The sequence below is a fragment of the Pan paniscus genome, chromosome X (assembly GCF_029289425.2).
Source record: "Pan paniscus chromosome X, NHGRI_mPanPan1-v2.0_pri, whole genome shotgun sequence".
Taxonomy (NCBI): Eukaryota; Metazoa; Chordata; class Mammalia; order Primates; family Hominidae; genus Pan; species Pan paniscus.
In genome coordinates this window covers 53,731,793-53,800,711 of record NC_073272.2, presented here as the reverse complement: position 1 = coordinate 53,800,711, position 68,919 = coordinate 53,731,793, and the positions used below count along the sequence as shown (strand labels likewise).

The 68,919-nt window shown below is 40.5% G+C and overlaps 1 protein-coding gene across 1 annotated transcript; it reads right to left on the bottom strand.

Moving 5' to 3' along the window:
- Window positions 1–30,833: 30,833 nt before the first annotated feature.
- Window positions 30,834–37,934, bottom strand: XAGE2 (X antigen family member 2). Its single transcript, XM_003805099.6, has 5 exons — window positions 37,741–37,934; window positions 36,860–36,948; window positions 36,283–36,388; window positions 34,286–34,411; window positions 30,834–31,386 (listed from the first exon to the last, which is right to left on the bottom strand). Exons 2-5 carry the CDS (start codon window positions 36,938–36,940, stop codon window positions 31,364–31,366), a joined length of 336 nt encoding a protein of 111 aa, XP_003805147.1. The 5' UTR covers window positions 36,941–36,948; window positions 37,741–37,934; the 3' UTR covers window positions 30,834–31,363.
- Between the last annotated feature and the right edge of the window lie 30,985 nt (window positions 37,935–68,919).

Sequence of the window (68,919 nt, the reverse complement as noted above, 5' to 3'; positions counted from 1 at the left end):
ATCCTGGCCAAAATGGTGAAACCCCACCTCTACTAAGAATATAAAAATTAGCTGGGCATGGTGACACGTGCCTGTAGTCCCAGCTACTCAGGAGGCTGAGGCAGGAGAATCGCTTGAACTCGGGACGTGGAGGTTGCAGTGAGCCGAGATCCCGCCATTGCACTCCAGCCTGGGCAACAGAGCCAGATTCCATCTCAAAAAAAAAAAAAAAAAAGTATAGGCAAATACACACGGGACCCAATTTTGCCCCCTCCTTGGGAATTCAGTCTTTTCAGACAAAAAGGTCGTCTTTTATGTGGACCACAAAGGCTACCACAAAATATGTAATTACTGATGAAATGTGTGTTCCATCTGCAGATAACTGTGTCTGTTTTGTACATGTGAAGTGTTACTTGGACAGACAAGAACTCACAGACAAAAGAGACAGCAAGTACATGTGACCTCTTGTCCTCTCGGCCTCATGTGGAGGCTTCACTTGGGCTGCAGCATAGCTAAATGCATTTATTCACAGGGACCTCCATTTCCCTACTCTGCTCCCCTTTTATGAGGCAAGTAGGAGACTTCCACTTAACATGATAGGTAGTAAATAATTTGACCTCAATCACCAAGCATTCTGAGTTCAGGTGACAATGTTCACTACAATACTCTGAAAATTGCCAACTCCTCAGAATCTGTAGACTTTGTCCACTTACCATCCTGTTGAAATCCAAATTTGTTCAGAGATTCCTGTGCTTGAAGTATGGGAAGCTCTAGTCATGTGGGAAATTGAGCCCTCCCACAGGTAGACCGGCTGTGCTGGTCCCAGCTCTGACTCTTCCCTTAGCAGCTAGAGTTGCTAGGGTCATGTATTAGACAATTCTTCTTGTCTCTACAGTATCTTTCATATTTTCTGCTGCTTCCTGTGTGTTGCAAGGGCTACTTCACAACTTGCTCCCATCCCAATCCATTATGATCCTTTAACCCACCCACTTGGTCCTGGGTTGTCTCCCACAGGAATGGCAGGAGGAAGCTCACATTTGGCATGAGGTTAAAGCCTGGCCTTTGAAGCTGGAGTGGAGCCATTCAGCAATCATTAAATTACAGGTCCTTGTGAAGCAGAACCGTCCAGCCATCTGATGACATGACCTTGACCATTTGCTAATGAGTTGCTCACAGAAAGTCTAAATCCATTCTTTGAGAACCTATGAGTGCACTATACTAAAAACTAGAGTTAATACGGGACAAAAGAAAGTAAAATTTAATGGTGTTCTTGCCAAAAAAGAACCAAAAAGATAAAAGACAAATTAATAATAGATCAGGATTATGACTACTCTCACTCCTTAAAAAAACTTTGAAGAACCACAATTCTTACTCAAGCTGCTTTTTACAGAGAGGGAGGGAGGGACTGAGGAATCACACATTTCCTTCTCAAGGTACTTCCTTAAAAGGAGCCCAGCTAGATGGAATATATAGGAGTCAATTCAACAATATATCCTAATTTGTTTACAACAAGCTACATTCTGATCAGGGCCCCCTTCTTATCCTTCTCTTCTATATACTATTTCTCATATAAAACTGGGAATAATATAAAAGTAATAAGAAGAGGAATCATGCACACAGCTTACTATCTACATAAATGAGAGTATACTCCACTGGCTTCATCAATGTAACTTTAGTAATACAGGAATCCCTTGCCAAGGAAAATAAAAGTTGTAAAAAAAAAAAACAAACTATTGTTCATTCCAGCAACTGCCTGAAAGATCCATCAACTCCTCAGTAAAATGTGTCAAACGACATTTCTCAATGCCAAAGCTCTTTGAACCCCTTGTCTAAAAATCCTCCTCTTGTTGTGTCCACCAATCCTCAATTATTATGATTCCTACAGAATTCTAACCAAACCATCCCCCACTTTAAAAAATGCACTTCACACCAGACTCCAAAATCAGAATAAATATACCTAAAGCCCTTCCACATGTGTGACATACGAGTGTCTCTGTCGAGGTAGTGCTCTTTCTTACAGCGTTATGCAAATAATGTCAGTACTGTCTTATGAACAGGTTGTTTGGCTGATATTTGGGAGTATATGATAAGCATAGTCACCACTGCTGTGCATCATATCACAGTAGACTGAGCCTAGAAGCTACGATCAATATCTATGGATATTTCAGAACCCTATTGCCTGAATGATCTACAGGAAAATTCAGAAAAAAACAGTTACCAGTCTAGAGATGTAAATGTGCAATAACACAACCTTAAAAAGTAAAATGGTGTGAATTTATTGAGTATACAGATAGTCAAACTCATTGTGCACATGACAGAAAACCCTGAACCAGAGAAGGAAGTGATTAATCAGGGCATGTATAAAAATTGACGGAGGTGGGAGGATCACTTGAGTCCATGTATTTGAGACCAGCCTGAGCAACACAGTGAGACCTTGCATCTAAAAAAATAAATAAATTAGCTGGGCATGGTGGCACCCACCCATATTCCCAACTACTCAGAGGGCTGCAGCATGAGGATTGCTTGAGCCCAGGAGATAGAGGTTGCAGTGAGGTATGGTCATGCCACCTCCCTCCAGCCTGGGTGACAGAGCAATACACTGAGGAAAAAGCATATATATATATATATATATGGACATAAAATTCCTTATTTTTGTCACAGATATTTCTGAGACACATCCTCCACTAAAAGTGACATGGGACTGTCTGTTCCCAAAGTTTCTGGTTGGACAAGAGAGAGAGACAAAAAAAATCTCCTAAGTCCCTTTCTTTCTACTACAAACAGCCTGGGGATGTGGGTGTGGGGACAGCGGGAAAACCCTGGCCTGCCCTGTATGTGCCTGACTCAGCGTGCACGCCCCTTGCTGCCCAAGTCCCTTGTTGCCCGTGCGCCTTGCTGTCTTCTGCAGAGCTGTGCAAGTAGACATCATGACTTCCTTCTGTCTCACTGACTACGACTAAGTCGGTAGATCCTCAGATCAATCCTCCCAGAAGTTGAAGTGTGAGTGAATGTGAGGAGGAGCCCGTAGTCATGGTCCAGGACCTCCTAGGGAGAAGGGCTTTGAGGTCCCCGTTTTTCTCCTAACAGTCAGTGACGCAGCTATGGCCTTGCTGTGGTGGGGGGCCTGGACAGGGGAGGAAGGAAGGTCATAGAGCAGAGGAGGTTCTGGTGAACATGGAGTGAGTTTTGAAGGGGGAAATTATTTGTGGTGGTTGAATCCTGGAGGCATATGAAACCCCCCACAGAGGATGGATTCCAAAGTCCTCAATGGGGACCTGAAAGGGGGTGAAAGAGTGCAGGACTACAGGGTGCCAAATGGACTGGTGTGAGGCTGGGCACCAGGCACCAATCTCACTTTGCATGCTCCTTGAATGCCCACCTCAATGCATGTTCACTGGACATCTTCCAATCGATCCCTTTGCCAGCGTGGTGAACTCTGTGGAGCTGTGAGGGTGTGAGGGTTGCGTTCCTGCATTCTGGATCCTTTCTCCCCAATTTGGACCCAGCTGGTAGATCCTCAGACCAGTCCTCCCAGGAGTTGAAGTCTGAATGAGTGTGGGGAGGAGCCAGTGGGCTTCTGGAGTGTTGGGCAGCATAGTCCCTGACCTTGGAGGGTGAAGAGTCTTCGTCCTTTTCCTGGTGTAATAGCATTGCCATGGGCCTTGTGGGACACTCAGAATAAAGGAGGAAGGTGGGCCACAGAGTGGAGGGGGTGCAGGTGAAGATGAGGAGAGTGCTAGGGGGAGCTATTGGAGTTTTCTTAGTCCTGGAAGCACCTGGAACCCTCAACAGAAGACACATTCCAGACCCCTTGGTGGAGACCTGGGAAGCAGGGAGGTGGATGGTTAGGAAAGGGCCTGGGAACTGGGAACCCCGCGGGCTGGTGACCAGGCCTGAGATCTCTTGAGCACCCCGAAGAGCTGTCCAGTGAGGAGTGCCCTGTTCTGTGTGCCAACTTCACAACTCCACCCTGGATGTCCAAATGGGACTGTGTGTTCCAACAAAACTTGATTGTACAGAGGAAATGGGCCTAGCAAATGGATGTGTGACAAAAGCCGTGGTCACTGTAGTTTTAATTCTCTAACTGTATTTTCCTAAATGTCTCCACAGAGCAGAGTTCAGTTGTGAAATCAAACCTCATCGGAAATATCCTGTCTTTTGCCAGGAGCCTTAAGACATTGCTCAGCTAGCTTGACCACCTTAAGTGGCTTTACAAATATTTGATTCAGAAGGCACACACACTTATACTTGCCCTGGGACTTTCAAAGTGTTTGCAAATTTTAAAAAAATTTTTGCAAGTTAACATTTGTCCATGAAAGTGGTCAAATATAGCTGTCCTCTCAAGCGCATTTTCCCAATCATAGTATTGTGTTTGCAGAGTGAAATATGAGTTGGCGAGGAAGATCAACATATAGGCCTAGACCAAGATGATATTTACAACCTCTTCAGCTGATTGGGCCTATGCATGTGAGTGACTTAACATTCAATGTTTTCTATTAGCAGAAATTTCTTTTTGTGGTAGTGTTGTTGCACTATTATAGATGTAGTGATAAAAGTATCCCATTCTGATAAAAAATGATCATAACATCTCATAAGGAAACACTAGCCCAAGAATATTATGTTCTGGTTTTGCCTGGATGGATGATCTGTGCTCCCCAGATTTTGCACCTGAATCTTTCCTCATGTTTATTGATAACAGATTACACAAATTCATCCCAACATAAATTAAAATGGCTTCCGAAGCCCTTGAGTGTAACTGTCTTAGAGTAACCTCTCTGTGGGAAGAATAACTTTATGAAGAATAGGTTTATGGAATAGTGTTGTAGAAATGTCTTTAGACTTATTCATGGTCAGGGAAAACTCTGTATTCTGCGTATTTATATTATTGACATGTATTAATGAAAAAAACCTTTTATCTGCACACACACATATATACCCCTAGCCCCTGGAGCCCAGTCATGAAGAGCCTCAAGAAGAGGAACCACAAACTAAAAATCAGGATCCTACACCTGTTCATGACAGAGATCAGGGTACAACTGAAATTCAAGGTGCTGGGAAGGGAAAGAAAGAATGTCTATGGGGGAAGGAGGCCTATGTGTGCATCATGCATTATGCCATGACCAGTAACAGGCGGAAACAAAATATTAGGAAAGGATCTCAAACATTTGCTGACAGTTGGCTGGAAAAGGGAAGAGGATATTTTGCAGCTCCATGCAGTCCCTGAATATAATGTATCTTCTCTTTTTGTTTGAGATGTATTTTGTATGCTTGAAAATATAGTCCTTTCTATATAATAAATAAGAAAACTGAGGCTTAGAGATTGAGGCCTATGAAGAAGAGTTGACTCATGGAGACAGAACTCATATTACATTCCAAGATTTGCGTTGTTCCTACCATCTGTGTTGTTAGAAAACATGAATGATTTTGCTTAAAATGTTTAATACTCGAATGTGTCTGTATGGTAAAGTACTTCAATATTGCCTCACAAGAAAACACAGTTCAGTGAAGCAGGATAGCAACTCCAGAAAAGAGCTCAATGAATGACAGCCACTGTTCCCTTTCTTTGGTATTTCTGGCAGTATATGTGGAAAAGCTGGATAATTCAGGACACTGGCATGCAGATAGATATATTAGTGTGATTTTAAGGGACTTTTAAAGGTTGTTTAAATACTATTATAATTAGAAAATTCAGATTGTGATAAGATTATCTTGAGACAAATTATTTCCTCAATGGGTAGCATTTTCAAGCTAAACACTGACAGAATTTGGGCCATGAATTATTTTAGCAATTCACTCTTAAGAGGTTTCCAGAATAAGATCGTCAACAATGCCCAGTAATTTCTTTGAACTCAGGTTCTCATACTTTCACTGGAAGACAGTGATTTTGCTATTATATTTAGTACTTTTTTCTTAATGGGATTTATATATGGAAAGTCACATATAGGACAGTTGGACCTAAGCATAACTTTAATTAATTTTAACTAAAACATTTTCAACAGGGGATGGGCATCAGGACTATGTTTGTCATAGACCCACCAATACATTCATCTAATCCTTCAGAAAATTATATTTAAATCATGATTAAAATGCTATTCATGAAGCAGGCTTCAGATTCCTAGATAGCTGATACTCACTGTTCATAATATTGTACTTTTGATAATTCAAAGAGAGAACATTACTGCTCCTTTAAAAACAGAGTTCGGGCCAGGTGTGGTGGCTCATGCCTGTAATTCCAGCACTTTGGGAGGCTGAGGCGGGCATATCACTTGAGGTCAGGAGTTTGATACCAGCCTGGCCAACATGGCGAAACCCCGTCTATACTAAAAATACAAAAATTAGCCGGGCATGGTGGCACACGCCTGTAGTCCCAGCTACTTGGGGGGCTGAGGCAGGAGACATCAGATAATAGCATTTAAAGTTCAAAAACCATAAGGAACTAATTCCCGAGTAGTCGATATAAGTATCTTTTACACATATTTTCCAAATTGCTGACTGTTAATTAGAAGAGCTTCTGAATGTAAAGGAAAGACTCCATGTTTAGGGAAGAAATTACCTAAATGCGTTTGCTCTGCACTGCTGAACCATTCCGTTAGACATTTACATTAAAAGATAGTTTTCAGACGATTTCCAGGAGTCTATTGAACAAGGCTCCATTGTATTCTTAGGAAGATCACAGCCTTAAGTGCATATCTTATTAAAATAGCAAATTACAGGATAAATGAAAGTGATAATAATAAATAAAAATAGTAATAGAAGACCCACAGAATAAACTTAAGGGAAAAGGAAAGCAGGAGTGAATAACAGGTATGAATCATTAGGAAAAGGAAACGTAATCCAAAAGCAATAAATTGAAATATTGTTCTTTTTAAAAATAGCTATGAATAGAGTATCTAATAGTTTACATAATCCTGAAGAAAATGGTAAAAGCTCAACACAGAATATGAACAAGACCCTAACAGAACTCAATATACGGTATAATTGAAAGTGAATATATTCTTGAACTCTAGTATTTTCAAAATATGGACGAAATGGTTGATAAACTAGGAATGCATACATTAGTAAATATATCTCAGGAATACCTGAATATCTAAACACCACAAACACTGTGGAGCAACTTCTGAAATTTTCCAGTTGACACTCAGAAACACTTACTTCTAGAAACAAATATTTGCCTTTTAAAGATGTCTTACTCTCCTTTTCCATTTTCCTCTCCCTCCATTTCTTTTTTTTTTGCCCCATTGTTCATGATATATGCCTCTATCTAAAATGATAGTGATAGATTAAAACGAATGTGACCGTGTAATTTATTTTACAAAAGGGAATACTTTCAGGTGTAAAAAGAGGCACTCTTCATATTGACATCATAATGATAGGTGAAAACCTTGGACAAATAGTTACTGTACCTTAAAATCCACAGAAGTGTAAACTAGCTCAAAGCTACATTTTTGCACTTTTGTGCCACAGAGACAAACAAATACAGTATGGGCTTTTCCATTCAATGTACTTATGCAGTTCCTGATGTGACATTAACTGTTTCCCAGGAGCTTGTCAAACATCCAGTCTATTATTTCAAGCCAAAACACTAAATTATACAATTTTGTAAATTCCTTTTTTTCTTAGATGTTTTGTGTATCAGTGATATTTTTAGTAAATGTATACACAATGTTTGCTTTCCACTTTGAGCCACTTTTTATTAGGTTCACTTGATTTAATGTGTTCTGACCTTAGACTGTCTTTTGGTTTTCTTGTAGAGCACAGAAAGCAGGGTGGGTTCAAAAAAAGTTAATACTGTATATGCATGGAAGTCTATCTTCAAAGTCCCTACAGGGGTCTTATTGAATGTTAGCCATAGGGTGACACTTAGGCTTACAGTTTTAGTCTTTTACATAAAACCAAAACTTTGCATACCTTTAATGTCATCTAAATACAGTTCTGCTAGTAATATTCCCTCCTGTTATGTTTCTGTTACACGTGAAGGGCAACCACAGTTGCCCTCTCTTCCCCACAAAGATGCCTCTAATGATGATGTCACTCTGAAAACAATCTGCTCCTGTTTCTGTACTGACATTATCCTCTGTACACAGAAAGTTAAAAATTGCCACTCTATTAATTTGCTTACATAAGTTTTTTCAGAGATGTGTTCTTGCTAAGTTGCCCAGGCTGATCTTGAACTCTTGAGCTCAAGCGATCCTCCCTCCTCGGCCTCCAAAAGTGCTTGGATTACAGGTGACTGCCACCGTGGCTGGTCTGTCTACCTGATGTTGATCTGTGGTATGTGATTGTGAATGGATTGGCTAAACCAAAGCTGTGAATATTTAGGACAATAGCTCCATTTATTTAGTTCTTTAAGAAGAATAGGAATAATAACTCACATTTATAGAGTGTTCAGTATCTGTTAGCCAGTTTTCTGAGCTATGTTTCATTGTTTCTGACCTCATTTAATCCTTTAAAAAGGGGAGTCAGAGTTTTCATAAAATTTACAACAAATGACTCTAGTAAGAAGCAAATATGCGGATTCAAGTTCTAAGTTCACAGTCTGTGTTTTCTCAAAGTAAATACTTCTGAAAGTGTTGAATACAGAACTAGTGTTGTATATGTTGATTTTATTGGTAATTGCATATTTTCATACACATCTATGGTAATATATAAAATATATATATTTTTCATTTTTCAACATAAAAGATTTTGGTCTTATCTTGAAGAAGGTGTTTCCCAAAATATGGCACATAGAGCTAACAGACATTACCAGATGAAACCATTGGTACAAAAACATTTTTAAAAATTAATAATAACATGCCTATTTTACTCTGCTACAGAAAAATAGAACACTAAAGCCATTTGGAATAGTTTGTGGGAACACAGAGAGAAGGGATTTCTCAGTCCCCATGGAAAAATGCTGCAATAACTTCTGCAAACGCTTCTGACCTTTCTTTAAAAGTTATTAACAGGCAGGGAGGGAGAAGCACCAAGCCTCTTTTTCCATCTGCATAAAACTCCATCACCCTGACAGTCACCACATCTCATTCAGAAGCCCCTGGAGCTGCCTGGATCCAGCCTGATATCCCTTTTACTGTAAATAATACACCAATTGCAACTCTGAGCTCCATGTGTATCCTCACACCCCAAAAGATATTTTTCCAGTTTCAGCTTTCTACATATGGCTAGCCAGTTTTCCCAGCACCATTTATTAAATAGGGAATCCTTTCCCCATTGCTTGTTTTTCTCAGGTTTGTCAAAGATCAGATAGTTGTAGGTAAGCGGCGTTATTTCTGAGGGCTCTGTTCTGTTCCATTGATCTATATTTCTGTTTTGGTACCAGTACCATGCTGTTTTGGTTACTGTAGCCTTGTAGTATAGTTTGAAGTCAGGTAGTGTGATGCCTCCAGCTTTGTTCTTTTGGCTTAGGATTGACTTGGCGATGCGGGCTCTCTTTTGGTTCCATATGAACTTTAAAGTAGTTTTTTCCAATTCTGTGAAGAAAGTCATTGGTAGCTTGATGGGGATGGCATTGAATCTGTAAATTACCTTGGGCAGTATGGCCATTTTCACGATATTGATTCTTCCTACCCATGAGCAAGGAATGTTCTTCCATTTGTTTGTATCCTCTTTTATTTCCTTGAGCAGTGGTTTGTAGTTCTCCTTGAAGAGGTGCTTCACATCCCTTGTAAGTTGGATTCCTAGGTATTTTATTCTCTTTGAAGCAATTGTGAATGGGAGTTCACTCATGATTTGGCTCTCTGTTTGTCTGTTGTTGCTGCTATAAAGACACATGCACACGTATGTTTATTGCGGCATTATTCACAATAGCAAAGACTTGGAACCAACCCAAATGTCCAACAATGATAGACTGGATTAAGAAAATGTGGCACATATACACCATGGAATACTATGCAGCCATAAAAAATGATGAGTTCATATCCTTTGTAGGGACATGGATGAAATTGGAAACCATCATTCTCAGTAAACTACCGCGAGAACAAAAAACCAAACACCGCATATTCTCACTCATAGGTGGGAATTGAACAATGAGATCACATGGACACAGGAAGGGGAATATCATACTCTGGGGACTGTGGTGGGGAGGGGGGAGGGGGGAGGGATAGCATTGGGAGATATACCTAATGCTAGATGACGAGTTAGTGGGTGCAGCACACCAGCATGGCACATGTATACATATGTAACTAACCTGCACAATGTGCACATGTACCCTAAAACTTAAAGTATAATTAAAAAAAAAAAAAGATATTTTTCCAACAAAGGTCCCTACTCAGAATCCACAGTGTTTAGGGAGTAGCAGGGGATTATAATCAGCAATTATTTCTCCCTCTTACAGAGATTTTAATGTATATTCTGATCCAAAATGACTGAAAAGATAGAGTTGAAAAAAAAAGTGAGACTAAGTGTAGGGGATCCCATTTGACATAAAATATGTGAGAAGTCCCAAGGCTGTAAGGTTGGATGAAAGAATTAGGGTGTAGGTAGAAGAAAGGGGAGAGCAACCAGGGGAGCTTGCTGAGGCAAAATGACTTGGGTCCTAGCTACCCTGTCTCCTTATAGGGTATAGCATGAAATTGGCATGGGTTTCCATCATGGCTCTAACACTCGGGCTTCAAGATGGTGGGCAAGGCACTTATACCCTGTGGGACTATTTCCACATTTCTAAAGTAGAAATTAGAATATTTACACTAAATGATTGCTATGGAGAATAAATGAAATAATATACTAAGTAGGCATTACATTGCAGATAATTTTGTTTACTAGTTATATATTTTTCTTTTACAATTTATTTTTTCATTTGACTTGTCTTTACAGCTACATCTATAGTAAGTGATAACTGCTTTGGAATTGTAAGAAAATACCAAATTGCATTTTAAAATGCATTTGACCTCCAAAGATTATTTGATTTACATAAATATGTTCATTAATGCTGTCATTAGTATGTGCTAGTCAGTAGTATGTGCTGCAAACTGTTCTCCTGGATCAGTGTGATTTCACAAGGAAAAAGTCAATATTCTGGTCAGGCAACACAACACACACCTCACTACAATAGTGTGTAAAGTGCTCAAGAAATCCCTAAGCAGCCCTGCGGTGGCTAAAAGGGCCACAAGTATCACCATTGCAGTTCTTGGTTTGGTTTGTCATATATCCATAGATTTGGCCAGTAAGAACAAAATGAGCCCAAGTGGATCCAAGTGATTGATTGCTTGAAGACACAGCCAAAGCAAGATCAGCATTGTGTCAGCACTGTGTCCCTAGTCTCACAGTATGACACTGAATTGGAGGTACAAAATAACAGCACAGGTGGTGGGTCTCCTTGCCTGCGAGGAGCCCACAACCATACCCTAAGGCCAATGCTGGAACCACACTGAATACTGAGATCACGATCACACCTGACAGCTGTGACTATGGGACAGCAGGGGTGACCCAGCTCCTGAACATTCCATGTAGAACACTTAGGGATGTCATCCAGGCTTGTGAAGAGGAGGAACAAGTTTCAATGACCACCCCTGAACTGACTGCCTTCTGAGAGTCCCACTAAAACCAAAGATGCAAATGAATTATTTGGACTGGACGAGGAACCCCTAGAGGGAAAGGTCACACAGTGGGAGGCCACAGTGGGGGCCTTGGCCAGCTCCTGCCTGACAACTGTATGTCCTGCTGGGGGGTGCCCTATCAAGGGTAAACTCTTGGAGTCCAGGGGTATCACCTATGCCCTCTGAGATTTTTCTTACATGTGCGCCCTGACTATCCCTTCACTGCCTCATCCCTGGAAGGCATTCACATCAGCTTCAGCTTCCTGGCCAGAGTTGTGCTGAGCCTGAAATGGTGGCTTGGCCTGGCCAAAAAAAAAGTTTAATACAGAATCTTAGGTAGGAAGTCATCTGCCTTCCTAAGGTAAACATCCATCATTAATAGGATTTGTATAAGATGGCTGTGATGGGAAATTTGATATGTCAACTTTGCTAGGCCACGATACACACAAAAAATGTTCACCTTGAGCAGAGTAGATGTCTCTGTGAAAGGTATTTTTTACATGAGAACTAACATTTAAATCAGCAGACTTTGGGTAAGCCTAATTGCCCTCCACAATGCGGAGTGGCCTTCGTCCAATCACTTGAAGGCCTTCAGAGAAAAAGACTGGGGTCCTCCTCAAGATCAAGAATTTCAGCCTCCACGCTGCCCTTAGATTTGAGGTATCATATCACCTCTGCCTTGGGTCTCCAGCCTGACATCCTGCTCTGCAAGGTTTGGGTATGTTAGCACACAGAGTTCCATGAGCCAGTTCCTCAAAATCAATCAATCAATCAATCAATCAATCAATCAATCTCTTTCTTCCCATGCACACACCCACAGAAGAACCCTAATCAATAGGCTGCTTACATCTGGGATCCATAAATGGTGTAACCAAGATCAGTAATGCAGGTAGGTGTCACTCTGCTACATGGCTCCTAAGACAGAGGCCTGTCCCACCCTCTGCAGACTGACATCCATGTGGCTCATCACTGTGACACTGGGTTTGGTCATCCAACCATGTAGAGATCACTACAATTCCACAAGTGTTCCCTGCCTTCTGCCTGTCACATTCTATGCTCCATCCTGAGGACACTGGGATCTAAGCTGTGTATGTTTCCAACCTTCCAGGAAAGACCTGGGAGCCTAGTGAGGGAGATACACCTGCAAAGAGAACTTCAGTGCAGTAATAGCAATGGGCATAGCCGATGTTGTTCACCAACTCATGAGACTTCATACTGTGAACATCTCCCACTTAAGTTTCCCCATCAACTAACAACTTATCCTGGAAAAGACCCCATTGGTCAGTAAACTGAATTCCCCTCACTATTTGCCCCAGGGATGCACAGCTACAAAGCAAACTGATACTGGTATATTGTGACAGAGTGGAATCCAAGAAAAAAATGCCCTGCAGTGATGTGATTTCCACAGCAGTAAATAAGTCTTTATATGTTCCCAGATGAAGCAATATGCAAGCCTCCCTCAGTTTACAAGGAAGTGACATGTATGGAAAATCTAGTTTATGTAAAATTCTGGAACAAGACGTTTGCCTCACTTAACACTCAGTCCCCAAATGCCAGTAGCTCCTGCCAATTATTCCAACAACAACAGCAGCCCACAGAAATTTCCAAAATGCCTCAAAGTGGGCGATGATATTCTGGCTATAAATCACAAGTTTAGGATTGAAAATAAGTATCCTCAAACTTCTTATTTACATCAAAAGAATAGGAATGTTGTGGTTGGCACAGAGGAAATAACACGGCACCAGGAAGGAGAACACAATGCTCCCCAGGAAGGGCTGCAGGAACCTTCCTCCTATGTCTTGTTTTCTGTGATAAGAATGTGATTCCAGAATAGGTGTGGTGGCTCACATCAGCCTAGGAACATAGGGAGACCCCGTCTCTACAAAAAATCTTATAAAACATAGCCAGGGTTGGTGGAACATGCCTGTAGTCCTATGTACTAGGGAGGCTGAGATGGAAGCATTGCTGGAGCTTGAAAGTGAGCCATGATTTGTCCACTGCACTCCAAGCTGAGTGACAGAAAGAGATCCTGTCTCAATTAAAACAACAAAGAAAGAGAGATTGCAGCACTGACTTGGATGGACAGAGCAGTGTGTGGAGGCTCACATCATGAATTTTTGCTCCAGAACAACTGCAGGAATAAAATGGGAAATCTGAGAGGACCCACAGACCCTCTGAAGGAAGCGGATTGCTCCTGTAGGACCTGGGAGACATCCCAAATACTGTGAGTGCCCAAACTGTGGAAGTGGGAAAGGGAGATCACCCAACCCTGAGCACACACTCCCACTGGGGAAACTGAAGGTCTAGATTACTGAAGAAGATTCTGGCCTTACCTGGAGCTGAGTCAGTTTAGAGAGCTAAGCAAAATACAGGAGTAGAGGAAGCAGCAGAAAAAGCCCTGTGAGTGTGCTGTGTTCCCTAGCAAGTCGTCTCTGCTCGGCCTCACAAGAGTCCTTCAGGAGGGCAGCCAGAGGCACTGGGAAAAGGCCACAGAAAGAAGGAAATCTCCAGCTGAACTTAGTAACAATTTGAACTGATCCAAAAGTGTCCTGGCCAGAACTTGGGGGGGGTGTGAATCCGGTGTGCAGATTCCACAGGCAGGGGAAGAAGGAAAGCCAACTTACTTTCACAGCTAGGAGGCAGGTAGCCTGGGACAAGTTCTCAGCCCTGCTCACCCACTGCCTGGAAACAGACTTGGTGCTGTTGGGTGGGGGACGGTGGGAGTGAGACCAGCCCTTCAGATTGTGTGGGAACTGGGTGAGGCCTGTGACTGCAAGCTTTCCCTGACTCCTCTAACAACCTGCGTGACACAGTAGAGACAGCCATAATCCTCCTAGGAACATCACATCACAGGATGGTTCACATCACAGGACTCTGTGCAGACAACCCCCAGTACCAGCGTAGAGCCTGGTAGACTTGCTGGGTGTCTTGATCCAGAAGAGAGATAACAATCACTACAGATCGGCTCTCAGGAAGCCACATCCATAGGAAGGTGAGAGAGTACTACATCAAGGGAATACCCCGTGGTACAAAAGAATCTGAACAACAGCCTTCAGTCCTAGACCCTCCCTCTGACAGAGCCAGCCTAAATGAGAAGGAAGCAGAAAACCAGCTCTGGAAATATGACAAAACAAGGCTCTTTAACACACCCCAGAAATCAACCTAGCTCACCAGCAATGGATCCAAACCAAGAAGAAACCCCTGATTTACCTGAAAAAGCATTCAAGAGGCTAGTTATTAAGCTAATGAGGCAGGCACCAGAGAAAGGCAAAGCCCAATGTAAGGAAATCCAAAAAGTGATACAAGAAGTGAAGGGAGAAATATTCAATGAAATAGATATCATAAATAAAAAACAATCAAAACTTCAGGAAACAATGGACACACAGAAATACAAAATGCTTTGGAAAGTCTCAGCAATAGAATTGAACAAGTAGAAGAAAGAAATTCAGAGCTCAAAGACAAGGTCTTTGAATTAACCCAATCCAACAAAGACAAAGAAAAAAGAATGAGAAAATATGAACAAAGCCTCCAAGAAGTCTGGGATTATGTTAAATGACCAAACCTAAGAATAGTTGGTGTTCCTGAGGAAGAAGAGAAATCTAAAAGTTTGGAAAACATATTTGGGGGAACCATCGAGGAAAAGTTCCCCAGCCTTGCTAGAGAACTAGACATCCAAATACAAGAAGCACAAAGAACACCTGGGAAATCCATCACAAAAAGATCACTGCCAAGGCATATTGTCATCAGGTTATCTAAAGTTAAGACAAAGGAAAGAATCTTAAGAGCTGTGAGAAAAAAGTGCCAAGTAACCTATAAAGGAAAACCTATCAGATTAACAACAGATTTCTCAGCAGAAAGCCTACAAGCTAGAAGAGATCAGGGCTCTATCTTCAGCCTCCTCAAACAAAACAATTATCAGCCAAGAATTTTGTATCCAGAGAAACTAAGCTTCATATATGAAGGAAAAATACAGTCTTTTTCAGACAAACAAATGCTGAGATAATTCAGCACGATCAAGCCACCACTACAAGAACTACTAAAAGGAACTTTAAATCTTGAAACAAATCCTGGAAACACATCAGAACAGAACCTCTTAAAGCATAAATCTCACAGGACTTATAAAACAAAAATACAATTTAAAAAACAAAAACACAAAACAAAAAATCAAGGTATACAGGCAACGAATAGCGCAATGAATGGAATGGCACCTCACATCTCAATACTAACGTTGAATGTAAATGGCCCAAATACTCCACATAAAAGATACAGAATTGCACAATGGATAAGAACTCACCAACCAACTATCTGCTGCCTTCAAGAGACTCACCTAATATAGAAGGACTCGCACAAATTTGAGGTAAAGGGGTGGAAAAAGACATTTCACACAAATGGACACCAAAAGTGAGCAGGGGTAGCTATTCTTATATCAGACAAAACAAACTTTAAAGCAACAGAAGTTTAAAAAGACAAAGAGGGACATTATATAATGATAAAAGACCTTGTCCAACAGGAAAATATCACAATCATAAACATATATGTACCTAACACTGGAGCTCCCAAATTTATCAAACAATTAGCAATAGACCTAAGAAATGAGATAGACAGCAACACAGTAATGGTGGGGGACTTCAACACTCCACTAACAGCACTACACAGGTCATTAAGACAGAAAGTCAACAAAGAAACAATGGATTTAAGTTATACCCTGGAACAAATGTTCTTAACCAATACATACAGAACATTCCATCCAATGACTGCAGAATACACATTCTATTCAACAGCACATGGAACTTGCTCCAAGATAGACCATAGGATAGGCCACAAAATGAACCTCAATAAATTTAAGGAAATTGAAATTTTATCAAGCACTGTCTCAGGCCACAGTGGAATAAAACTGAAAATCAACTCCAAAAGGAACCTTCAAAATCATGCAAATACATGGAAATTAAATAACTTGCTATGAATGATCATTGGGTCAAAAATGAAATCAAGATGGAAATTTAAAAATTCTTCAAACTGAACAACAATAAAGACACAACCTATCAAAACCCCTGGGATACAGCAAAGGCAGTGCTAAGAGGAAAGTTCGTAGCCTAAACACCTCCATCCAAGAGTCTGAAAGAGCACAGACAATCTAAGGTCACACCTCAAGGAACTAGAGAAACAAGAACAAACCAAACCCACACCCAGGAGAAGAAAGGAAATAACCAAGATCAGAGCAGAACTAAATGAAATTGAAACAAAAAAATACAAAAGATAAATGAAAAAAAATCTGGTTCTTTGAAAAGATAAATAAAATTGATAGACCATTAGCAAGCTTAACCAAGAAAAGAAGAGAGAAAATCCTAATAAGCTCAATAAGAAATGAAACTGGAGATATTACAACTGACATCACAGAAATACAAAAGATCATTTAAGGCTATTATGAACACCTTTACATGCATAAACTATAAAACCTTGAAGAGATGGATAAGTTCCTGGAAAGATACAACCCTACTCACTTAAATCAGGAAGAATTAGATACCGTGAACAGACCAATAAGAAGCATCGAGATTGAAATGGTAATTAAAATATTACCAACAACAAAAGAAAAATCCAGGACCAGAAGGATTCACAGCAGACTTCTACCAGACATTCAACGAATTGGTGCCAATCCTGCTGACACTATTCCACAAGATAAAGAGGGAATCCTCCCTAAATCATTCTATGAAGCCAGTATCATCCTAATACCAAAACCAGAAAAGGACATAACCAAAAAAGAAAACTGCAGACCAATACCCTTATGAACATAGATGCTAGGAGAAATACCTAATGTAAATGACGAGTTAATGGGTGCAGCAAACCAACATGGCACATGTATACCTATGTAACAAACCTGCATGTTGTGCACATGTACCCTAGAACTTAAAGTTTAATAATAAAAAAATACTAGCTAACCAAATCCAACAACATACCAAAAAGATAATCCACCATGATCAAGTGGGTTTCATAGCAGGGATGCAGGGATGGTTTAACATATGCAAGTCAATAAATGTGATACACCACATAAACAGAATAAAAAATAAATATCATATGATCATCTCAATAGATGCAGAAAAAGCATTGACAAAATCGAGCATCCCTTTATGATTATAACTCTCAGAAAAGTCGGCATACAAAGGACATACTTTAATGTAATAAAAGCCATTCATGAAAAACCCACAGCCAACATAATACTGAATGGGAGAAAGTTGAAAGCATTCCCTCTGAGAACTGGAACAAGACAAAGATGCCCACTCTCACCACTCCTCTTCAACATAGTACTGGAAGTCCTAGCCAGAGCAATGAGAGAAGAGAAAGAAATTAAGGGCATCAAAATTGGTAAAGAGGAAGTCAAACTGTCACTGTATGCTGTTGATATGATTGCTTACGTAAAATACCTAAAGATTTCTCCAGAAAGCTCCTAGAACTGATAAAAGAATTCAGCCCAATTTCTGGATACAAAATTAATCTACACAAATCATAGCTCTTTTATACACCAACAGTGACCAAGCTGAGAATCAAATTAAGAACTCAACCCCTTTTACAATAGCTGCAAAAAAATAAAATACTTAGGAATGTACCTAACCAAGAAGGTAAAAGACCTCTACAAGGAAAACTACAAAACACTGTTGAAAGAAATCAAGGATGACGAACAAATGGAAACACATCCCATGATCATAGATGGGTAGAATCCATATTGTGAAAATGACCATACTGCCAAAAGCAATCTACAAATTCAATGCAATTTCCATCAAAATACCACCATCATGCTTCACAGAATTAGAAAAAAATTCTAAAATTCATATGGAACCAAAAAAGGAGCCCATGTAGCCAAAGCAAGAACAAGCAAAAAGAACAAATCTGGAGGCATCACATATCTGATTTCAAACTATACTATAAGGCCATAGTCACCAAAACAGCATAATACTGGTGTAAAAATAGGCACATAGACCAATGGAACAGAATACAAAACCCAGAAATAAACCCAAATACTTACAGCCAACTGCTCTTCAACAAAGCAAACAAAACATAAAGTGGGGAAAGACACCCTTTTCAACAAATGGTGCTGGGATAATTGGCTAGCCACATGTAGGAGAATGAAACTAGATCCTCATCTCTCACCTTGTACAAAAATCAGCCGAAGATGGCTTAAGGACTTAAATCTAAGACCTGAAACTATAAACATTTTAGAAGATAACATTAAAAAACCCTCCTAGACATTGGCTAAGGGAAGGATTTCATGACCAAGAACCCAAAAGCAAATGCAATAAAAACAAAGATAAATAGCTGGGACTTAATTAAACTAAAGAGCTTTTGCATGGCAAAAGGAACAGTTGGCAGATTAAACAGACAACCTATAGAGTGGGAGAAAATCTTCACGATCTATACATCTGACAAAGGACTAATATCCAGAATCTACAGCAATCTCAAACAAATCAGCAAGAAAAAATCGAACAATCCCATCAAAAAGTGGGCTAAGGACATGAATAGACAATTCTCAAAAGAAGATATACAAATGGTCAACAAACATATGAAAAAATGATCATTGTTCGATTCCCACCTATGAGTGAGAACATGTGGTGTTTGGTTTTTTGTCCTTGCTATAGCTTGCTGAGAATGATGGTTTCCAGCTTCACACACCGGGGCCTGTTGTGGGGTGGGGGGAGGTGTGAGGGATAGCATTAGAAGGTATACCTAATGTTAAATGATGAGTTAATGGGTGCAGCACACTAACATGGCACATGTATACATATGTAACTAACCTGCACGTTGTGCACATGTACCCTAAAACTTAAAGTATAATAAAAAAAAAGAAAAAAAAGAAAAAATGATCAACATCACTAATGATCAGGGAAATGCAAATCAAAACCACAATATGATACCACCTTACTCCTGCAAGAATGGCCATAATTTAAAAATAAAAAAATAGTAGATGTTGGCATGGATGCAGTGAACAGGGAACACTTCTACACTCCTGGTAGGAATGTAAACTAATACAACCACTATAGAAAACAGTGTGCAGATTGCTTAAAAAACTAAGAGTAGAACTACCATTTGATTCAGCAATCCCACTACTGGGTATCTACCCAGAGGAAAAGAAGTCGTTATATGAAAAAGATACTTGCACACGCCTGTTTGTAGCAGCACAATTCGCAGTTGCAAAAAAATGTGGAACCAACCCAAATGCCCATCAATCGATGAATAAAGAAATATATATATGATGGAATACTACTCAGTCATAAAAAGGAATGAATTAATGGAATTCATAATGACCTGGATGAGGTTGGAGACTATTATTCTAAGTGAAGTAACTCAGGAATGGAAAAATAAACATCATATGTTCTCACTCATGAGTGGAAGCTAAGCTATGAGGATGCAAATGCATAAGAATGATAGAATGGACTTTGTGGACTCAGGGGGAAAGGATGGGAAGGAGGTGAAGGATAAAAGACTACAAATTGGGTGCAGTGTATAATGCTTGGGTCATGGGTGCACCAAAATCTCACAAATAACCACGAAAGAACTTACTCATGTAAACAAACACCACCGGTTTCCCAATATTTTTTCATTAAAAATAAATAAATAAATAAATAACAAAGTCTTTCAACCCAAAAACAAAGTGTTTCAGTGCCAGCTGGGGTGTGTGGTGAAGCTTCATTTCAAAGATCAACCACTGCCATAGGACATTGACGCTCAGTATGGTTCTGTGGTAGTCATGGCTTTGGGATCCTGGGACTGGTGTTTTTCTCCTCAGCAAAGACAGCCTTCTCCAGGCTGGGACACAGGAGGTAGGGGCCAGGCTAGGTCATCAGGCTGCTAGGGACAGCTGTTTGCTGTGGGATCACAGATGAGATCAGGAGAAGGATAGCTGAAAGGAGAAGGGAGACGATCTCCTCAGGTGAGGTGCAGGTAGGTGTCTGTTAGTGAAGAGAAGACATTGGCCCTAAGTCCTGGCATTGCTCCAGATTCCTGTGGAAGGACATGACAGTGCAAGAAAGAAATCAAGGCTGGTGGGAGGGAGATGGTAGATTACATGACCTCCCATCCTATGTGTTCAATGGTTGCTGATAGGAGCCCATACCCTTTGGGTGTCTAAAAGGTCATTTCTTGACACCCTTCCATTCACTGTGCATGACAAGAAGAGGCCTTTGGGAAGAAAGACCAGTAGGAGTTATAAGGTCTTCTCAAAAGATGCACTACCTTACCCTTATGGTGACTCTTACACTGTGTCCATCATGTCTTGTGTTCCTGTGTGCTCTCAGGTCGGTCTTCTCAACCTCATGTCAGTCTTGGGAAGAGTGGGTATATTGGAGGCAGTCATGAGACCAAAGGGATTTAATAAGGTTTCTGAATGTTTCCTAGGCTGGGCAGTAAATTCCCAGATCCTAAGGCACCACTGTGGCCACACTACATGAGATTCACCGGGTGTGAATAGTGGAATCTGCATTTTTAAAAGATCCTGGGTTAAAATTTTCATGGAAATTTGTCTGAGAACTACTGGAGCAGGGGAATAGTCTCCTTTCCAAGCTACACAGCTTCTTTCTCCTTTGTGAAGGTATAGAAGGGACAGGTTTGGTGTGTTCTCTGATGGACGAACCCACGGCCTTCAGGTGAGGAGACTAAAACTGACATGCTGCCTGTTATTCTAATGATGCTCTCAGGGCCTGTCTCCAAATGATACCCAGACCAATCCTTTCAAGTCTCCATCTCTTAAATATTTCTGAAGAAATCAAATGTCTCTAGCCTGTGCAATCTCATACTGTAAAATTCTAAATATTTTGCAATAGCCTTTGGATCTTACTCTTGATTACATAAATATGCAACACAGTAGAGTTTTTCATGACACCTCTGACCTGTGGCTCCACCACTCATTGCTGGGTGACACTGAGAAACATCCTTAACATCTCTGTGACTCCTTTCTCCATTAGTACCATGGAAATACTACTAGTAAAGTCATCTACTTCTTGGGCAGTTTAGAGCACTGACTGTTAAGACATGTACAGTTGTCAGGACAGCGCCTGCCATATGATAAATTTCCAATCAATTCTAGCTGTTATTGTTTTGCTGTTTATATCGTTGTTGTTCCCACATTTCCCTGGAGCATGTTCCAGAGAGACAACGTCAAGAGTACATTTGACCCTTTGGATGATCTTTTGATTATCACTTTAGCCCTTCAGGGACTCAAGAAATGAAGCTAGGTAGCTTGGGGGACAGCTTATTTTTATAAGCGTAATGAATATTCAGCTCTCCTCACAGGGTTATTGTGAAGCCTAAATGCAATGCTGGGGTTTCATCATCATGAGCTTGTGTGGAAAATTTGAATGGAAATTTCTCTAGGAAATTAGAACTCTAATGACCTCTTCATGCGATTTGTATAGCGCTTGGAAAAGTAACTAGTGAATGGATAAGGATAGTACATAAGTATATAAATACTAAAAAGATCATGATTTTTCTATTTCATAGTTTGTGCATTTCATATCCTACCTATCTTAGTTTTACATGATGCTACAGATTCTCCTACGTTTTCTTCTAGCAGTTTGATAACATTGGCTTTTACATTTAGTTCTATGATGCATTTTAAGGCAACTTTTGTATATGATGTGAGACAAAGGTTAAGGTTCGTTTGTTTGCATGTCAATTTCCAATTGTTCCAGCACCATTCCCTGAATAAATCATTTTTTCCCACTGAATTATCTTGGCACCCTATAGAAAAATCAATTTAATCTGAATATATAGGTCTAGATTTGGACCCTTATTTCTTTTCTTATGCCATTATCATGCTGTCCTGATTACCATAGTTGTGAAAACGTCTTGAAACAGGTAATGAGTCCTCCAATATTCTTTGTTCTTTATAAAATTGTTAGACTATTCTAGTCCCCTTGCTTTTCCACATAAATTTTGAAGTCAGCTTGCCAATTTCTTAAAACAAAAGGCTGCATGGAATTTGGTTGGGTTTACACTGAATGTATAGATTATTTGAGAGAAACTGACATTTCACAATCTTGCAATCCATTAACGTAGCATACCTCTCCATTTGTTTCAGCCTGCTTTAATATTTCTCTGCAGTGAGGTTGCAGTGAGCCAAGATTGCGCCACTGCACTCCAGCCTGGGTGACAGAGCAAGACTCTGTCTCTCTCTCTACATTATATATATATATATATATATATATATATATATATATATATGTATATACACACACACACATATTTCTCCACAGTGATTTTTAAGCTTCTGAGTACTGGTCTTGCACATATTTTGTTAAATTTTACCACTAAATATTTCTTGGGGTTTTTTGCTGCTATATTAAGTAATACTGATTTTCAATTTCCAATTGTTCGTTGCTGGTATATAAAAATAGCATTGACTTTTGCATACTTATCTTGTGCCATATTACTTTGCTAAACTCATATATATATATATATTCAAGTCATGGAGTAAATCCCATTTGGCTACGATGTTGTGTAGAAGTGGCGTTATTATTATTATTTCCCTCTGTGACACTGCTCTAGTGTCATCTTGCAAATGTTGATATATTGTTGATACAAGAGTGGGGCAGGGAAGTGCTGGGAGGAGTAGAGGAGGGTCCCTGTTGAAGGCTCCATCCTCGGGCCTGTGCCCATGGACCTAGGTGAGGACAGGCATTTCTATTTTCATGTCAAAACGTTGCATTTTCCAAGACCACCCTGGCCCACCATGCTCCCATCCTGTGGCTATAAAAGCCCCGAGATCCTACCAGGCAGAGACACAGGTGGCTGGACATCGAGAGGAACACACCGGCAGAAGAACACAACAGCAGACAGCAGCAAATGCTGGTAGGCCATTGAATTGCTGAGTGATGTGGTTGCCGACAGGAATTTGGCCACAGTGGTCAAAGGAGAGTTCGGCCACTGATCGGCCTGACTCCAGGGGAAGACCACCTTCCCACTCCCTCCACCTTCTAGCTCCCCATCAATCTGAGAGCTACTTCCACCATTCAATAAAACCTTGCACTGATTTTCCAAGCTCACGTGTGATGCGATTTTTCCAGTTCACTAAGGCAAGTTCCCCAGGATACAGAAAGCCCCCTGTTATATATAAATATATATATATATCTCTCTCCTGATTTTTCTCTACATTCTTTGTACCGATTGCTGGGATGAATGTTGAAGTCTTCTACTATAAATGCAAATGTGTCTATTTATTTCTTCTTTCTGATGTATCAGTTTTTCCCTCATGTATTTCGATGGTGCATACATACTCATGGTGTTTCTGTCTTCTGAATCAATGCACCTCTCTATGATTATTATGTAATGTTCCACTTTGTCCATTGTAATAATCTCCACTATAAAGTGTGTTTTGTGAGGTATTAATTGAGCACCTCCAGTTTCTACGTGATTCATATTTGCAGGGTATATCTTTTAACTGTTTACTTTGAACTTACTTTTAACATCCTTTACTTTTAACTTCTTTATTTTTAAACTGTGGTTCTTTTTAACAGCATATAATTTGTTCTTGCTCTTTTTATCCATTCTTACAATCTCTAACGTTTTACATTTGAGACAGGGTCTCGCTCTGTCACCCAAGCTGGAGTACAGTCATGTGATCGTAGCTCACTGCAGCCTCAACCTCCTGGGCTCAAGCTATGTTCCCACCTCAGCTCCCCGAGGAGCTGGAACTACAGGTGTGCACCACCATGCCTGCCTCATTTTTAATATTTGTAGAGACAGGGTCTGACTATGTTGCCCTGGCTGGTATGGCCTTGGCCTCTCGAAGTGCTGGGATTAGAGGCATGAGCCACTGGGCCCGGCCAAACTCTGACTTTTAATAGACAAGTGTAAGCAAATTAAATTTAATGTGGAACCAGTTTACCTTTAAATTACCAACTTGCTTTATATTTTTATTTATCATATCTGTTTTTTATTCAGGTTTTTCTGTTTCCTCCCTTCTCTTAGACCAGTTGAACATTTTATACTACACCATATTAATCTCCACTATTGGCTTATTAGTTACATATCTTTGTTTTCTAGGGATTGCTCTATGGATTACTACATGCATCTTTAAGTAACAGTAAGCCTTCAAATAATATTACACCACTACATGTACAGGATGTAGTGGTGTAATATTTGTTTACGTTTGTTTTTCTTCCCTGTGCTTTTGGGATCATATCCAAAAAATCGCTGCCCAGACCAATGTCATGGAGTTGTCTTCTTGTGTTTTCTTCTAGTAGTTTCATAGATTCGGGTCTTACATTATAAGATTTTAATTCATCTTAAGTTTACCTTTACATATGGTAAGAGATGATGGTAGAATTTCATTCTTCTGTATGTGGATATACAGTTTTCCTGATACCACTTATTGAAGGCTGCTCTTCTCTCACTCTGTGTTTTTGATAACTTTGTCAAAAATCAATTGACTGTAAGTGCATGGATTTTTTTCTGAGCTTGATGAGTCTTCATTACTATTTTATTTATTGATGCTGAACATAATGACAAATAAATTCACTATAAGAAATCTAACAAATCTGACTTTCGTAGTTAAACTCCACTCAAAAACACATACGTGAGTTTTGTATGTTTGACTAGTACTTCCATTCCTGGTGAGGTTCAACAAGAGATGAACTTTCTGAGCTTCAGTAACTACTTCCTACCTTGCAAGATAATTGCAAGAATGAAATAAATGATAGTGACAATAGTAGTAAAGATCTCACAGGATATAAGTACCTTGTCTACCATCTCAAGGCCTGTATGTCAGAGCCATGATGGAAACCCATGGTTATTTTGTGCCATAAGGGGACAATGTAGCTAGGACCCAAATAATTTTGCTTCAGCAAGTTGTGGTGGTTGCTTTCCCCTTTCTTCTACCTAGGGCCTAATTCTTCATCTGGCTCTGTAGCCTAGGGACTTCTCACATATTCCGTGGCAAATGGGATCCCCTACATTTAGTCTCACTTTTTATTTGAACCCTAGCTTTTCAGTCCTTTTGGATCCAAAAATATTTTAAAATCTTTGTAACAGGGAGAAACAATTGCTGTGTATATTCTTCTGCCCCTCCCTAAGCAGCGTGGATTCTGAGTAGGGTCCATTGTTGGAGAATTATCCTTTTGGGTGTGAGGATATAAATGGAGCTCAGGGTTGTTAGTCGTGTATTATGTACAAGAAGAGGCGTATTAGGCTGGATCCAGGCAGCTGCAGGGGCTTCTGATTGAGATGTGGTGACTGTCAGGCTCAGAAGAAAAAGAAAGGTTTGGTGTTTCTCCCTCTCTGCCTTGTATCAATTAAAGAAAGGACATGTTTGCAGGAGATGTTGTGGCATTTTTCCATGGGGATTGAGACATCAGTTCTTTTCTCCACCCCACAAACTATTTCAAAAGAATTTAGTATTCTTATTATATTTTTTCTGTTGCACAGTAAAACAGGTATGTTATTATTAATTTTTAAAATGCTTTCATAACAATGATTTCATCTGGGAACCCGTGTTAGGTTTATGTTCCACATTTTGACAAATACTTCAAGAGAACAACAAATCCTTTTATGTTAAACAATAAAATATATGTATTTTATATATTACCATGGATTTACATGAAAACATCAGATTACCACTAAAGTCAATATACACAACACCAGTTCTGCATTCAACACTTTCAGAAGCATTTACTTTCAGGAAGCACAAAGACTGTGAACTTAGACCTTGAATCCCCATATCTGTTTCTTACTAGAGTCATTTATTGTAAATTTTATGAAAACTCTGACTCACCTTTTTAGTGGATTTAATAATGAGGTCAGAAATAATGAAACACAGCTCAGATAACCGGTTAACAGATACTAGACAATCTATAAATATGAGTTATTATTTCCGTTAAAGAACTCAATAAATGCAGTTATCATCCTAACTATTCACAGCTTTGGTGTAGTCAATCCATTCAAAAACATACACCACAGATCAAAATCAGGTAGGCAGGCCAGGCAAGGTGGCTGTCACCTGTAATCCCAGCACTTTTGGAGGACGAGGAGGGAGAATTGCTTGAGTCCAAGAGTTCAAGATCAGCCTGGGCAACTTAGCAAGAATGTATCTCTGAAAAAACTTACGTAAGCAAATTAATAGAATGGCAACTTTTAACTGGCTGTATACAGAGGTTAATGTCAGTACAGAAACAGGAGCAGATAGTTTTCAGAGTGACGGCATAATTAGAGGCATCTTTGTAGGGAAGAGAGGCACCTTACAAAGTTTAAAGGCATGGAAACCTGGAGCTGCCCCTTCTGTCTTTCTTTTAAGTAGTGTCCAAAGCTGAAACAAAACAAAACAAAACAAAACAAAACAAAACAAAACAAAACAAAACAAAAAGACCTGCAATCTGGAAACAAACACACATGGGAAATCCTATCTCCAAGTGATTCATTCTTGCAGGGATTTCAGTTCCAGAGCATAGAAAGAGGTTTTATATCCCAATTCATTTCATGAAGCTAGTGTAACCTTGATACCAAAGTCCAACAAAGAGAATACAGATGGCGCCCACTTATGATGCTGCTTCTTGGTTATACTCAGAAGAAAATGCTTTAATATTTGATGATTCAATATAGCTTTGACCCAATTTGTGTCTCCATCTGGTGGTGTTTAAATCTTGCAGTTAGGCATCTGTGGTCTGAACTAACTTTCAAAGTAAGTCTGCATTTGAACTCTGCTTTCTGTTTTTAAAGGGGCAGTAATGTTCTCTCTTTGTATTATCAAAATTATAATATTGTGGAAAACAGCACATAATTTTGCATCTTAATGGATAGCATACCACCTTCTGGCATTTTAAATTGATCTGATTTTGGCAGAATCTTCCCCTGGACATCGGACTATCTCCCCATTCATCCCCCGTCTTTGACTGAGACAGCTCCTTGAGATCAGCTTCCAGGTCAGGCACTAAAAAATATTAAAGGGTATCAATTGAAGCAGGCAAACAAGAATGATAAATAAGGAAATTATAATATTGTTTTTCTCAGTGTTAGGAAATAAAATCCTGTAGGCTATTGTGGTAATAAATGTGATGCAAAGATCTCATGCCTTTGTTTTCCTATATTATGAAATCTTATTTTAAATGACAATCTGAGGGTAAATCACACTACACCTCCATTTCCTATACTTTACCATTGTGTATTATAAACAGTGAATATCAGATATCTAGGAAATCTGAAGCCTGCTGCATGGATAGCATTTTAATCATAAATTAAATGTAACTTTCTGAAGGATTAGATCAATGTAGTGGCAGGTTTATGACAAATCTTATAGCCCTGACATCCATCCCCTGTTTAGGTAACTTGAAAATTTTGGGGTAAAAATTAGTGAAAGTTATGCTTAGGTCCAAAGGCCCCATATATAACTTTTTTTCCCACTTTTTTTTAATTATTATTATACTTTAAGTTTTAGGGTACATGTGCACAATGTGCAGGTTTGTTACATATGTATACATGTGCCATGTTAGTGTGCTGCACCCATTAACTCGTCATTTAACATTAGGTATATCTCCCAATGCTATCCCTCCCCCCTCCCCCCCACCCCACAACAGTCCCCAGAGTGTGATGTTCCCCTTCCTGTGTCCATGTGTTCTCATTGTTCAATTCCCACCTATGAGTGAGAATATGCGGTGTTTGGTTTTTTATCCTTGCGATAGTTTACTGAGAATGATGATTTCCAATTTCATCCATGTCCCTACAAAGGACATGAACTCATCATTTTTTATGGCTGCATAGTGTTCCATGGTGTATATTTGCCACATTTTCTTAATCCAGTCTATCATTGTTGGACATTTGGGTTGGTTCCAAGTCTTTGCTATTGTGAATAATGCCGCAATAAACATACATGTGCATGTGTCTTTATAGCAGCATGATTTATAGTCCTTTGGGTATATACCCAGGAATGGGATGGCTGGGTCAAATGGTATTTCTAGTTCTAGACCCCTGAGGAATCACCACACTGACTTCCACAAGGGTTGAACTAGTTTACAGTCCCACCAACAGTGTAAAAGTGTTCCTATTTCTCCACATCCTCTCCAGCACCTGTTGTTTTCTGACTTTTTAATGATTGCCATTCTAACTGGTGTGAGATGGTATCTCATTGTGGTTTTGATTTGCATTTCTCTGATGGCCAGTGATGATGAGCATTTTTTCATGTGTCTGTTGAATGCATAAATGTCTTCTTTTGAGAAGTGTCTGTTCATATCCTTTGCCCACTTGTTGATGGGGTTGTTTGTTTTTTTCTTGTAAATTTGTTTGAGTTCATTGTAGATTCTGGATATTAGCCCTTTGTCAGATGAGTAGGTTGTGAAAATTTTCTCCCATTTTGTAGGTTGCCTGTTCACTCTGATGGTAGTTTCTTTTGCTGTGCAGAAGCTCTTTAGTTTAATTAGATCCCATTTGTCAATTTTGGCTTTTGTTGCCATTGCTTTTGGTGTTTTAGACATGAAGTCCTTGCCCATGCCTATGTCCTGAATGGTAATGCCTAGGTTTTCTTCTAGGGTTTTTATGGTTTTAGGTCTAACGTTTAAGTCTTTAATCCATCTTGAATTGATTTTTGTATAGGGTGTAAGGAAGGGATCCAAAAGTACCAAATATAACAGCAAAATCACTGTCTTCAGTGAGAGTATGGGAACCTGAGGGCAAACAAATTAATGGGCATTGTTGACAGTCATATTCTGGAAACCTTTTAACAGTGAATTGCTAAAATAATCCATGGCCCAAATTTGGTCAGTGTTTAGCTTGAAATTGCTACCTTTTGAGGAAATAATTTCTGTTTCATGACAATCTTATTATACTTTAAACTGTCTAATTATAAAAGTATTGAAGCAACTTGTGTCCTCGACAGATAGCATTTTCAAGCTAAAGTTGACAGAATTTGGACTTTTAAAAGTCCCTTAAAAACCATACTAATATAGCCAATATAGTAATATACCTGTATGCCAGTGTCCTGAATTATCCAGCTTTTCCCAAACATACTGTAAAAAATATTGATCGAAGGGAACAGTGGCTGTTTCCTTTGGTCAGTATTCTTTTGATTGAGTTCGTTTCTGGAGTTGCTATCCTGTATCACTGAACTGTGCGTTTATTCACAAACCAACTTTAGAATTGATGTCATGTCTGACACCAGCTACCCTGGTTTTTAATTAATATATTTATTTAAATTAAGTAAGTCTCAGAAGTCAAATTCATTTAAAAAGGTAACTTGATACCCCTACTTGAAATTTAAGAGCAGTTATTACTTACTAAACATGTGGTTGTAAAGGCAAAGGGAATGAAAAAAATTAAATTTTAAAAGAAGAAAAGAAATATAATAAACCAAATTTATCTACAGTGTATTGCCTAATCCATATGTTATTTCATTTATTCTTCATAACAAGTATTTAGTGTAAATATTCTAATTCCTACTTTAGAAATGGGGACATTGCCTCACAGATTATAATATCTTGCCCACCCCCTCAAGGCCAGTGTGTAAGAGGCAGGATGGAATCCCATGGGTATTTCATGCCATAGCCTATAAGGAGACAGTGTAGGTAGGACCCAAGTCATTTTGCTTCAGCAAGTTGCCCTGGTTGCTTTCCCCTTTCTTCTGCCTAGGCCCTAATTCTTTCATCCAGCTCCATAGCCTAGGGACTTCTCACATATTTTGTGGCAAATGGAACACCCTTAGAAAAGATGCGGATGAGGGGACACATAGGGTGAGGTATGCAGGGAGGGGCAGGGAGTTTCCATGGCCTCTACGGGCATGCTACCCTCCATGTGTTCAGCTAGCCAGAAGCTCTCTGAACCGTGTCCTTTTGGGTTTCATGGAGGTTTTCATTATGTAGGCATGACTGATTAAAATGTTGGCTTGCCGTTGGTGAACAACTTAACCTTCAGCCCCAAACTTCCCTGAAGTTTGGGCATGGGGCTGAAAGTCCCAACCCTCTAATTCCTCATCCTAGAGCTCCTAGGGACTGCCAGACATCGGTCAACTCACTAGCATACAAAAAGACATCACTTTGTAGGAGTTGTATGCCAGTAAGCACAGTCAATGACCAAATATACATTTCACCATACCACACTTGTGTATCAGCTAACTCAGAATACAAAATATCAAAAATGATACTTTTTTTTGAAACAGAGTCTTGCTCTGTCATGGAGGTTGGAGTTGCAAGTGGCGTGAACATGACTACCAGCATCCTCGACCACCTGGGCTCAAGGGATCCTCCCACCTATGCCTCCAGAGTAGCTGAGACTATAGTTGCATTCATTCATTCACTCATTGTAGTAGAGAGGGGTTCCTATATTCCCCAGACTGGTGTCACTTTCCTGAGCTCTAGCAATCCTCCTACCTCAGCATCCCAAGGTACTGGGATTACAGGTGTGAGCCATTGCACCTGGCCACAATTCTCAATAGTATCAAAATACCTGGGAATGAAATTAACAGAAGAGGCTGGGCACGGTGGCTCATGCCTGTAATCCCAGCACTTTGGGAGACCAAGGCAGGCAGATCACGAGGTCAGGAGATTGAGACCATCCTGGCCAACATGGTGAAACCCCATCTCTACTAAAAATACAAAAATTAGCCAGGTGTGGTGGAACGCGCCTGTAGTCCCAGCTACTCAGGAGTCTGAGGCAGGAGAATTGCTTGAACCCAGGAGGCAAAGGTTGCAGTGAGCCAAGATCATGCCACTGCACTCCAGCCTGGCGACAGAGCAAAATTCCATCTAGAAAAAAAAAAAGAAAGAAAAAAAGAAATTAACAGAAGATGTGCAAGACTTCTTTGGAGAAAAGCTTAAAACTTTATTAAGATATTTTAAAGTAAAATATCTAATATAAAAACAATTTGTGTTGTTTCAGCTTATCTTCCTTTAAACCTGTGATTTCCCTTCACCTGTAATAGAAACATAACAGGTGGAACATTACTAGCAGAACTGTATTTAGATCACATTAAGATATGCAAATGACACCAAAGTTTTTGTTTCGTACAGTGGACTAAGACCATAAACCCAAGAGTCACCCTCTGGCTTACATTCAATTAGACCTCTGTGGAGACTTTGGAGATAAACTTCCAAACATATACATTATTAATATTTTTTAAACACACCCTGCTTTCTAGTGCTACAAGGAAACCAAAAGACAGTCCGAGGTCAGAACCCATTAAATCAAGTGAAACTCTTAAAAAGGGATTTAATGTATAAAGCAAAAATTGTGTATAATTTTACTAAAAATATAACCAATACACACAAAAAAACTAAGAAACAAAGGAATTTATAAAAAATGTACAATTTAATATTTTGGCTTGAAACTATGGTCTGGATGTCAAATAGGCTCCTGGAAATAGTATGAAAACTATCTTTTAAAAAAAGAGTTAATGTCACATTAGAAGCTGCATATGCGTGGTGAATAGAAAGGACAGTATTGCATTTGTTTTTTCCTCTATTGTGCCAAAGTGCAAAAATGTTGCTTTGGGTTAGTTTACCCTTCTGTAGATATTAAGGTATGGTAAACATCTGTCCCCAGTTTTCACCTATAGTCCTGATGTTAATACAAATATCTCTTTTTACACTTGAAAAAATTCCCCTTTGTATAATTAATTATATGATCGCATTACTTTTAATCTATCATTACCATTATTGATATCAAAATATGAAAGAGGTATATATCATGAACAGTATGGCACGAAAAAAAAGAAACGGAAAGGGAAATGGAGATGTAGAGGAAGACATCTAGAATAACTAAATATTTATTTCTAAAAGTAAATATTATCAAGGGACAACTGGCAAATTTCACAAGTTCATGCACAGTCTTTGTGATGAATAGATATTCAGGTACTACTGGGATATATTTAATAATGCATGCATTCCTAGCTTATCAACCATTTCATCTATATTCTGAAAATATTAGAGTTTAAGAATGTATTCACTTTCAGCTGGGCGTGGTGGCTCACATCTGTAATCCCAGCACTTTGGGAGGCCAAGGCAAGTGGATCACCTGAGGTCAGGAGTTCGAGAACAGCTTGTCCAACATGGCGAAACCTCGTCTCTACTAAAAATACAAAAAATAGCCAGGCATGGTGGTGCATGCCTGTACTCCTAGCTACTCAGCTGAGGCAGGAGAATCACTTGAACCCAGGAAGTGGAGGTTGCAGTCAGCCAAGATCATGCTGCTGCACTCCAGCCTGGGTGACAGAGCGAGACTCTGTCTCAAAAGCAAAACAAAACAAAACAAAAGAATGTATTTACTTTCAGTTATACTATATATTCAATATCTGTGTCTTCTTCATATTCTGTATTGTGCTTTTCCCATTTTCTTCAAGACTGGAGAAACAAATAGATAGTCTATTCATAGCTATTTTTAAAATAAACAATGTGTTAAATGTATTACTTTTGGATTAGTTTTCCTAATCCAAAATCCAGGTTCCTACCTGTCTGTTATTAAGTACCTCTTTCCTTTTCCATTAGGTTTATTCTGTTGCTCTTTTATTATTATATTGATTATTACTTTATCATGTAATTTGCTATCTATTCTAATAAGATGTGCATATAAGGCTGTGATCTTCCTAAGAATACAACTGAGGCTTGTTCAATCGGCTCCTGAAAACTATCTTTTAATGTAAATAGTTTAATGGAATGGTTCAGCAGTGCAGAGTAAAACATTTAGGTAATTTCTTCCCTAAACATGGAGTTCTTCCTTTAAATTCAGAAGCTCTTCTCATTAACAGTCAGCAATTTATTAAAAAAAATGTGCAAAAGATACTTATGTTGACTACTCAAGAATTAGTACATTATAGTCTTTGAACTTTAAGTCCTATCATCTGATGTCTCAAGGCAGAAACCTGTAATATGTAACCTATGATATGGTTAGAGGTGATTATATCATGTGTGTCTTTATTACACACAGTAGCTCATGAAGACTGACAGGAGAGCAAAAAGCATGCTTAGCACAGGCATCTTACACCCACCTTGAGCATCACTGACCTACATGCATTCTCCCTACTTCATTGGCCACAGAAAGTAGACTGTCTCTTGCCATTTTATTATTCAGTCATTCAAGGCTTCACGGTGGGAAGGCTTTAAAATACAATTATTCTTTAAAAGCCAGATAATTCAGAATTTGACAAAATCCAAGAACACTCATTCAAGTCTCCATACTGGAAAACAAACATCAAGCAGAGTGCCTGCTCATTTTCTTAGGAGCAATGAAATCTCAGCTCAGATATTGTAATTGGACTGAAGCTGATTGTTAGGAAAAACAAATCATGGGAATCAGAATATCTTTCTATTCTCTCCAACAGAACCAGAGCATGCAGAAATCAGCATTGAAACGGATTTTAATACATTTGATCTGCATTCACCATTTTCAATAACAGCAAAGATGGGTGTAGAATTTATGGAATTTGTCCAGATTCTCACAAATTGTCATAGAGCTGCTACTAGAATCTCCTTCAGTACTCAGCATATTTCACACAGTCTGGTATTACAAATGCATTATGTATTTGTTAAAAGCAGAAATTAGAAAAGAATCTGAAAATTGTTAGCTGTTGGTTATACTCAGAAGTAAGAAAATGCTGTCATATTTGATGATTCAATATGGCTTTGACCCAATTTGTGTCTGTATCTGAGAGCATTTAAGTCTTGCAGTCAGGCATTGGGATCTGAAGTACCTTTCAAAGAAAGTGTGTATTTGAACACTGTTATTAAAGTGGCAGTAATATTATCTCTCTATGATCAAAAGTATAATATTGTAAAAAATAGAAATCACATAACTTTGTGTCTTAATGAATAACACACCTGCTTCTGGCATTTTAAAGTGCTCTGCTTTTGGTAGAATCTTCCCCTTGACATCAGTACCATCTTCACATCCATCCCCAGTCTTTGTCTGACATAGCTCCTGGAGATCGGCTTCCAGGTCAGGCACTAAAAAATACAAAGGTTATTGAACTTGAGTACAAAAACATGAAGTATAAATAAGGAAGTAATAATATTCTATTCCACAGAGTTATGACATAAAAGCCTGTAGGCTAGTGTGATAATAAATGTGATGCAAAGCTGTCACACCTTTGTTTTCCTGTATTATGAATTCCTATTTTATTTGTTTTTTAATACAGGGTTTCACTCTGTCATCCAGGCTGGAGTACAGGGGTGCAGTCACAGGTGACTGCAGCCCTGACCTCCTGAGCTCAAGTTATCCCCCTTTCTCAGCCTTGTGAGAGGCTGAGACTATAGGCACATGCCACCACCAAGGCTAATTTTTGTATTTTTTTGGCAGAGAAAATTTTCTGGTGTTTCCCCATGTTGCCCAGGCTAGTTCCTAACTCTCAGGCTCAAGGGACCCACCAGCCTCGGCCTTCCAAAGTGCTGGGATTACAGGTGTGAGCCAATGTACCCGGCCTGAAATCTAATATAAAATGACAATCTAAGGATAAATCACACTACACCTTCATTTCCTATACTTTGCCAGTGTGCATTATAAACAGTGAGTATCAACTATGTAAGATATCTGAAGTTTGCTGCATGAATAGCATTTTAATAATAACTCAAAGATAATTTTCTGAAAGACTAGATCAATGTATTCCTGGGCTTATGACAAAAACTTACAATTGTGACAATCATATCTTGTTGAGGTAATTTGAAAATTATTTGGTTAAAATTAATTAAAATTATGCTTAGGTCCAAAGGCCCTAAATGTAACTTTTCATAAATAAATCCTATTGAGAATATAGTACCAAAAATAAGAGGAAAAAAAGTCACAGTTTTCCCATGAGAGTTCAGGAAATTGAGTGAAAGAAAGTAATGAGTGTTGTTGACAGTCATATTCTGGAAACCTCTTAACCGTGAATTGCTAAAATAATCCATGGTCCAAATTCTGTCAACTTTAGCTTGAAAATGCTATCTGTCGAGGACACAATTTCTGTTTCATGATAATTGTATCATACTTTGAGTTTTCTAATTATAAGAGTATTTAGGCAACTTTTAAAAGTTCCTTAAAAAACATACTAATATACCTACCTGTATGCCAGTGTCCTGAATTATCCACCTTTTACCAAACATACTGTCAAAAAATACTGATCAAAGGGAACAGTGGCTGTCATTCATTGAGCCCTTTTCCGGATTTGCTATCCTGCTTCACTGAATTTGTTTTCTCCTGAGCCAATACTCAAGTACCTTACAGTACAGACACATTCGAGTATTAAGCGTTTTAAGCAAAATAATTCACGTTTTCTAAAAACGTAGATGTTAGGAAGAACACAGACCTTGGAACGTAATATGAATTCTGCCTCCATGGCTCAAGCGTTCTTGGTAAGCCTCTATCTCTGAGCAACCATTTCCTTTTTATAAAATAGGGCTAATATCCCTATGCAAATGGGCTTTATTCAGGGTGTTATAAGGTAGGGTGACTTGGCACTCTATATGCTATAAAAGGGTGCTTATAACACTGTGGACACCATGGCTGAGCCAATCATACAGCAACATTCTAAGAAGATCAAATTAATCAAGTGAAATAATGTACATTTTGATACATCAAATTAAACAGTTTCATCTGATTTAGCAAGGGATGTATTTTCAAGCATACAAAATAAATCTTGAAAAAAAGAGAAGATTTATTATATCCAGGGACTGCATGAAGCTGCAAACTATACTCTTCACTTTTCCAGCCTACTTTGAGCAAGTGCTTGAGATCCTTTCCTAATATTTTCTTTCCTCCTATTACTGGTCATGGCATAAGGCATGATGGACACATAGGCCTCCTTCCCCCTATAGGCATTATTTCTTTCCTTTCCCAGCACCTTGAATCTCAGCTGCACCCTGATCATCTTCTCTCTTCTGATCAGGTGTAGGATTCCGACTTTTAGTGGGTGGTTTCTCTTCTTTAGGCTCTTCATCACTGGGTTCCTGGGACAAAGGGGAGGCAGTATGTGTGCAGATAAAAAGTTTTGTTAGTAATACATGTCAATAATACAAATATACAGAATACACAGGTATTTCTAATCACAAGTAAGTCTAAAGACACTTCTCCAACACTGTTCCATATACTTATTCTTCACAAAGTTACTCTTCCCAAACAGAGGTTACTCTAAGACAGTTACCCTCAAAGGCTTTGGAAACCATTTTAATCTATGTTGGGTTGGATGTGTGCAATCTGTTATCAGTAAGCATGAGGAGGAAGTCATGATGGGGAACACAAGATTATCCATGAAGGCAAAATCAGATTGTAATACTCTTGGATTAGTCTTTCCTTCATGAGATGCATGATCATTTTTATCAACATGGAAGACCTTTATCAGTGTATCTATACTAGTTCAACAACACTATCACAAAAGAAATTTCTGCTAATAAAAAACATCAAAATATTAAAGCACTCACAAGCATAGCCCCAATCAGCTCAGGAGGCTGTAAACTTCTTCTTGGCCTAGGCCTATATGTTGATCTTCCTCGCCAACTCATATTTCACTCTGCAAGCAGAATGCTGTGATTGGGAAAGTGTGTTTGAGAGGATAGCTGTATTTGACCACTTTCATGGCCAAATGTTAAATTTCAGTTTCTAAAAAAGTTTGGAAATAATTTGAAAGTAAGTCCCAGGGCAACTAGAAGTGTGTACATCTTCTGAATCGAATGCTTGCATAGCCACTTAAGTTGGGCAATCTAGCAGAGCAATGTCTTAATGCTCCTGGCAAAAGATACAGGATATTTCCGATGAGATTTGGTTTCACAGTTGGATTCTCCATAGTGGAGACATTTAAGTTTATACAGCTAGAGAATTAAAACTGCAGTGACCACGGCTTTCGTCACACACCCATTTGTTTGGACGATTTCCCTCCCTAAAATCAAAATTTTGTTGGAAAGCACAGTCCCGCCCATTCGAACCTCCAGGGTGGAGTTGAGAAGTTGTGACACATCACTGGACGCTCCTGGCTGGACATTTCTACCCGGAGCTCTACAGACCTCGGGGTCGCGGTCACCAGCTCATAGCATTCCCACTTCCCAGGCCCCTTTCTTACCGCTTACACAGCCCATTCCTGGGTCCCTACCAAGAAGTCTGGAATCTGTCCCATTGGGAGTTCCAGGCACTTTCGGGACTCAGATACCTCCAACAGCACCCCGAGCATTCACCCTATCTTCATCTGGCTCCCCTTCACTCCGCGGCCCACCTTCCTTATGACCTAGAGGCTCTTTACCCTCTGAGGCCACAGACCACGCCGCCTGACCCTCTGGAAGCCCGCTCACTCCTCCTCACATTCACTCACATTTCAGTTCCTGGGAGGACTGGCCTGCGGACCTATAGGCTGCGTCTCAGTAGGAGAGAAAGAGTCCAGACGGCTGGAACGTGACCCTCACACTCTCACAGCTCCCCAGCGGTCACCACGTGGGCAAAGGGGTCGAAGGGAAGATGCCCAGTGAACATGCACACTGAGGCAGGTGTCCAAGGAACATGCACACTGAAGTCGGTGCCTGCGTTGTGTGCTGCAGTGTCCCGCCTCGCCCCACCCCATCCCGCGTCATGCAGTCCTCCCTCCCCTCCCTGGTTCCCACTGAGGACTCTGGAATGCATCGTCTGTAAGCAGTTTCATATGCCTCGGGGACTCAAATACCACAAATAGTTTCCCCCTTCAAAACTCACTGCTTGTTTACCTGACCCTCCTCCCATCTATGGTCCTTCTCCCACCCTTGTCCGGCACCCCCACCACAGCAAGGCCATGGCTGCATCGCTGCGTGTTAGAAGGACGGGGACCTCAAAGCCCTTCCACCTAGGAGGCCATGGATCGTGCCCGCAGGCTCCTCCTCACACTCACTCACACTCAAACTTCTAGGACTACTGAACTGCAGACCTACTGGCTGACTCCTAGTCGGCAAGACAGAAGGAAGTCACGATGTCTCTTTGCACAGCTCTGCTGGGACAGAAGGCAGACAGTAAGGCGCATGGGCAACAAGGGACTTGGGCAGCAAGAGGCGTTCACACTGAGTCAGGCACATGCAAGGCCAGCCAGGGTTTTCCCACTGTCCCCAAACCAGAATCCCCAGTATGTTTGTAGTAGAAAGAAAGGGACTTAAGAGATATTTTTTTCTCTCTCTCTCTTGTCCTACCATTCTCATGCATCCAGAAACTTTGGGAACAGAGAATCCCATGTCACCCTTAGTGGTTGATGTGTCTCAGAAAGACCTTTTGTGACAGAAATAAATTATTTTAATGTTTATATTTATACATGCTTTTTTTTTTTTTCCAGACAGGGTGTTACTTTGTCGCCCTGGCTGGAGGGCAATGGCATGACTTTACCTCACTGCAGCCTGGATCTCCTGGGCATAAGCAATACTCAAGACGCAGCCTCTGAAGTAGTTGGGACTACAGGTGTGTGCCACCATGCCCAGCTATTTTATTTATTTATTTACTTAGAGACAGAATCTCACTACATTGTCCAGGCTGGTCTCAATTTCTGGGATCGAGTGATCCTCCCACCTTGGCCAATTTTTATTCATGCTTTGATTAATCACTTCCTTCTCTGGTCTGAGGTTTTCTGCCATGCTACCAATGAATAGAACCACTTCTGTAGACTAAATAAATTCACACCTCTTCCTTTTTTAGGTTGTATTATTGCACATTTTAATCTCTGGACTGGTAACTGATTTCCCTGAATATACCTGTAGGTCATTCAGACAGTGTATGGTTCAGAAATATCCATACATATGATGTGATTTGACTCTGTCCCCACCCAAATCTCTCCTTGAATTGTAGTTCCCATAATCCCCACATGTCATGGAAAGGACCCTGTGGGAGGTAATGTAATCATGGGGTGGTTACCTTCATGCTGTTCCCCTGATAGTGAGTAAGTTTTCACAAGATCTAATGGTTTTATAAGAGGCTTTTCCCCTTTTGCTCATTCTTCTCTCTCCTGCTGCCATGTGAAGAAGGATGTGTTTGCTTCCACTTCTTCCGTGATTGTTAAGTTTCCAGAGGCCTCCCCAGCCCTGCAGAACTATGAGTCAATTAAACCTCTTTCCTTTATAAATTACCCACTCTCAGGTATGTCCTTATAGCAGCATGAGAACAGACTAATACAACATTGGTCCTAGGATTTAGACTTAGTCTATTGTGACATGATGTACAGCAGTGGTGACTGTGCTCATCATATACTCTACTCCCCAAATATCAGCCAAATAACCTGTTCATAAGACAGCGCTGACATTATTTAAATAAAGCTATAAGGTAGAGCACTACCTCCACAGAGGCACTAGTATGTCAGATGTGGAAGGGCTTTGGGTATATTTGTTGTGCTTTTCATGTCTGGTATAAAGTGGGTATTTTAAAGTGGGGGATGGTTTGGTTAGAATTGGGTAGGAATGACAATGATTTAGGATTGGTGGACGCAACAAGACTTTTTAGGCAATGGGTTCAAAGAGCTTTGGGATTGAAAAATGTCATTTGACACTTTTTATTGAGGAGTTGATGGATCTTTCAGGCAATTGCTGGAAAGAACAATAAAGTTTTTTTGAAACTTTTATTTTCCTTGGTAAGAGATTCCTGTATTAGTAAAATTATGATAATGAAGACAGTGGAATATAAACTCTCGTTAATGTAGACAGTAAACTGTGTCCATGACTCCTGTTCTTATTACTTTTATATTACCTAGCAGTTAATGTGGGGAATAGTATATGGAAGGGAAGGATAGGAAGGGAGCCCTGATCAGAATGTAGCCTTTTATAAATAAATTAGGATATATTGTTGAACTGACATCTATATATTCTATCTAGTTGAGCTTCTTTTTTTTTTTTTTCTTTTGAGACGGAGTCTCACTCTATTATCCAGACTGGAGTGCAGTGGCATGATCTTTGGCTAACTGCAATATCTGCCCCCCAGATTCAAGTGATTCTCCTGCTTCAGCCTCGCAAGTAGCTGGGATTATAGGCACGTGCCAATACACCCAGCTAATTTTTGTATTTTTAGTAGAGACAGGGTTTCACCATGTGGGCCAGGCTGGTCTCGAACTCCTGACCTCAAGTGATCCACCCACCTCGGCCTCCCAAAGTGCTGGGATTACAGGTGTGAGCCACCGTGCCTGGCCACAGCTGCACTCCTTTTAAGGAAATACCCTGAGTAGGAAAAAAGAGATTCCTCAATCTCTGTCTCCAAAAAGCGGCTTGAGTAGTCATTGTAGTTCTCAAAGTTTATTTAAGGAGTGAGGGCACTCATAAACTATTATTTAGTTTATCTGTTATCTTTTTTGTTTTTTCTTGGCAAGGACACTGTCATTACTAAATTTTACTTGCATTTTTCCCTTATTAACTCCGGTTTTTAGTATAGTGCACTCAGAAATGTTCAAAGAATGAGAGATAGTGACATCTGGGTTTAGATTTTCTGTGAGCATCGAATTAGCAAATGGTCAAAGTCATGCCATCAGATGGCTGGATGGATGTGCTTCACAAGGACCTGGATTTTAATGATTCCTGAGTGGACACACTCCAGCTTCAAAGGGCAGGTTTTAACTTCCTCCCAAATTTGAGCTTCCTCCTGTTATTCCCATGGCAGGTGACCCTGGTCCAGCTGGATGAGTTCAAAGGATCATAATTGGATTGGGATGGGAGCAAGTTGTGAAGTAGCCCTTGTGACACTCACAGGAAGCAGCAGAAAGTATGAGAAACTCTTTAGAGGCAAGAAGACTTGCCTGATACATGACGCTAGCAACTCTGAGGGCTGCTAAAGGAGAAGTTGGAGCTGGGACCAACACAGCCCATCTACCTGTGGGTGGGCTCAATTTCACCACATGACAAGACCTTCCCATCCTCCAAGCACTGGAATATGAACAAACTGAGATTTCCACAGGACTGTGGCTGGGTGGGACAAAGTCTACAGATTCTGAGCAGCTGGCAGTTTTCAGAGTACCATAGTAAACACTGTCACCTGAGCTCTTCAGATTGCTTGTTGGTTGAGGTCAAATTATTTACTACCTACCATGTTAATTGCAACTCCCCTATTTGCCTCATAAAGTGGGAGCACAAAAGGGAAATGGAGGTCCCTGTGCATTCACAGGGAGGTCCGCGTGAATGGATGCAATTCATGACATTCAGCTATGCTGCAGCCCAAACAAAGCCTCCTCATGATACCAAGAGGACAAGAGGTCACATGTACTTTCTGTCCCTTTTGCATGTGATTTTATGTCTGTCCAAGTAACACTTCACCTGTGCAAAACAGACATGGTTATCTGCTGATGGAACACACATTTCCTCTGTAATTACATATTTCGTGGTAGCCTTTGTGGCCCATATCAAAGACCACGTTTTTGGCCAAGTGCAGTTGCACACACCTGTATTCCCAGCAATTTGGGAGGCCGAGGAGGGTGGATCACTTGAGGTCAGGAATTCGAGATCAGCCTGGCCAACATTGTGAAACCCCATCTCTACTAAAAATACAAAAGTTGGCCAGGTGAGGTAGCGCAGTCCTGTAATCCCAGCTACTCGGCAAGCTAAGGTGGGAGAATCGCTTGAACCTGGGAGGCAGAGGTTGCAGTGAGCCAAGATTGGGGTGACAGAGGGAGACTCTGTCTCAAAACAAAAAAACAAACAAACAAACAAAAACGACCATTTTTTTCTGAAAAGACTGAATTCCCAAGGAGGAAGACAACATTGGGTTCTCATGTGTATTTTCATATACTTCTATAATAACACTTATTAACCATTGAGGATATCTTGTGAAAAGGCTTTAATCTTTTCCATACTGGTTTGTCATCCATAGTGGTTCATAAGATTAATGTTGTCCTCCACAAACAGCATTTTGAAGAAATGAGATAAAATAAATTAGTAAATAGCATTCACTGCAGATAGAATATTCAAACAGACTGCACACACACATACACATACATATATTTATTTCCCTACTGAATTATATACAAACTATGTATTTCCCATGAATTGTAATTTAAAAAGTTTGAAGGCCATTACTTTAGAAGTTATTGGACAAAATGTCTAGGGACAATTTCTTTAGCCATTGATGAGGATGATAGATTAAGACTTGCTAAGAGCAAGTTCACTGTTGTCTGTAGCTTTCTACATAATGCTTGAAATAGCTCTGAGTGATGTTTAAATTTGTCAGTTTTACTGTGAGCATTTGACTCTCAGCAAACTTACTTGTGAACTCATGAGTTGGTGAGAAGGAAGGCTGATGAGTTGTGGGGCTTTACTTCCCACCATGTCTTTCTGCAGCTGCAGGGTGTGTTCATGTGTGTGCTTCTGCACTCGTGTGATGGTGCTTTGATATGTTCCCTTTTATTTCCCCCTTTATTATTGATTGTGTCTTATGGTTCCTATTATGTACTTTATTGGCATCCAGTGACAGCAACATCTGTGGTATTCAGTTTTGATCCATTTTACATGTATTCAAAGATATTTTCAAGCACGAATATTTATTCTTAAAAACTTTTCCTTACGTAATTGGAGGAGTTCAATGCAATTAAATATCAGTATTTGATGTTAGATCTTATTGGGCAATAATCCTGCTAAATTTCTAATCATACTAATTCCTGTTACACCTGAGCTTTTATGTCACCATAATGCTTAGATAAATGACACATTGACTATGACAAAGATGAAAGATTTTTAACAAATCAACTTGAGAAATATGCAATCATGGAATATTTGGAAGCATTCTCCTCTTATAACTGATGCAAGACAGGTGAGCCCAGATTTGGAGCTTAGCCCAGGAGGGTTCTTGGCTTTGCCCAGGAGAGAATTCAAGTGTGAGCTGGTGGTGTTAGACAGCAATACTTTTATTGAACAGTACTTCTCCTTTCCAAGTAGGGCTAAGTCACAGGCAGTGAGCCAGAAGTCAGCAACCTATGGGCTCTTGGCAACTGTATTTATACTCGTTTATACCCACTTTAAATTATGAGTCAGTTTAACGCAAATTGAGGGGTGGGTTATTTAGAACTTTCTAGGAAAAGGGTGCCAGCTTCTGTGTCATTGCCATGGAAAGTGGTAGTAACTAACTTCTGGGTGGTTGCCATGGAAAGGGGTGGTAACTTCTGGAATGTTGCCATGTCGTGTAAACTGTCATGAGTCTGTTTTATGCTGATAAGCAATGAATGCAGCTAGGGATTGCTCTTATCGCCATCTGCTGCTTCATGCGCGTTTCTTCACTTCCTCCTCTCGGGACCAGGAATTAAGTCCTGCGTTTCTTCTACTTCAAAACTACAGAGGGAATGTAGTGTTTTCTTTCTCATTAAAATCAGGTGTCCCTTTAATTATTGGCGTATTTCTCATTGCATACAGTCATTCAAAGTTTGCATTTTATACAAAGTCTTGTCCTAAATCTTCTATTCAGCTTCACTTTCAGCTTAGGATGTTTAGGAAGACCAAGTAGCCAAATTTGATGCCAACAAGATTTCCGGGATCCCTGTACTAGGTGTGATCCTTATCATTCTTATGTGACCATCATATCTAATCAATGACACATCATCAGTACTATAAGCAAGCCATAACACTTGGAGTTGTGGTTATCATGTGAGCATTTGCTTTCAATGATAGGTAATATTTTTAGATGTAACTCTTAATAAAAATCTATTTATATGCTAAATATATTGCTATACGGCTATTCCGTGAAAGTACAAATGTATATTTGTCATAAGTAGAGTAGCATTCTGAAATAATTAATGATGATTATAAAAACTCCTAATATTATGTTTAGAAACAAAGAAAAAGGTTTCAAATGATTAGTTGGGAAATAGATTGACAGTTCCATAAAATATTAAGAGAGCGTATGCGAGTTTGAAAATATTTGGAAGAATGTTATGTGCTTTTTAAGTGGACCAATGTTTCTAAAATGTATGCATGATAACATAAATATGTCTTTACATTAATACAAATTATTTTAAACATAATTAAAAACATTCTTTTGTATCTTGAGTTTTTCATGTTGCTTGTTGAAAAATTATAAAACAGAAAATTATAAACAAAAAAATTTCAGCAATGGGTGATTTATAAAAATACCCATTTCACTGCATCATTATGAAAAACATCCATTGGGTATTTCTTGTTTTTTCAAAAATAATTAAGTGTTTTCTAATTTGACTGAGAAAATTTAATGTCATTTTTACTTTATTTTTTATTCTCAGATTACTAGAAAGTGTGTAAGTGATCATATATCTTTGTAATTTGAACTGTTTGGGTTCTAATTTTCTACTTTATTTTTATATTTACTTTTATTATTTCCACTGAGCTTTAATTTTTTTTTTCATTTCAAGGGTTTTTTTTTTTCTTTTCTTTTTTGAGACAGGATCTCACTTTATCACCCAGTCTGGGGTTCGCCGTGTAAACATGACTCACTGCACCTTATACCTCCAGGGCTTAATCTTCCTGTCTCTGCTCCCCAAGTAGCTGGGACAACAGGTGCACACCACCACGCTCGGCTAATTTTTGTATAGCTAGGGTTTCACCATGTTGCCTAGACTGGTCTCGAACTACTGAGCTAAAGCAATCCACGCCCCTCACCCTCCCAAAGTGTTGGGATTACAGGCGTGAGCCACCGCGCCCAGCCCATTTCAAGACTTTTGTGTGTGTGTACAAAGAATATTTACACTGTCATATTATATAAAGGATAATTTTTCTGTTTATATATTGTTTTAAGGTTGTTGATGGCTTTCATTATTTTTTTCTTTTTTAAGAAATGTTTCATTAATAAATAATAATTATATATATATTTATGGGGTACAATATGATGTTTTGATATATGTGTACAATTTAAGAGATGAGTAAATTATAAAAGACTGGATAGAAGTGCAACAAATTGTTTACCACAGAGTGGTGAAATTGTGGATGTTAGTTTTGATTCTGCTATTCCATATTTTATAATTTTCTATAAAAACCATCTACTACTTTTTAATCAGAAAAGAAATAATATTTAACATCAAGAAAATTAATATTAAGTTTCTTTACAGAGTATACAACCACAAATCTTTGATGAAATAAATAGTAATGTGCTATCTTGAGTACATTTTCTTGGTAAAGACAATTTTCCTTTTTAGGTATCATTTGGTGGGTGGAGGATAGAGAGTACCTTGGATTCTGATTTTGCTTGGTTAAAGTTAATGGAATGTAGCTTTTTGTGCCAGAAAGAAGGCTATGATATTTGCTGTAATAGCATGTCCTGACATCTATCCCATCTTTATCTTTATTCGTTTTATCACTGCAGCGAAGGCAAGGAATCATGGTGTTCAGTCAGCAGACAAGAAACAAAAGTTCATCACTCTGAATGCTCAAGGATATCTCTGCTTTTCAGAGTAGCCACTTAGGAGTCTGTCATCTGTAAATTTGCCTTAGCCTCTTCCAAATATATTTATATTTTCTCATCTATCATTATGTACATGGGGTTCAGAAGTTGGCTATTTTTATATAACTCTTTTTGTGCAAAACTTACATAGGTTGGCTCCTTTACTAACTCCTAAACTTCTCCACTATCATGACTATGGAGCCAGTCCCTTTTCTGTGAAAGCAGCATCAATGACATTGATTCTTCTACTAATGGGTTCTCTGGTTTAACTATTATAACAACCTGAAGGAACCAAAAACCTGTGGCATGTGTCTTAGTGGGCACTGAGCTAAGAGATGAAAGAAATTCCCTCTTATTTTTTTCTACCTTATACTCATTGAATATCACATTTAAAAGAAATTTCTAAAATTAAAATTGGAATAAAAACATTATAAAACTGGCATTGGCTACATTATGCAACTCCAAGCAGTTAACAATTGTGAGAAACTTTCTCCCCAAAAAAGTGAAAATTACCTTTTTACTTTGCTGTTTTTAATAGCAAAGGTGCGTTCCTGTAGTCCCAACTACTCAGGAGGCTGAGGTGGGAAGATCACTTGAGTTTAGAAGGTCGAAACTGCAGTTAGCCTTGATCATATGACATAGATTGAGACCTTGTTTCAAAACAAAAGCAGGACAAAACAAGGCAAAAGATCTGAATAGATATTTCTCAGAAGAAGATATACAAAGGGCCAAGAGGTATATGAAAAAATGCTCAACATCACTAATCATCAGGGAAATCCAAATGAAGACCACCAATGAGATCTCATCTCACACCCGTTAGAGTGCCTATTATCAAAAGGATGAAAGTTCTGGTGAGAAAATGGAACACTTGTACATTATTACTGGGAAAAGAATATGGAGGTTCCCCCTCAAAATTGCTAGCCCACTACTGGATATATATCCAAAGGACATGAAATCAGTATGTTGAAAAGATATCTGCACTCCCATGTTTATGAAGCATTATTTACAACAGCCAAGGTATGGAACTGCTGCAGGACAAGTGAGCCTCAATATTGTGGCTTAATCTAGGATGATTCTTGACTTCACCCAGGAAAGAATTCAAAGGTAAGCTAGTGGTGTTAGACAGCAGTCTTTTATTGAATGGTACTGCTGCTTACAGAGCAGGGCTAACTGATAGGCAGTAAACCAAGAGTCAGCAACCTATGGGGTCTTAGCAACTATATTTCTACTCACTTATACCCACTTTCAATTATGTGTATATTAAGGGCGGGTTAATGCAAATTTAGGGGTGGGGGCAGGTTATTTCGAACTCTTTAGGAAAGGGTTGGTAACTTCCAGCCCATTGCAATGGCAAGCTGTAGTAACTTCTGGGTTCTTGCCAAGGCATTTGTAAACTATGATGCTGCTGGGTGGGAGTGTCCCATGCTAATAAGCAAGGAGGGCAGCCAGGGATCACTCTCATGGCCATCTGCTAGTTTCTGCCAGTTTCTTCCCTTTATCCTGTCTGAATCAGATCCTGTTTTATTTTATTTTTAAAATTTTTTCTAGACAGAGTCTCGTTCTGTCACACAGGCTGGAGTGCAGCGGTGCGATTTTGGCTCACTGCAACCTCTGCCTCACGGGTTCAAGCGATTATCATGCCTCAGCCTCCAGAGTAGCTGGGATTATAGGTGCACGCCACTATGCCTGGCTAATTTTTGTATTTTTAGTAGAGATGGGTTTTCACCATGTTGGCCAGGCTGGTCTCAAATTCCTGACCTGAGGTGATCCTCCCACCTCAGCCTCCCAATTCAGATCCTGTTTTAGTCAGCAGGGTTATAGCCAGAAACAAGTCCTGCCGGTCTCCTACCTCAGATATATGTTTGTGTAGTCACCTGAGCCCTGGGCCAAGTTTCCCAGATTGAGACCATGGCATCATAAAGCTGGATGCTTTATTGAGGGGATAGGGTAAGATCAAAAAGTAATCCATGCTTTTCAATATGTGAGTAAATAAATAAATGGATGAAAATGTATGCAATAATATAAAGCAGAATAATAGATATTAGATGAATACAGGGTCACCAAATTTTTCTTTAAAGGGCCTGGTAGTAAATACTTCAGTTTTTATGGGCCACATCGTTTCTGTGGCATATTGTTGTGTTTTTAAAAAATAATACTTTAAAGTGTAAAAAAAATCCTTATCTCCAAGGCTGTGCAGAAATAAGCCATGGGCTGGATTTAGCTTGCAAGCCATACCCAGCTTGTCCCTGGATTATATTTTAATTCAAATATTTCAATACTGTATTTTTGTACCAGTAGTCAAAATATTGACAAAGGAGAGCTCTACCTCCACATAAGATGCAGAAAGCCTCAACAGAAAGTCACTTTACCCCTAACAATGAGAAAAAGCCTAATAATGTATGACATTACAGTTTTTTATTAGATCGTCAGAGAGCTGAGGTAACAAGTCAGCCATGTTCCCATGATATATGTTCCATGATATAAAAGGGTGACAAGTCATTCTGAGGAGAGATGAGACACACAAACTGCGTCACCTCTGGCACAGCATGTATGGAAGAAATGACAGCCATAAAAGTGGGTAAGAAGGAAACAACTGAAAATGTAACACATTCATAAAGGCCAAACACAGGCAATTGGGAGAGCTGGAATCCCTGGAAGTCTCAGACACAAGTGGAATCCATGTTCACAGACAGAATGAGATCCTGTCTCAAAAAAAAAAAAAACAGTCAGAGTTTATAAGACTGGGTTAAAAAAAGCAAGAACAAATTATATACTGTTAAAAAGAACCCCAGTTAGAAATAAATAAGTTAAAAGTAAAGGATGGACCTTGCAAATATAAATCACATAAAAACTAGAGGTACTAAATTAAGACCTCACAAAGCATACTTTATAGTGGAGAGTATTACAAGGAATGAAGTGGGGCATCACACAACAAACATAGAGAGGTGCATTTATTGAGAAGGCAGAAAACCATGAATATGTATGCAACTTCAAAATATATGAGAGAAAAACTGATACATCAGAAAGAAGAAATAGACACATCTGCAGTTATAATTGAAGACTTCAGCATTCCTCCTAGCAATTGGTAGAAACAAAAATTCAGGAGATATATATATATATACATATATATATATATATATATAACTTTAAAATGTAAAAAAAAATCCTTATCTCCAAGGCTGTGCAGAAATAAGCCATGGGCTGGAGTTAGCTTGCAAGCCATACTCAGCTTGTCCCTGGATTATATTTTAATTCAAATATTTGAATGCTGTATTTTTGTACCAGTAGTCAAAATATTGACAAAGGAGAGCTCTACCTCCACATAAGATGCAGAAAGCCTCAACAGAAAGTCACTTTAGCCCTAAAAATGAGAAAAAGCCTAATAATGTATATATATGTATATGGATATATATAGACATAGATACATATATATATATATAAAATATCTATATATAGAGAGAGCACTATCCACCAGCTTGGCCTAATTGATATTTTTAGAACAACAGTAGAATACCTACTCTTCTCAAGTGTAAATGGAATGTTCACCAAGATAGATGATATTCTGGGCTGAAAACCAAATCTCAACAAATTCAGAAGGAATGAAATTTTACAAAACATGTTCTGTGACCACAAAATATTTGAAATAGAAATTATTTAAAGAAAGATATGTGGAATCCATGAAATATTAGAAATTAAACAATACTTTTAAGTAATTCAGAGCTCAAAGAAGAAATTACAAGGAAAATTTAAAGATAAAAACACAAAATATCAAAACTTGCAAGATGAAACTAAAACAGTGCATAGAAGGAAACTTATAGCATGAAGTACTTACACCAAAAAGGAAGAAAAGTTCCAAATCAACTATCTAAGCTTCCACATCAGGAAACTAGAAAAATAAAATGTACCCAAAGCAAGAAGAAGGAAAAATTAATTAAGATATGAGGAGAAATAAATTAAATAGAAATGAGAACTTCAATTGGAAAAAAATCAGTGAAACCAGAAGTTGTTTAGTTGAAAAGATCAGAAAAATTAATAAACCTTTAGCCAGACTGATGATAGAGAGAAAGAGAATACTAGAGGACACATCAATACAGATTCTTCAGATATTAAATGTATGATACATTATGAAAAATATTATCAAAAAATGTATTTTTTTAATTTAATGGGAAAGTTCCTCAAAGGACCCTAGCTAACAAAACTTATTCAAAAATAAATAGATGACATATATATCTATATAAAAATAAAAGGAATTCATAAAAACAACAAATAAATAAAACAAAGATTTTTCTCAAATAAACTTCAAATTTCTGGTGACTTCATTGGCTAATTCTGCCAAGCATTCCACCAAACGTTTGTGGAAGAAACAATTCCATACCAGGAAAGGGAGATGGAAAAAAAATTAATGTCAATTCTACACAAACTCTTCATGAAAATTGGTGAGAGATCACACTTTCCAAAGCACTTTACAGAGCTGGCGTCAACCTGATATCGAAACCAAACATTATGAGAAAATAACATGACAGACCAATATAACTCATGAACATAGACACAAAATGTGTAATAAAAATTAGCAATATATAAAAACTACCGATATATAAAAACTAGCAATATATAAAAAATTTACATCATAGCCAAATGGAATTTATTCCATGACTTGAACATAAATGTGAGTTTAGCAAAGTAACATACTCAAGATAAATATGCAAAAGTCAATGCTGTTTTTATATACCAGCAACAAACAATTGAAAATTAAAAATCAATATCACTTAATATAGCACCAAAAACCCCATGAAATATTTAGTGGTAAAATTTAACAAAATGTGTGCAAGACCTGACTGAAAAGCATTGCAGAGAAATATTAATGCAAGCTGAAATAAATGAAGAGACATACCATGTTAATGGATTGCAAGACTGAAGATTATCAATATATAAGTTTCTCTCAAATAATCTATACATTCAATGTAAACCCAATCAAAATCCTTGCAGCCTTTTGTTTCTATAATAGAAATTGGCAAGCTGACTTTAAAATTTATATGGAAAAGAAAAGGGAGTATAATAGCCTAACAATTTTATAAAAGACAAAGAATATTGGAAGACTCTTATTACCTGATTTCAAGATGTGTATGGTAACTATGGTAATCAGGACAGTGTGATATTGGACAGTGTGAGATGGTCTCCTCTCTTCTCCTTTCAGTTGTCCTTCTCCTGATCTCATCTGTGATCCCACAACAAACAGCTGTCCCTAGCAGACTGACAACCTAGCCTGGGCCTTTTCTCCTGTGCCCCAGCCTGGGGCTGCCCTTGCCTAGGAGAAGGACACTAGTCTCAGGATACCAGAGTTATGACTACCACAGAACCATCCTGAGCATCAATGTCCCATGGCAGTGGTTGACCTTTGAAATGAAGCTTCACTGCACACCCCAGCTGGCCCTGAACCACTTTTTTTTTTAATCACAGAAAGCAACACAGAGGAGGAAGGTGCCCACAATCCTTTCTCAGGAATATTGTGTCCTGCTCCATGGTGCCATGTTATTTCCTTTGTACCGACTGCAACATTCCTATCCTTTTGATGTAAATAAGAGTTTTGAGGGTACTTCTTATGAATCCTAAAGTGGTGGCCAGAATATCATTGCCCACTTTGGGGCATTTTGGAGGGCAGCTTTGATTGTTGGAATGATTGGCAGGGTCTACTGGCATTTGGGGACTGAGTGTTACAGTGAGGCAAATGACTTTTTCCAGAGTCTTAAATAAACTGGATTTTCCATACATATCACTCCCTGTAAACTGAGAGAGGCTTGTAAATGGTACTTCATCTGGGAACTTACAAAGACTAATTGACTGCTTTGGCAATCACATCACTGCAGAGCATTCCATTCTTGGACTCCACTCTCACACAACATACCAGTATCAGTTTGCTTTGTAGCTCCGCATGCCTTGGGGAAACAATGAGAGGAATCCAACTTACCTACCAAAGGGATTGTTTCCAGGATAAGCTGTTAATTGATGGGGAAAATCAAGTGGAAGATGTTGATAGTGTGATCTCTCATGAGTTGGTGAACACACCAGCTATGCCTGTTGCTGTTATTTCACTGAACTTCTCTTTGCAAGTGTATCTCCCTCACCAGGTTTTCAGGTCATTCCTGGAAGGTTGGAATCGTATGCAGTAGATCGCTGTGTCTTCCGGATAGAACAGAGTACATGACAGGCAGAAGGAGAGCAGAGAACCCTTGTGGAATTGTAGTGATTTCTAATGGTTGGATGGCCAAACCCTTCATCACAGTGATGAGCCACACGGATGTCAGTCTGTAGAGGGTGGGAGGGGAACACCACAGCACTCTGCCTTAGAACCCATGCAGCAGAGTGAGACCAACCTGCAGTACTGATCTCTGTTATGCCCTTTAAGGGTCCCAGATGTAAGCACCCTATTGGTTCGGGCTCCTCCGTGTGTGTGTGTGTGTGTGTGTGTGTGTGTGTGTGTGTGTGTGTAGAAAGACAGAGAGAGAAAGACAGAGAGAGAGAGATTGTTGAAATTGATGTTGAGGAACTGGCTCATGCAACTGTGGGGGCTGGCAAATCCAAATTATGTAGGGCAGGACATCATTCTGGAGACCCATGTAAGGTAGCTCAAATTCACAGACAGTCTGCAGGCAGAATATTTTCTTCACTGGGGGAAACCCAGTCTTTTTTCTCTTTAAGGCCTTGAAGTTATTGGATGAGGCCAACTCACATCATGGAGTGTAATTTGCTTTACTCAAAGTCTACTGATTTTAATGTTAGTCTCATTTAAAATTACCTGCACAGAGATACCTAGTCTGGTGTTTGAACAAATACCTGTGTACTCTGGCCCAGTCAAGTTGACAAATCAAGTTTACCATCACAGCCAATTAATACAAATCCCAGTAACCATGAAGGTTTATCTTAGAAAGGCAGCTGACTTCCTACTTAAATTTTTGCATTAACCTTTTTTGCCCAACCCAAGCCACCAATTCAGGCTCAGCATAGCTCTGGCCAGTAAGCTGAAGCTGATGTGAAGGCCTTTCATAGTTAAGTCAGTATCACGATAGTTAGGGGGCACATGCAAGTACATGATTATATCCCTGGAAACCTAACATTTACCATTTTAAGTGCACCCTCAGCAGGACATACATTAGTCAGGCAGGAACTTGCAAAGGCCCCCAGGGTGGCCTCCCACTGTGGGACCTTTCCCTCTAGGGTTCCCTGTGCATTCCAAACAAGTCATTTGTGTCCTTGGTTTCAGAGGGACTGACAGAAGGCAGTCAGTCCAGGTTCTGTTAACCATTGACACCAGTTCTTCCTCTTTACAAACATGGATGACATCTGTAGGTGTTCTGAGTGGGATGTTCAGGAGCTGGGTTGCCCCTGCTGTCCCTTCCCTAGTTGCAGCTCTGTCGGATGTGATTGTGTGCTCAGCAGTCAGTGTGATTTCAATATACTTACAGTAGCTTGGGATGGCTGAATGGGGAGCGTTTTTTCAGGAAAAAGGGAAAGTTTTCAGGAACCATTTTGAAAAACAGAGATCATTAACGTCCCCTCTCTCTGGCTTGACTCTTTCCAGGTGTCAGGTTTCGTGTTTTCTTCATTGTTAGAAAATCAGTGTGTGCCATTCTGTAATCGAAACTTTCCATTTCTTCTATTATCATCGATTCTCCTCTAGACCTTTTGTCTGAAATGGTCATATGCAAGCAGAACAAAATAATGTTCATAGAGGTTTTTTGTTTTTTGTTTTTTGAGACAGGGTCTTGCTTCATCACCCAGGCTGGAGTGCTGTGGTGCAATCATGGTTCTCTGTAGTCTCTACCTCCTGGGCTCAAGGGATCCTCATGCCTCAGCTCCCAAAGCAGTAGAATTACAGGTATGAGCCACTGTGCCCAGCCCAGAAAAAACAATTTAATAAATAACCAGTAATACTCATCATGTTCTGAAATTGATTGGGATGAAAATTCACATTTTAAAACAAATTTAGATGGGTTTGCATAACTTCTTATCCCTTTTGTCTCTATCATTTATTTAGTGAGCAGGCTGGAAAAGTTCAATGCTTTGCTGGTGACAGCTGTATTGAATGGTCAAAGTGCCTTACCAAGGTGTGTGCACCAGGAGAAAGGTTAGGGAAGCAGAGTCAGGCTATTAGTCCTTTGTTATGTAGGGGCCATGGGCCTTGGCCCTTTAAAGGCTCACTGGAAATCCCTGACATGAGGCAGATTAATAGGAGAAAAGGCATACAAATTTATTTAATATGTACGTATGGGAGCCTTCAGAATTAAGATCCAAAAATATAGGGGACATTGTCCATTTTCATGCTTAGGTTCAACAAAGTATGGACAGCCAGGCAAAAATATGATTGGAAAAAAAGGGTATGATCTAATGCAAATAGATTGAGTGGGGAAACCCAGCAAGACCCGTCTGTCTGGATTCTTCTAGGCCTTTCTGAGCAGCATTCCTTCCTTCTGGGTATGGGGGGCAGGACCCTCTCTGGAATGGGTGTCTTATGACTTATATAGTTGAACAAGGTAGGACAGGTAATTTCTTTATGGCCTGTTTTTTACACAGAAAAACAGAGGGAAAATTAGAATCATATTTTTAGGCTTGATGACTAGCTTGGAGAAAAGGACTTCTGGTTTCTAAGACCCACTTTGGGGAGGAGGGATCCTAGTTTCTATGGCTAGCCTCAAGGGAGAATGGGACTGAGAGATAAGAGGGCAGGATAAGGTCACAGAAAAACTTTTACTTCTGAGGCTGCTTCTGAGGCCTCCATTCTGGGATATTGTTTTCTGAGCCACAACACTTGCAAACTGCAATTAGTCTAGAAAGTGGAACCTGTCCTGACGCAGTGGCTCATTCCTGTAATCCCAGCACTTTGGGAGGCCAAGGCAGGATGATCCCTTGTGGCCAGGAGTTTGAGACCAGCCTGGCCAACATAGTGAGACCCCATGTCTACACACACACACACACACACACACACACCAGCTGGGCATGGCGGTTTGTGCCTGTAGTCCCAGCTACTTGGGAGGCTGAGGTGGGAGGATCACTTGAGAGGGTGGTGGACACCACAGTGAGCTATTATTGCACCACTGCACTCCAGCCTGGGTGACAGAGTGAGACCCTGTCAAAAGAAGAAGAAGAAGGAGAAGGAGAAGGAAGGAAGGAAGGAAAGAGGAAAGAAAGAAAGAAAGAGAGGAGGAAGGAGGAAGGAGAAAACAAAAAAGAAAGGGGAACCCCAAGTCAATACCAGTGACATATTCCCTAGAGGAGATCTAGAGACTGATCTGTCAGGAGTGCATGGAGGAGTCACTCTCTGTGATATAGTCTCCCCTTCCCTTCAGTTTCGGCAGGAATAACAAATGAGGAATGTAATTAGCCTTTGCATCAGAAATAGAGCTGATAAGCCCCTAGATTGTAAATGGTCCCATCAGAGAATAAGCCCTTTTCCATGGGCAACTGCAAGTGACCCAGATGGCCCAGCAAGCATCCTTGATGTTTCTATTGTTGAAGTCTTTACAGAGGGGTTTCTTGAATCTGTAAAAGTCAGCCACACATGGTGGCTCATGCCTGTAATCCCAGCATTTTGGGAGGCCGAAGCAGGAGGATCTCTTGAGCACAGCAGTTTGAGACCAACTTGGGCGACATAGGGAGACCCCATCTCTATCAAAAGATTAAAAAAAAATTAAAAATTTTTAATTCTGTAAAAGTTACAGAGTCAGAGTCCTGTGTATTGAGCCTGTGCCTGCTTCAGGTTCTGCACAGCTCCTACTGAGGCTGAAATAGCCCATAGCAGACAATATCAATTTCAGCTTACAGTGAGGTCCAGGCCATTAGGATCTACGAATTCAGCATATGAAAAAACAAAACAAAACAAAGAGACTTTTCTTTGGCAGCAGCAAAAAGAAGAAGCTGAAAACCAGACAGCCTTGTTCCAAGCTGAAATAACAAGCAAAATTATCCTAAGCCCAATTTTCTTGTCAGCCTTAGAATTTAATGGACCCACTCAAAAATGTGCACATCTGGCTGACAAATCTTCACTCTCTAAGGGTCAGATATCTGATTTCATTAGAGTTCATTAACAATTGAAAACCACTTCAAAAACTCTAAAAGTGCACCTCCACCTGGACATTGCCTATCTTTTCATGTTGCCTTCCTTGTTCCAAAGGCAATCATCAGAGCAAAAATCCTATTATGGAGATTCGTTTTCTTTGTAACATTCAAAGCTAAATTTGACTTTAAATTCCAATATCCTCACCTGAGTCAAAAAGCAAAAAAGTTGTATCCCATTAAAATCTTTTTCCTGTCCAGCTTTCCCTGAAGGGGATGGTCCCTCTAGCATTTATGACATTATAAGTATATAACATTTCACATCACTTTTATTATATATCTGGATGTAACAGCCATAAATTAAAAAGCCACTTTTAATTCCTTTTTTTTTTTTTGTCTCTCATTGCAATTATAAGGTTAACATCATAGCTGCCAGGAGAGATTCTTTCTGGAAGGCTGGGAGGGGCTGCAGTAGCAGCAGCAAAGCTGAAGAAAAGACTGGAGGATTTTTTCCTTTTCCCTCTACTTGGTTTATCTAAGCTTTGCTCCAGCGCAGGGAACTGATTTAATTTTTTTCCCTTCCACTTGGAGGAGAGAGAAGCCCAAATTTTTAACATTTTTCGCCACCCTAAAATTACTTTTGTGCATTCCCAGCCCCTTTCTTCTATTTGGAGGAAAGGAAAAACACCAAAATCTTCACCTGGCTGTGTTCCCACCCCCCAATCTCCAGCATGGCGAAAGACGCCAAGGAATGCAGTGATTCAGGTCTCCCAGAGTTGGATGTGTTCTTTTTAAAATCTATAAGTAACATTTACCTCTCACAAGAGACAACAGCTAGCTACTGTTTCGCAGTATGCATAAGGCCATAATCACCTGAGCACCTTCATCACCCCCTACTCCTTCAGTCTTTCTTTACTCAAACAAGGCTTTCACCATATTTTAGTGAGTCAGGCTTATTCTGGCAAATCCAACCACTGTGACAACTGTGTCAGGGGTCCCCAAGACCACTCCCATTTTTGATTATTTGCTGGGAGGACTCACAGGACTCACAGTCAGCATATAGCTGGACTCATGGTGGTGAAGATTTATTACAATGAAAGTATACAGCAAACTTATCAAAGAAAAGGTGTATGGGCCAATGGCCTGAGGAAAGCAGCCCAAGTTTCTAGGAGTTCTTTTCTAGGAGAGTCACAGAATTCGTTCCCCCAGCAATGAATTGTGACATGTGTGACGTGACATATTTTCTACCAGGGCAGCTTATTAGAGAGTCAGTGTCCAAGACTTTTACTGGATGCTGGTCATGTAGGTACCCTCTGATTAGCATGTGCTAAGATGCCAGACTTCAGGAATGGAAGCACCAGGCCGGGTACGGTGGCTCACGCCTGTAATCCCAGCACTTTGAAAGGCCAAGGCAAGCGGATCGCTTGAGCTCAGGAGTATGAAACCAGCCTGGGCAACATGATGAAACCCCATCTCTACAAAAGGTACAAAAGTTAGCTGGGCATGATAGTGGGTCTGTAGTCCCAGTTGCTCAGGAGGCTGAGGCAAGAGGATCACTAGAGCCCAGGAGGTTAAGGCTGCAGTGAGCCAAGATTGCATTTGTTCTTTGAAAAGTTTAATACAAGTTAGAGGCCACACAAAAATGAAAAGGATGCTATGAATAACTCTACACATATACATTCAGCAGCTTAGATGACAATGGAACAATTCCTCGAAAGACACAAACTGCCGAAGCTCACTCAAAAATATACATAATCTGAATAGATGTATACCTATTAAAAGATGGACTTGACAGTTGGAATATTTACCAAATCATCTTAAAAGATCAGCATTATTCTGACACCAAAATCAGACAAAGATAGCTTAAAAAAATAATCTAATCTCTCCTATGAACATAGATGCAGAAAATTCTCAACAAAATATTAGCAAACAAATATTTTGTTAATATTGAATCCAATAATATATAAAAAGAATAATGCACCACAACCAAGTGGGGTTTGTCCTGAGAATACAAAGCTGGTTCAATATTCCAAAAATAATCAATGCAATTCAGCATACTAACATGCCGAAAAAATAAAATTAAAAAACCCCAATCCCAACCACATGGTCAAACAATTGATACAGAAAAAGCCTTTGACAAAATTCAACAGCCATTTATGATTACAGACAACAGTATCAAACACTTAGCAAACCAGGAGTAGAAGGAGCTTGCTTAACTTGATATGGAGCAACTAAAAGCAAATCCTACACCTTACATTATACTTAATAAAGACTAACTGCTTTCTCCATAACATCAGGAACCAAGCAAGGTTGCTAACTCTCACCCCTGCTATTCAGTATTGTACTAGAAGTTCCAACCAGTTTAAAAAGGCAAGAAAAGGAAATGAATGGTGTACAGATTGGAAAGGAGGGTCTACAACTACTCCAACTCACAGATGTTATGATTATCTTGTTGGAAATCTTGCTGAATTCATAAAAAATATTTCTAGAATGAACAAGGGAGTTAAGCAACATTGCAGGATACACGTTCAACAAAGAAATCAAAGCACTTCTATAGACTAGTAATGAAGTTCCAGGAACAAACATTTTAAAAAATACACAATAAGATTTACAATAGCTGCTCCTCAAAATCTGACAAAACATGTGCAGGAGTCATATGCTGAAAACCATCAGAAGCGAATGAAAGAAATAAAAGAAGAAATAAATAAAGAGAGGGACATACTGTACTCATAGATTGGTAGACTCAATGTAGGCATGATGTCCCCAAATTGATGTATAGATTTAATGCAATTCCAATCAAATTCCCAGCAGGAATTTTTTTTTAGATACAGACTAACTGATTCTAAAATTTATGAGGAAAGGCAAAGGAACTAGAACCATCAAAATAACTTTGAAAAACAACAAAATTTAAAAAGTATTATAATACTAGAATAATCTTGACAGTTTCATACATAGCCCAAAAATAAAAGCACCTTTGTAAAAAAAGAAAAATCAATTGATCTTATTTTTGTAGGCAATTCAAAAGAAAGGGGATGGTCTTTTCAACAAATGGTGTTGTAAAAATTGGACATCTGGGATATTTATCATAGAAGAATGAAAATTTATGTTCACACAAAAATTCATGCACAAACGCTTATGGCACAAATGTTCACAATTACACCAAATTAGAAATAACCCAAATGTCCTTCAATGGGTGAATGGATAAAGAAAATCTGCTACACTCATACAATAGAATATTATTCTGAAAAAAAGAACTATTGATATATTCAACAACTTGAATTAAACTCAAAGACACTATGCTGAGTGAAGAAGCCAGTCTCAAAAGACTACAGGCTGTATTATTCCATTTCTATGATATCCTGGAAAAGACAATAGTATAGTGATAGAGAACAGATCCGTGGGTGCCAGCGCTTAGGGGTGGGGGAAGGAAGTGACTATACAAGGGCAGCACAAGGAACCCAGGAAGTTCTTTGGGGTGATGCATATTTTCTGGATACTGACTGTGATGGTGGTTATATCTATGTATACATGCGTTCAGATTCGTAGAACTATACCTCAAGTGTCCATTTTACTGTATAATTTCAAAAATTAAGAAAATTTGCCCACCAGGCAAATTAGAATCCTTGCTGTCTGTAAAATTGTTATAATATAGGCATATGTATGCCTAAACACTATTGTTATTTGCTTTTGAGCCATGTAGAAAGGGAATCACATAGCATATCCTCTTTTGTATTTGACTTCTTTCACCTAATGTTATGTCTCTCTATGGTCTAGCTCATTCCTTTTCATAGCTGTGCAGTAATTCATAGTGTGAATCTGGCAGAATTTATTTATGTGACTTCTTATTGGTGTGTAATTGGGTTGTTTCCAGTTTTTAGCTATTACAAGTAGGGTTACTCTATGAACATCATTGCATGTACGAGAATTCTCATTACAGGTCTGGATGGTCAAAAAGTAAATCAAACACTAATTAACGATCCAATAGGAGAATGACTGAATAAACTATGGCTACACTAAATGATGGCATATCATCCAAATCAGGTCAGAACAGGTGAGTCATTATTTGGATAAATTACCCAAGTGTTAACCTGGTGGCTGTTGTGATGATGATGCATGGCTCTAATGACTGCATGTGGGTCACAGTGACTCACAGTGAGCTCACTGGGCTCATCTCTAGGCTCCCCATGGGCAGGGGTGAGGACAAACAGGAAGAAACAGTGACACAGCGGCTGGCCACCCCAGAACACTATAGAGACAACCTCACCTGGTCCCCAGCCCACAGTTCTTGCTCACTGCCTCAGAAATTGCCCCACCTGACTGCCCTGAGCACTTCCAGGAAGGCAGCCCCTGGCTTTCCCTGAGGTGGCCTCATCCATCCTTCCCCACCAACCTTGACCCACTCTTCCTTCTCTTGGGGCAAATCTGCTTTCTCAATGCCTCAGCTCCCTTCCATTCACGAGCATCCCCTGCATGTTGGGGCTGAATGATGCCCATTGCACAGGTGAGGAGACTGAGGTCGGTAGAGGGAAGCAGCTGGGCCTGCAGCTGCACAGCAGGTCAGTGGATCTGTGCTGGGTGGGCCGTGCCTCACCCTATAGCTGTGCACCCTCTCAAGCTGTACAGAGATTGTCTGCTGCCTCCTCTTCCGAGGGATCCTTCCAGCCCCTACCTCCCCCAGACCACCAGGCCTGGAGCTTCTAGACCCGGAGTTCAGGCCCTGGGAGATGACTGGGTGGAGGCAGAGCCGGCAGTTGGCCAGGATCTGGCTAGGAGGTTGGTGGCCTTTTCCTGAGCCCCAGGCTCTGTTGGGGCCTGTCCCCAGTGCCTTCAGGATTCAGGCCGGTGCCCTCAGGACTAGCCAACCTATAGCCTGATCTGCCCTGGGCACAGGCCTCTGAGCCAGTGCATCTTGTAGAAGAAAGCATATGATGCAATCATTAAATAAGAAAAGGAAGATAAAATCATATGAGAATTTTCCTTTAGCCATGGAAATGAGCTTCTGGTACAAGGAAAGGGAGTAGGAAGGAGTGAAAAGCCATCTGCAGATGACCCCGAACAGCACTAAAACCTGGCCCTCGGCTGCCCCTACCTGTCCACATGCAGAGAGGGAGGCTCCAAGGGACACCCAGCCTGGAGTTCATGCACCCTGAGGCCTGTGACCCCACCAGGCATGAATGTTTTTGTTTGTTTGTTTGTTTGTTTTGAAACAGAGTGTCACTCTGTCACCCAGGCTGGAGTGCAGTGGTGCGATCTCAGCTCACTGCAACCTCCACCTCCTGGGTTCAATTGATTCTCCTGCCTCAGCCTCCTGAGTAGCTGGGATTAAAGGCCACCACGACTGGCTACTTTTTTTTTTTTTTGTATTTTTAGTAGAGACGAGGTTTCACAGTGTTGGCCAGGGTGATCTCGATCTTCTGACCTTGTAATCCACCCACCTCAGCCTCCCAAAGTGTTAGGATTACAGGCCTGAGCCTGGCCAGGAGTGAATGTTTAAGACTGTTCCTCTGTCTTCTCTGAGGTTTTCCCAGTCTTGGAGATGAGATGCCCCCTGCTGGCAAAGGTGGGTATCACTGCAACATGGATGCACTGTGCCTAGAGACACCAAGACCTCACCGTGGGACCACAGGCTTCAGTCAGGCTTCCCTGACTGAAAGGAAAAGGTCACTTTGACTTAGCAGGAAGCTCAGGTTTGGACTTGGTCTCACCCTGGACAACAGACACGGAGAAGAGGGAGTGGAGGGGTTGTAGGATGTGGGTGGGTGACAGCAGGGCTAAGGGCTGAGGACCTAGAGAGCAGGGGCCACTGTGAGACTAAGATGCTAGCTCTGGCCAAGCGTGGTAGCTCATGCCTGTAATCCCAGCACTTTGGGAAGCCAAGGGAGGTGGACCACTTGAGGTCAGGAGTTCAAGACCAGCCTGGCCATCATGGCAAAACCCTCTCTCTACTAAAAATACAAAAATTAGCCAGGTGTGGTGGCATGTGTCTGTAATCTCAGCTACTCAGGAGACTGAGGCAGGAGAATCGCTTGAACCCAGGAGGTGCAGGTTTGAACTGAGATCACACCACTACATTCCAGAGTGGGCAACAGAGTGAGACTGTCTCAAAAAAAAAAAAAAAGAAAAAAAGAAAAAAGATGCTAGCCCTGGTCACAAGGAGGAGGAGAAGGAAGAGAACTGGGAAAACCTCTGCAAAGGACTGTGCTCAGAGATGGGGCTGATGAGAATACAGAAGGCCCTCACCTGTGAATGGGTGATAGAAGTAGAGTTGACAGTCGTGGAGTTGGGTGAGAAAAGCATGATTCATGTTAGGTGGTCAGCCAGTGTCTGGTACAGAATCACGGTGAGGTGAATGCTGATAGTATTCGTATGGATGGTTGTATTAGTCAGAGTTCTCCAGAGAAATAGAACCAATAGGATACCTAGCTATAGATATATAAGAGGAGACTTGTTATGGGAATTGGCTCACATGACTGTGGAGGCTGAGAAGTCCCGCCATCTCCGTCTACAAGCTGGAGAGCCAAGAAGGTGGATGGTGTGATTCAGTCTGACTCTAAAGGCCCGAGAACCAGAAGAGCCAGAGGCATAACTCGTGGAGTCTGAAGGCTTGAAAACCTGGAGTTCTTATGTCCAAAGGCAGGAGAAGACGGGGTGTCCCAACTCCAGAAGACAGCAAATTCCCCTTTCCTCCGCCTTCTTGTTGTACCTGTGCCCTCGAGGGATCGGACAATGCCCACCCACGCCGATCTTCCTCCATCGGTTCACTGATTCAAAGGCCAGAAACACCCTCACAGACACACCCAGAGATAATGGTTTGCCAGCTATTTGGGTTTTTCTTAACCCCGTCAAGCAGACACCTAAAACTAACCATCACAATAGTGATATAAAAGGCATCACTCTGTGAACTGCCTGCGACATGCTGTTCTCCTCTACAGGGTGGGCACTCACTCTCTTGGAGGCTAAGGTCCATCTGTCTACCTCTGTGGCCCCAGTATGGGGACAATGACAGTTACCATCAAGGCTTGCCAAGGAAGAGGGTAAGTGGTAGGCAGAATAGTGGCCCCCCAAACACATCCATGTCATTATTGCTAGAACCTATTCCAGCCAGGGAGATGACAGTGGGCCTGTACTCAGCCTTGCCCTGTGCCCGGCACTGCTCTCGGTGACTGACCAGTTGTCTCACCTCTCCTTCACATAACCCTGTGAGGAGGGAAAGTTAGTACCCTGATGACAGACGAGCAAAGGGAGGCAGAGAGAGCTGAAGCCACTTGCCCACCGTCTGATCCGGAGCAATTTAGTCCCTGCCAATGTCACTCCAGCCCCTGCTCCTACCCTGCCTCAACTACTAGACCCATCTAACATGGGCTCGGGAGGAGGGCAGTACACATGTTTTCCCCAAAACCTGCACCAACCCCGCTTGGCGGGCATTAGCCTCCTTTATGAATGGGGAACTGAGGCTGGTCAAGGACAGGTGACTTGCCCAAAGTCACACCACCAGGGCTTGGGGTTCCAGGCTTCTATGAAGGCTGCCCGGCCCCAAAGCCCATGTGTCCTGGGCTATTGTGGGTGTAAATGAGGCCTGAGGGGAGATGGATCCCAACATCTGAGGACAAAATGGGCAGGTCCTGTCCATCCCCTGAGAGGTGGTGTTCCTGCTCCATGGCTGGCATCAGGAGCACAGGATAGAGGATTTCCCACCAGACAATGTCCACAAACAGGCCTGAGGGAGCCTCTGGAGCCTCTAGGGTAGAAGGCAAGACCTGGAGCCCAGGGGAGGTTCTGCAGGAAGGAGGCCGCCTACACTGCGTGGTCCACACCAGGAGGCCGGGGCGCTGCGAGCCTGTGTGCAGGAGTCAAGGACACTCACGCTACTCCCACTTCCCACTGCACTCTGCTTCACTTATGAGGATTTTTGTGTGTGTCTGTGCCCGAGAGTGTATGAAACATAAGTCTATATTTTATAAGCTGTACATTCATGTAACAACCACATAGTTCAAGGTTGATCATCATCCCAGAAGTCCCCAGGGTCCCTTTTCAATCAGTGTTTTTCCTCACTGTCCCCCACCTTCCCCTTTCTGCCTCTCTCTTCCATCCCAGTTCCTTTCTCATTCCTAAAGTCCTGCCTTCCCATTGGAAGTAGAAATGTCATGCTGGCCATGGTTCCCATATTATCATTAATAATTTCTACTGGCTGGCTGGCTGACATTCAGTGTGGATGGCACCTTCCCCCCAGCTGTGGGTTCAAGCCCTATGTCTCCTGTGGTGCAATAGAAGGTCATCCCTCTTTTAGGAATTTCAGGTGTGAGCAGGAGAGCAGGCTCAGGGCACTTCTCTGAGCCTCAGGTCCTTCATCTGTGACATGGGAGAACCCCACCTCCCTCTCAGGTTGTGGGAGAAATAGAGATGGGGACACCAGGCACCTGTCAATGAGTGCCACATGTCAAAACCTGGGATGAGCCTTTCTTTACCATCACACATCCTTGAGATCCCGGACCCACCAGGTGCTTCCCCTGCTCCAGGGCTGTTGCACTTGCTGTTCCTTCTGCCTGGAATGCTCTTCCCTCAGGTAATTGCAAGGCCTGCTCCTCACTGCCTCCAGGTCTCTGCTCAGTCATCACCTCTTCAGGGATGCCTTCCCCACACATCCTGAATAAAATAACAACATCCTGCCCACTTACCCATTTACCTGACCCTGTCTTAACTTTTTTTTTTCTAAGATGGAGTTTCGCTTTTGTCACCAAGGCTTGAGTGCAATGGCGCAATCTCGACTCGCCGCAACCCCCGCCTCCAGGGTTCAAGTAGTTCTCCTGCCTCAGCCTCCCTGGCAGCTGGGATTACAAGCGCCCACCACCATGCCCAGCCAATCTTTTGTATTTTTAGTAGAGACGGGGTTTCACCATATTGGCAGGCTGGTCTCGAACTCCTGACCTCAGGCGATCCACCAGCCTCGGCCTCCCAAAGTGTTGGGATTACAGGCATGAGCCACCGCGCCCAGCTCCTGTCTTAACTTTCTACCTAGCACTTGCCGCCCTGTGATATGCTATGTATTTACTGATAACTTCTATTGTGTCAGAGTCTCTTTCAGTTTTGTTACCTGTTGTATCATCTACACCTAGAACATAGCTCACGAAATCCTTCTTAAAGGGTGATTGGGAGCCAGACACTTTAAACACATCACTAAGATGCATAGATTCTCTCCAAGGAGGGCATTGGAATCATTTTATTGATTATGATTTCTATTGAGTCTTGAGAAGACAGTTTCTCTAGGCTTTGAAAATATGTCTGCATGTCTGCCAGGCTTCAAAACTCATAGTGTCCTGGACACTATAATAATGAGTGTTGATCTGGTCTGAGGGGAGATAGACTCCAATATTTGAGAACAAGATGGGCAGTACTCTCATTCTGTGATTAATTATGACTCACTCTGTGGTTGGTTTCAGAAGTCATGAAGTAAATACTCCTCAGTGAGATATCCACAAGTGGCATCAAAGGAGGCTGTATAATTTACAGGAGGATGGGGTGACTGCAACTGTAGGGGAGAGACTGAAGGTCACATAAACACTATGTTCATAGACAAGAAGGAAGCTAGGTTCACAGGAGGCTGGTGTGGACAAATTCGTTGTTAATCACATCAGACCAATTTCTTACTGCATCTTTGGACACTGATCAGATTGGCAGGTCAGGTCCAGACTGCAATCACTTCCCATCTTAAATTTTGAAATGTGACAATGTTTCTCATCCTGGATATAGGTGTCCAGAAAATCCAGAAACCTTACAACCAAAGGTTTCTTGGCTGGGCATGGTGGTTCACGCCTGTAATCCCAGCACTTTGGAAGGCCAAGGTGAGAGGATCACCTGAGGTCAGGAGTTGGAGACCAGCCTGGCTAAAATGGCGAAACCCTGTCCCTACTAAAAATACAAAAAATTAGCCTGGTGTGGTGGCTCGTGCCTGTAGTCCCAGATACTTGGGAGGCTGAGACACGAGGATCACTTGAACCTGGGAGGTGGAGGTTGCAGTGAGACAAGATCGCACCACTGCACTCCAGCCTGGGTGACAGAGTGAGACTCCGTCTAAAAAAAAAAATGATTCCGATTTGAAGAAACTATTTTGACAGTTTTGTGAGTTGTTTGTTAAGGGCCTCACTCTGCCGATCCTTCCTGGTAACCTCAGCACCCCCTAGACTGACCAGGCCACAACCAGAGCCTCTCCAATCTTCAGGGGATCTCCTGCCCACCTACGTCTCCTCTATCTGTGGTCGTGCCCTGGGCCTCGGGAAAGACCAAGCTGCTCCACGATGTCCATTTCTTGCATCCCCCACTCTCACCATGGGCAACACCCAATCCAGTCCTAACAGCTCCCTCCTTCCAATGGCCCAACATCCACAGCCTTCAGCCTCAAGGAGGCCTCCTGTCCACTGATCCCAACGGCATTCCTTACCATTCACCTTCCTTACCCAGCTTACTCAAAGCTATTAACTCTCGCTCCTCAAACGCATCTCTTCATTTTCCCTCCTCCTACTCTCCTGGCAACCCCCCCTCCCCGCCACCAAACAAGTAGACAAACAATGTGCACCCTCCACAAGTGTACCTTCTCTCTCCTCTTCCTACAATAACCTCCACAAGGACTAGCACCAACTCTTCTCATGATATTCCTTGATATTCCCCTGAGAAAACAGGAGCGATTGGAGAGAAACTCTCACCACTTCCCAACAGCAGTGTGCCTGCACTTGTAATCTCAGCTGCCCCACTGGAGGAAGTGACAGGATCCTACTTGAGGCCAGCCCTTCACCTGAATCCTATGCCCTCTACTTTCTCAAGGTAGAGGCTTTTGTAGTAATTATCACTTTTTCCTGAATTGTCACATTCTTTATTTATTCTGGATTCTTCTGTCATCTACAAACATGCTCTTGTTTCTGACATTTTATACAAAATGTAATAAAACAGAAACCCGTTCCTTATCCCATATTTCTCCAAGGTAATGACACATTTCCCTGATGCTCCAAGCAGCAAATGTGTCTTCCCTTGTTCTACAACCATTATCATCACAAACCACTTAAATGCAGCTTCTATCTGCTCACCTCCCAACAGAAAAATGCTTTGGTTAAAGGCACCAATGGGCTTCATATTGCCTAACCCTATGATCACGTCCTCATCCTTTTATACTATATGTCCAAATGCCTTCAGTACATTTGACACCTCCCTCCTTCTCAAAGCCTACTCTCCTCCCTCCCTCCCTGCTTTCTCTCCTCTCTCTTTTTATGCTATCTTTTAAATTTTAGATTTGTGAAAATACCTCTCCTGGTGTACCTCCAACCATATTGGTCACTCCACTCTTTCTCACTAGCCATTGCCCATTGCTTGCTCTTCCTTTCGGCATGAAGTTTAGCCAGTTCCCCTTCTCATTCTACACTCTCCCCCGGGTTGTTTCTTCCATTTTCCCATCATACAGCAGTATCCTTATAAATCTTAGGGTTTCTGCTCACAGAAGCTTTCTCTGACTGTCCTGTTTAAAGTAGTGAGTTTGTAGACTAGCACCTAAAGTATTTGCTTCCTAACACTGATCGCAATCTGGACTTATTTATTCATTTATTGGTTGGTCTTCTGCTGCTCCCCGGTTCAGTGCTAAATTACCAACTTATATAAGACTACCAAATAGCTATTACGAGAGATTACACAAATATCTGTTTAATACTTAATAAAGAATCACTTGCGACTTTATGCTTCCTTGCCAGGGTGGAGGCATGACTGAAGAATCTCTCTTCAACTCTGCAAGAAATTTTGCAATGCGTATGCTCCCCACAATAACTCCTGTAGATTTCTGGTTATGTATAGTAAAGCCATAGGAATACTTTGCCCTGCCTTGTTTTTCTTCTTAATCATAAAATTATTTTACTGATGTTTTACATGGCATATACAATAAATTTGAGGGAAAAAGAGGAAGATGTTAGCTAATGAAAAGGTCACGTAGGCCTCCATAAAGTTTCAGAAATAATACAGACATGAACATACACCTGAGCTTGCCCCCGTAACTCCACAAACACACCACAAGCTTCAGGATAGTTTGTCTCTGATTCTCAAGTAGTCTCAGAAGTTATCAGACAATGCTGGGGATAGCTTGCTTAAGTGACGCTCTCTGGACACACATATTGAAAATGCTGATGCCACACCTTGTAAGCCCCTTTTAAAGCATGATGACTCCTGTGACGGTTAATAGTGAGTGTCAACTTGATTGGATTGAAGGATGCAAAATATTGATCCTGGGTGTGTCTGTGAGGGTGTTGCCAAAGGACATTAACATTTGAGTCAGTGGGCTGGGAAAGGCAGAACCACCCTCAATCTGGGTGGGCACCATCTAATCAGCTGCCACTATGACTAGGATATAAAGCAGGCAGAAAAACATAAAGAGAATAGACTGTCTCAGCCTCCCAACCTACGTCTTTCTCCCATGCTGGATGCTTCCTGCTGTCAAACATTGGACTCCAAGATCTTCAGCTTTGGGACTTGGACTGGCTTCCTTGCTCCTTAGCTTGCAGATGGCCTATTGTGGGACCTTGTGATTGTGTGAGTTAATACTACTTAATAAACTCATATATATATGTATATATATATATATATATATATATATATATATATAATTTTATTAGTTTTGTCCCCCTAGAGAACCCTGACTAATACAACTCCCTTTGAACTCCAAGTTTATTTTTACAGAGAGCTTGCCCTGCTACTGATGATGTATTGACTTGTATTTGGTAATCCCTTCCATTTTGAATTTCTTTATCTGTTAGTCAATTTCCTTCAAACATTTCAAATGAATTTGAATTCTACAACAGAAAGTACAAATCCTAAAGGCTTCCCTTTATGATCTGGATTTACTATGGGAATCCTTATGTCAACATGAAAGATAAAGAAAATAAAAGAGTGTTCTGTTCCAGCCTTGGGGGTGTAGAAGGCATGGACAGTGTCAGATGGAGGTAAGAGACTCTCATCACAGTCTCTCTTCTATGGGCCTTATCTTACATGTGACAGGTGTGTCAGAGAAGTGGAAGGGAGTTCCAAGTAAAGAGATTTTTTGCCCAGCTGAAATTTAGGACTCAGTTTACTTCTGCAGAAAGAAATAGCAAGATCCTTG

Coding starts and splice junctions, on each gene's coding strand:
- XAGE2 (XM_003805099.6), bottom strand. CDS start 36,940: ATGAGTTGGCGAGGAAGATCAACATATAGGCCTAGGCCAAGAAGAAGT. Junction 34,412..36,282: donor GGGTGCAGCTGAGATTCAAG/GTGCTGGGAAAG, acceptor TGTATTTTTTAG/TGCCTGACCTGGAAGCCGAT. Junction 31,387..34,285: donor CTTTAAAATGCCAGAAGCAG/GTGTGTTATTCA, acceptor TTTCTATTACAG/GTGAAGGGAAATCACAGGTT.